The sequence below is a fragment of the Apteryx mantelli genome, chromosome 12 (genome assembly GCF_036417845.1).
Source record: "Apteryx mantelli isolate bAptMan1 chromosome 12, bAptMan1.hap1, whole genome shotgun sequence".
Taxonomy (NCBI): Eukaryota; Metazoa; Chordata; class Aves; order Apterygiformes; family Apterygidae; genus Apteryx; species Apteryx mantelli.
In genome coordinates, this window is record NC_089989.1 from 15,851,709 (window position 1) to 15,921,290 (window position 69,582).

The following is a 69,582-nucleotide window of genomic DNA, read 5'->3' on the forward strand; positions in this document are numbered from 1 at the left end:
GGCAAACCCAACAAAGCAAAGTATGTTGTGCCTGTAAAATGACAGGCACAAGGGCTACATTGAGGACACTTTCTCACAGATATTTGGGTAGGGAAATGGGGATTCACTTTCCAGTGGAACGTTAGCCCCTCTCTTCTTTGCTGCTTCTCTCCACCCTAGAGCTCATCAGGGCAGCTAGGTCTGTTGGGAAAATGAGGTCAGAGGGATTGGGGGACACGGATTATCAGTGTGTTCCCACTCAAGCATGTGACTACTGAGCAATTAACCCTCTGCCTTCCTGACAGTCATTATCCACTGTACTTCTTAAGGCCAGCAGAGCTACCAGACTACATAGCTAGTAGTAGCAAGAAAGCATGCACAAAAAAGCCAACAACAGGGAAACACAATCCTGCTAAGCACTGCTTCATGAGTCTGTGGGACACTGGCTCTAGAGGGGAAGAAGGGAAAAAATAAGCGAAGGAAAATAAAAACTGAACATCAAGGAAAGTTTCCTGCAGTATTGGTCTGTTGTGTTTCCAGAGAGACTGCTCAGGACTCTGGGATATTATGTCCTTCTCTGATGCTGTGCCCAAAATTATCGGTTGCTTTTCAAAGCCCCTAGAGTCTCTTTTTTGCTTCCATATCATTTATACTAATTATCATCTGTGACTATTTCTTAAACACCTTCAATGTGTTTGGCAGTCTTTGTCCCACTGTGAAAGACATATCAGCATATACTGAAATGCTCAAAAGAGCATGTTCCTCCGCAATTAACTCAGTTCTTACAGCACCACTAAAAAAGACAGGTTTGGGGGTGTTTTTTCCGAGGAGAGATTTGAAAAGATTTATTGGATTGGGAGTAGAAAATCATCTCATGGATGATGGTAAAAGGTTCCATCCCTGCCCAGTACTGACATATGCTCCTGCTGGGCTGAGTATTTTGACCTTGCCCCTGTGACTACTTGATTTTTCAGCAAATAGCCCCAGCACCCCCAGGGCCTTGCTTGTGCACCACAGAAAACTAATGCCCCTCAGGAAGCTCTCTGTAACCCAGACATATTGAGGCACCTTGCCCTTGGCCTATCTTCAACAGCTGTGAAGGGGATGAGGCTTTTCCCGTAGATCAGCAGACCAAGTAACTGCAGACACCTGCAGTTATCTGTGACAAAAGGATTAAAGTTTCTCTGGGTTGACATTATTACAGTGACCACAGGCAGCCCCAGACTGGCTAAGGGGCTGCCAGTGGAGACATAAGTTAAAATGCAGGCTGAGGCATCAAATTAAGGGAAGCTGTTTCATCCAAAGCTTTGGATGCTGGGGCTCAAGCATGTCTCGCCTGCCCCATGGAGGAAACAAGCTGGAGGCTGTAGCACAGGGCTGGAGGTCAGAGAATCAGCCAACTTCTCCCAGGTTGCTGAACATCTCTATTCCTCACTTCCTCCATCTATAAAAAAGGATTATAACACTTGTCTCAGATGGGTGTGTGAGGATCTGTGGTTGTAATAACCCTTGCGGCTGTTCACTGGAATACACCAAACTCACACTGTTGTTATTACGGAATAATTCTTTGCGTATGACCTAAACAAACTGAAGGAGATTTTGGAGGGTAGCTCCATGTAGTGTATGTTATAATGATGTTGCCTCAGGATAAGCAAATGGTTTGAATAAGTCAATCCTCTGGCTAAAATCGAAACATGGAGAAAGCCTGTTTGATTGGTTTTTAATAGTGGGAAGATCATATAAATTTTTTCTTCATATGCTTTTGGTTCTGGAAGCAGTGAAAGAGCATTAGAAGTACTAGGAACACGGAAAAAGCAAAGAAAACAGCTAACATTAATCTGACCCTTGACAGAACAATGCGAACGAAGGCCACTTTCATCAGATTTCCACTATGTTCATAGGAGAACTGGGAGCAATTCTGGAAATAAAATCCAAAATATGGGATCTATTGCAGATTGCTTCTGCTGAAATATCTGCAAAAGTTAGCAACTCCTCTCACAGACTGAGGCAGAGTTTGTAGAAAGAAGTAAAACTTTCCAACAAGTAAAACTTTCCTGGCTTGGACTCTGTTCAGGTCAAGATTTGGGGGATTGCTACAGCTTCCTCAGGCTGAAAGCAAGAGTTAAGGGATGTGAATCCACATGAAACACAACTGCAAACTAGGCTTTATGGGGTCATATGCTAACATAGATGTGTGCCTAACACTAGAAGAGAATCCAGATGCAGCTAAGCTTCTAAATCTTTCCTTTCTCTTTGCAATTCCTATTTTGATTCAAAGTTTTCTGTAGGCTAAAAGAGGAAAATTTTAGAATTAGGTCAGAGCTCTGAACTCCCATTAGAGACATTGAGGTCACTGAGGTTGTTACCAGAATAAAATCTTCAGCTGCAATCAGGACACATTGCATACTTAGAGAGGAGCTGTTCCCTTGCACTACAATAAGGATTCACTGGCCCCAGAACGGCTGTGGTATAAAGTTTAATCAGGTTAGCTAGGTTTTCTCTCTTGATTTCACAGCCTCCATTCAGTACACTAGATTATAAACTTTCAACATGTAATTGAACCTGACTCAAGGAGCCAATTGTATTACAGTGAGCTTTAAAAGGGGGAATGGCAAGGGCTAAAGTTTTCATTCAACGAATGCAATTTCTATGCGCAGAAATCAATTCAATTGACATCAGTTGAGCTTTAATGCTGAATTAAAGAGCTGCCAGGTTTCCCCCATGGGGCTTTTACAGTCCAGGTTTTATGAATTCATTAAAATGCACACACAAACTTTTAGGGAAATAGCATTACACTGTAATAAGAGCTACAAATCGACCATATTCCTCTGAGAGAAAAGTCTAATTTGAGTAGCCTAGTTGGCAAAATTGTTTTCCATCGCTTTGCATTTATTAGCAGTGGGTGTCATATTTTCCCTTGTTTCCATTTTGCTTTCTTGCTGTTTGTTCAGCAAGGGAGAGCATCATGTTTAGAAATACCAAGGGAAGATGGAGTCTTTAGAAAGCAGGTATCATCTTGGAGAGCCATAGCACTGTCGAACTCTTTGAAGCAAACCGCGCTTCAAGACAACCCAGGATGGGTGGGTTTGAAGTCTAAAAGACTCAGTGGACATTTATAGTACTGCAAGACTGATTTCTGCCAACTGGAAGCTGGAGTCACTCAGCCTAGGATGAAGGAGAAGAGCAGAATGTCCTAAAAGACATTTATACTAAAGAAAGACCAAGCTTCAGTAAGAATTGAAAGGACTGGAGCTGAGGCCAGAGAAGATGCGAATCATCCAAGCACTTTAGAATAAAACCTGGAGTTTCAGTGCCCTTCCCCTCCACTGATCTCACAAAACTACTGAAAGAAATAACCTTGCAGCAGCCCCATTCCTGGTTCACAGAGGAGAAAATTGCGACCCAGAGAGTTGGAGTTGTTACACTCTGAGCCAGTGGAAGACCTCAGACCAAAACACTGCGGCTCCTAGGGAACGTCTCTTCTCTGACCACACACATGCCATCTCCTCAGTGCTAACTACAAGCACATTTAGACTCCCAGTTACTAGTTGCCTCTGAGATACTGAACATCTCATGAGCTGATAATAGCTGGGAAACTGCAGGGGCAGCAATAAAAACCGCGCCCATGTAAAGGATATTGGAAGAGGCTGGCATCATTTGGTTGTAGATGTGCCTGTGCTGTTGTACTCTTTTCACACACATCACAGCACTCTGTTTGATAATGAGCTTTCACAAGGTTTTGTTAAGCATAATTTCTAATTCGATTGATGACCCTGGTGATCAAAGGTTTTGACCTATCCATAAAACTCAGAACTCAAAAAGCAGAATTCCCTCGTGCTGCTGTTTTCCTAGCATGACTTGGCTCCAGCTTTTGATGGATGGGAAATTCTCAAGGGCTAATACAGCTTTTGCGGTGAAGGCACAATTGATGTCATTTTGGATGGCAAATTCTACAATGGGGACACGCATGCCTTTGCAGGGAGATTCTACAAAGAAATCTGACAGGCAGCCAACCCTCTGTTGAGTGGTAATAGATTACAGTCAGTGCCAACTTCCATTTCCAGACTTAGTGATGTGGAATGACTCCGTATGCTCTTACCAGATCTGATCTCTCACTCCGAAGGGTCAGGAGGACCTAGAGAAGCAACGGAAAGGAACCCAAGGGGAATCATTCAAGACACAGGCCTTCCCTCTCAAGGATCAAGAGATTCCAAGGCCACCTCCTTTGCTGGATGCTGAGGTCCCAATGTGTGGGATTCCTTCCAAGCAAACAAAAATAAATGGCACCTCTATCCCTAGAGAGGATATCCCTAGCTTATAATTTATAGAGACTAGCTTAAGAAGACATGTTAGGAGACATATTTATGCAAAAGGCTTATGCATCTTTTGGCTTTCTTCAGCTCATTCTCTAGGTGCCAAAGAGGCCAACAGATCATAGCGTAATAGCACTGCAATAGGCAGTGTAGCATAAGGCCTTATTTGTACCATTTCCTGAGTATTTTGCAGGGACAAAGCTTCTTGTAGCTATTCATGAAGGGCTGTGCAGAGGAACCTAGGAGCAGAACAGTATCATTACTGTCAAGGATTATATCAATGCATTTTACTGGAAAATTATTGCTATTAAATAGCAGACATTTTCCTTTTTTTCAGATGCATCTTTTTTTCCCCACAAAGGTTTACATACCATCAGGGAAAAAAATACACTACTGTTTCCTGATGAGTCAGCTAACATATTAGAAGGGTGGGGCTTTTTTCTTCTTTTTTTTTCCTCCAGTATATCATGCTGAGTCTTTCTAGATGAAAAGAAGACAAGCTATCATCTCTTTACACTTGAAGAACTCCCAGGAGCAAAGGGGGAGAGAGAGATAACTAGACTGAGCATTGTTACAATGAATCCAGGTGGATAGCAAGCCAAAAAGGAAGCATGTCCTTTACCCATACCTCCAAATACTGAAGGTGGAAAGCTCCATCTGAGTTGTCTGGAGCCCCATGATCAGCAGGACTGGGACCCTTCTTTTTAATCTGTAAATTGACACAAATGGGCAAATTACAGACCCCAGCAGGAGGGATTATGCCTGAGGCAGGCAAGATGTGACTCCAGAAGAAAGAGAAGTGAGAAGGGGAAAGCTCAACTCCCCCATTCTTTGCCAGATGCCTTCTTTCAAGGTCAAGAAACAAAACTGATTTGAAATCCCAGTTGCCCCACCAGGGTGCAAATCCTGCTGCTGGTCATATTGTGCAGGCACTGGCAGAAGCCACATGCTGAATCAGCTTTCCTGAGGCCACCTGGCTCACATGCCAAAAGGTGGCAATTCCAAATGTAAGGCTTTCTAGTTAGAAAATCTTACACTTGACAGTGTGCCTGTATATCCAGAAAACATGTATGACAGATAGACTGGTAGATCTTCATAAGAATTGGAATAAGAATAGGACCAAATGTTCCAAGAATCTGGTCCAAAAGAGAAAAATCGTGAGGACTTAAGAAAAGAACCTACTCCTGCTGGTAGTAACCCCTTCCCATCAAAGGACCTTTGGAAACAAAGCCTAGAAGACAGTTTGAAATGTTGTGCAAATACTAATAGTGCAGGTTACTGAAAATCTCCATTTATTTGACCTCCGCCCCTCATTCACACTCCCCCACACAAACCCCTCCAGACCTGTTCATGTCTTCGTCGGACCATGATAATTCATTTCCTGGGAGACTTTCTTTGACTGTGCTGGACAGTGAAGGAACGAACAGGTTGAAAAATTCGGCAACATCCTGGCTATCAAAAGTGTGGTATGAAAAAGTGTTGCATTTCCTGACCAGCAGCATCAAGGTTTATATTTCCTTTTTCTGGAGTGTAAATATTACAGCAATTTCCATCCCCCTGCAAGCCTTCACCCTCCCACCCTTACCCCACGACTTATCTCAGTGAGTGGCTCATTTGGAGGTGCCAGGGGAGCACTAAGGACTGATTTACTCGTGGGGTGCTAGTGACACCCTGTGGCCAGCTCTCCCTGGGTTGTTCCCTGATCATCACTGCTCACAAAGACCTAACAGTGGGGAGAGATGATTTCAGTCCCCTCCAGATCTCCTCTAAGGGTCTACAAAGCACTGTTTTTTTCTGATGGGGAGGAGGAAGAGGAGTCAAGTAGCAAGAGTCTCTCTGAGTCTTCCTGAACTTCAGCTAAACCTGAAATTTTCTGAGGTGGAACCAGAGGTTTTCTGACCCCGTGTAGCTAATTCTTTTTGACCTGCTGCTCTTCTGTCGATGTTTTCACTTGACACTACACAGCTCATCACTAATCGGGTGTGTTTCAGGACCTGTCCTTTCAATAGCTCTGGCCTGACTAACACATGAAAGAAAGCATTCACATTCAAGGATATCTATGCTTGTGGGATTTCCAGCTGTGTTCAAACAACTGTGGCAGGTGGAATGGTTAGGACTAAGACCAGAGAGTCACCCTGAGCTTCTCTAAGCCAATGCGAAGTGCACAGGAGCTCTTTTAATCTAAATCCATAATTCCAGAGCTGTTGAGGTGCTCTGTCTTATTTTAGCCCCTTATAGGCACTGAAACCAGTGTGATGTAGATCAAAGATCATTAATCCAAAGTGCTCCCAGTCTCACCTAACAGTCAGACCCACCTACATTCAAGATTTGGATGAAGGTCTCTTTCAACTCAGACCCAAACCCAAACTGCAAGTTTCACCATGGATAACTGTGTATTTGATCTTGTTTTTTTAAATTTTTAGATTTTTCTCAGTGACCAAATATTAGATGCGTGTTCACTGCCCACCTGTTTAGCTTTCTGAAGACCTTCTTTCCATTAGTGCCTTGCGGTTCTAAGGGAGTCTATCTTCGATTTAAAACCCTCAATTCTCAGCTTTTTGGGGTAATGGTGTCTTATTCCCAGCACATACAGTTTAGAAAGCGTAACATCATCCAGTCCACCAGTGCTGAATGCTGAGGGTGCAGAACATTCTGATTTGCTTTTGCAAGCAGAGAGGAAAAATATCTTATAGACAAGGAAGAAAAAACCCACACTGTGATCACATAGTTGCTGTATTACTTGTCTGGATCAAGTATTGTTTTGTTCAAAATGTCAACTTCTGGGTGCCTGTGTTTCAGCAATCCAGAGAGGAGTTAGCTTGAAAACCATCCTTCTGTCATTGAATTTCCAAATTACAGGGGAAAAAAGCAAGTGAAAAGAGCTCCACCATTAGATTTGCCAAATCCTTCCATTTCAGCAGCAGGCCACCAGTGTTCACATTAATTCATTGCCCCCAGCCCAAGCAGGTATTTATGATTTTAGGTTTTTCTGCAGTAGGAGGGAGAAAGTGATTAATCTCTTTATCAGAGATGGGTGGGAGGAAAGATTTCAGACAGTGTATATCCATTCTACTGAATCCCCAAACTTTGGGGTACTTGCACCTCCTGACACTCATAGCACTCCTCTTGATTGGATAATTTTAGATCTTTGCATACTTGCTAATATCCTTTGCGAAAGAAGGTGGGGGGAAAAAAGTAGATTGCAAATTTGCATACATTTGCATACATTTGCATACATTTCAGCACATTCCCTCAGACCTACATGCCCTCCCTTTAGGAAGTGATTGTCCACCAAACTCTGATGTGAAAATGCTACTACTCTCCTGTATTCATCCTTGAACAAGGTGTATAGAGGCAAAATGGGAGATTCACAAATATTTATGAATAATGAACTGCAGGTCAGCCCAAAATACAAGTTATAAAATAATTTCACATACTGCTGTTCTTATCTGTCCTAAAACATACACCAAAATCAAAGACTTGTTGCAGATCATGTGAGCACTTGTCATTCTGCTTCTACTGGATTGCCTTCTCCCTGTATGAATTGTATGGGGTGTTCCCCAAGCTACCCTACTCAACTCCTCATTACGTAAGTGTGAAAACATGAACAAATGAACCACCAGCTTTTAAATTCCAGCAACCACATTTAAACTGAATCAGCCCTGAAATCACAGAGGCTTTGGTACTGTTGGGCATTTTCCAAAGCAATATCCCCGCCTTGAGAGAGACTGCCAAGACAAACAGCACTTTTATGGCCCAGTCTGAAGTTCAGTGGTGATCCTGAAGGACTGTTGCTCAGGTTCTTCTTTTTCCAGACAATCAGAAGATTTGGCCTCCACTGAAAATAAAAACACAACACAAAACAAAAAAGTCTACCTTTTTCTAACCCTTCAGGTTGTGAAAATAATCTTCCAAATGTAAATAGCTTCAGTAATTAGGATTGTTGAACATACAGTACAAGGAATGTGCACTTTATGATTTTTTCAGTAAGAACATATTAAATTATGCCTTTTGATATCCCTTTTCAAAATGTGAAATTATCAAATTTTTATGTGCTGGATGTGCATGCCGACTCCATCCATACATAGCAAATGCACTTATAATACTAACGTTTCCTCACAGTAGTTTGGTTGATAAGTTTTTGCTTAAAAAAAGGGAGGAAAGGGAGATCAGATAAAAGCAGCTGGCTTGGGGGGTTGATAGGAATACTTGTGAGTCCCCATTCACCCAGCCTTCAAATGATCCAGAAAACGATTGAGCCCCTTCCGAGCAATCAAGGAATAAAACTGCTTGCTGTGGGCCAGACCTTTGCCTGTTGTAAAGTGCCTTAGAGCTACTCAAGTGAAATTGTTGTTTTACAGCAGGTGATATTTTGACCCCCAAAAGGCAGCAATACAGGAAGACCTTCCTGCTTTGTCATGTGTGCAGTCTGTTTGGAGTGGTCACTCCTCCAGTAGTTCTGTCCTAGGGTGCACTAGGTCTCAAGCTGATCCTGTACTGAGTTTCGGGGAGTAATGAGCAAAGGAGATGGGACATCCATCAAGGATGTTATTCTTCATAGAGAACTGCTGTCCTTTAATACAGCTGTCCTGCATTCATCAGGTTTCCCTCTATTTGTAGGAAGGACTAAACACGAGGATACAGCCTTCGAAATCAGAGGTCTCATGTCTTAGAGTTGCTCTGGCTGCTAAGCAGCTGGTTCATTTTGATGGAATTGAAGTTCCAGTAATTCCACTCATGCTGCAACCCTCAGATCCAGCCTCCTTTAGCTATTAACAGCCAGAGCGAGGCAGGCATATCTGTGCTTCAAAATTGGAGCTGGAAGATTAGTCAGGACAGCTCAAATATAAATCCAGCACCATCAGGTCTTTCCCTGCAGCTATATACTGTCTCCCGTGTAATTTTAGGCATCATTTTCCAATCTACTTTCTGATAACACCACCATCTAGTAGGACTGAGGACACTATCCCAATAATAACACACACACACAAAACCCCTCTTCCTGCAATCAAGTATTTCCTTCTACCAAGAGAGCTACCAGGTTGTGGGCACATCTGTCAGCTTGTTTATACTTTAATGTCATCCAAGTAATAAGAGCATCAGGAAAAAGAAAACAAAACACTGCAAACCCTCTAGTGAGGTTGGTGCTGCTGTGTATGCCTATGGTAACTACTGTGAGCATTAAGATGAAGCACTTCAAGCATGAATAATAATTAAAAAAAAATCTGGAAGATAGATTAAAGCACCCCAGCACTTTGTAATAGTATTTGTAATGCAGATAAAGCATTTGTACTCTAATTTCCAGCACCACCAACAAAATAAGTAAGTGTGCTTGGATTGCATTTTTCTTTCAAAAACTGTTCCAAAAATTATTCATATTGAAGGAAAACAACTTAAACTGGATTTAGAAACACAATGCAAGCGGGAAAGTTACGCACTGTTAACAGCATGACAAGTGTAACCTGTTCCTTTGATAAATGGTGCTTGAAGAAAGACACAAAGCTCGTCTGCTCAAGATCATTGTGTTTTAAGTTTAATTAAGTAGTGAATTAATGTTTGCAAAGTGCTTTGAGATCCTTCATCAGACAGGGCTCATACAAGTGCAAAGCGCTTTTAGCATGAAACGTATTTCCAGGAGTTATACTAACCTATTCATGTCTTTCTGACAGCCTGATCTGCAGCCTGAAGTGGCCAGGGAAAAGATCCCCGCTGACTTCAAGGTGTAACAGATCAAGCCTGCAGGACATGAGTCTTGATTTAGTAGGCAAGTCCTACTGAAGAGAGCTGGAATACTTCCACGCTTAGAGTTAGGCATGCATTTAAGTACCTTGCTTTAGAGAGTATACTTTTATATGCATGCTATTCATTGATTCATAGAGCTTAAGGCCAAAAAAGGCCATTAGAACAGCTCGGCTGACCTTCTGTTTATCTCAGGCCATTACGTTTCACCCAATAACCCTGGGCTGAGCATAACTACCTGTGTCTGCTAAAACAGATCTTCCAGAAAGTGCTTCCAGGCTTGTTTTAAGGCCAGGTGGAGATGAAGAATCTACCATTTTCTTTGAACTAGTGCTTAATCAACCTCATGGTTTAAAATGTGAACCTTATTTCCTTATTCCTCATTTGAATTTCTCTGGCTTCAGCTCCTAGCCATTGGTTTCCGCCATGCCTTTCTGCCCTGGATAAAAGAGCTCTTTAGTAGTCAGGATGTTCTGCCCAGAGAAATTTTTTGTGGCAGCATTTGCTAAGGTAGCATTACAAAGGCTATTTTCATGCTTGGGGGTGGAAGAAGATCACTGCTTAGGATAAGAAAGAAATTGAAAAAATTAACATTATTCTATTGGAATCAAATGCAGTTGGTCTGGTACAAACAGAGACATCTTCTGTGCGCCAAAGATCTGATAGCCTAGAAAGTCAAAAACAGTCAAGTGAGGGAGAAGTAATGATAGAGAGATGACTGACACTCGACAGTCATCTTCCTAGCTCTGTTTTATTGCCACTTATTTGCATGGAGAAGACTGGAGGGGCACAACATTGTACAGGTGTGTGTGGGGGGGGCAACTTGACCCACTAGGCATCCATTCCCTTTGTATCCTCCCCTATCTTCTAATTGAAAGTTCCCAGCTAAATTTATTGCTCACATTTTGGTCCCTAATGAGCTGGATGGCATGATGGGAGAATCTAACATTAAACACTAAAACAGACAGTATGCCTTCCCAACTTTGTTCCATCAATTCAAATAAAGAGACAAATTTCCCAAGCCTTCCAAAAGCAGGAAAATGAACTTAGTCTACACAGATCTTCAGAACCCAATTTTCAAAGGTATCCAGGCATCCAGCTGGAATTAGTGGGATCTGCAAGTATCCAATGCTTTGGAAATTCAAGCTCTTTTTCTGGCCAGCTACAGCCTGGGCCTTCACAATACTTGGTTCCCAGCAGAAGCAGTAACAGAACAAAGACTGTTTCACTGCAGCAAACCTGGACCCCAGGAGAGCCAAAATTACACCATATTTCCATATCAGGATGGAAAGTTTGGGGAAACATGGGTAACTCCAGGCCCAGCCTAGGAATATTGCTAGTACTACAGGAGCATTTAGTCAGAGTAGACAAGAACTACATTTGGCCCATCACACTGGCAGACAGATGAAGCACAGCTATGGGGACCTGCTGGAAGTTAGAAGCTGGATACAAATGCAAACCTCTAAACTAAACACGTTTAGAAAGCCATATGCCGTCAACCCAGGCAGTAAAGAGAAACCGTCTGTTTGCTCAGAGCCCAGTGCAACTCCCACACATGGCAACAGAGATGGAACTAGATGGGGCCCCCAGAAAGTATCTCGTTTCACATTTTATCATTATCTCTTAGATCTCCTCATAGGTCTCCAGTCCAAAAAGGAGATGAGTTTGTGAGCAGACAGGGGATACTCACACTTGTGTAAACCTCCAGTGTTTCAGCATCCGGGATACCTAACTGCTTTGTGATCTCTCCGCCAATGCTTCCGAACTGCAGCGAGTGTATATCATTAACAGCATCTCCCAGCCTTAGTGCAAGGGCTTCGTTTGTTTTACTGTTGGCTTGGTAACAGCTTCTGTTACTGGTAGAGGTGGCAAGAGGGCAAAAAAGTGCTTATTGCTTTAGAGCTCTTCAGAAAAGCCTCGTAGTGTCTTTGGCAGGGTTTAATAGCAGTCAGGCGCTCCCTGGAGCACTGTCCCAGAAATGCTCTCGGGTTATGCTCTTTGGTGTTACAGCAGTGCCCTGCTGTTTCCGCACAATGCAAAGGGACAGAGGGCAGTGCCCAGGGCTAAGCTGCGTTAATGGAGGGGCCAAAAGAGTAGCTGGAAGGAGCCACTGGACACAGACCAATCTTGGCGTATTAACTGTACGTAGCAGGGCAATGACATGCAGCTCCAGCCCATCTCCAACTTGGGAACAGTGAGGGTGAAGCAGGCATTGCTGCAGCAGTTCTTCTGGGTGGGTCTCCCAGGTTTTTCACATCTGGTGGAGCAGGTTATAGCAGCCGCATCCAAATTGCCACTTCCCTCCCCCTCTCAAAGCATTAGCCCAAAGGAATGTTTGGATAGAAAAGTGGGGTCTGTGTTTAAATTTTACCAACAGCTCTGTGTAATGCAATGTGTAATGCAATTTAATGCCCCCTTTTAACATGCTTGAATTTGGGGGATGGGAGTTGCCACAGATGTCATGGCATGGACCTCTGGTGCAGATGAGGATCAAGGACAGTTTAGGACACATTACATTTTACCTGGGAAATGTGGCACTAAAACCACAACAGCAACAAAAGCAAGATGCTTAACTAGGTTTATCCCAGGGTTTCTAACAGAGAAAGAGCTGGGGCAGAGCTCACTCACTCTGAACTCTTAAGCCATAAGAAGCTAAGAGAAATCTTTGCAGAAGAGCCCTCTGCGCGGAAGACCTGTAGGATATGAGTGGGGAGAAATTCAGTGATAAGCACATAAGGACACAAGAGCTGCCACTGAACATTACCTTTCTGCCCATGATAGCAGAAGGAGATGAAGCTGTAGCTTCATCTGCAGCTCTAAGTCTTGAACCTCAGCCTTGCAAAACCACATTAGATTCAGCTGACATAAACGTTTTGTAGTCAGAGAGATGGAGAGACCTTTTTTATTTCTGGGTGAGGGTGTTTTTTTTTTTACATTTACTGTTTTGTTTCCTTCTAATGATAATCAGGACATTGCCAAGTTTTCTAGCCCATTATTTTTAATTCTCTTCTCTCTTTCCTCAAACTCTCTGTCTCCCTTGACCTGCTACCGTAATGCGCTTACAGGGAAAAGCAATTGTGGGAACTCTCGGCCTTTCCTGCATTGTGAAGGACAGGACTATCTCCAGGCTGCCATTCATTCCATCAGCCACTGCTCAGGGAAAGCACAATTTGCTGCAAGCTGATAGCTGCACACTGACACTTAGTGGGATGGGAACGTGCTCCAGCCTGACAAGGAACAATCACACATTGCATTAAAGGAAGAAAGAGGACAGGGATGAGAGAGTAAAAGAGGTAGAGCAGAGGAGGGGGAAAAAAGAAAAAGGAATGGTTAGCTATTCAGAAGATGCCCTGTAATTTGAGTGTCACTACTAAAATGTTAGGTCAGTTGTTTTGATTGAATGTCAGAAGGAATTGTATGCTGGGAAGTAATGCTTCCCACTTCACAGAGCAAACTAATGGGAAAATATTGCAAAGTGACAGATTTTGGTGCCAAGTCTCTTTTACTGATGTCTGAAACAAGTGCAGGAAATGCCACTGCATGCATATATACTTTTCCCATGTATTTAAATAAATATATAAAAAATTCAAAAGTAGATTCAAACTCAGCTGAAAGAACAGCTGAGCCCCTGCAGCCCACTGGCAAGAGCTGACAAGTCCATAAAAGAAGCAAGCTTTTTTTTTTTTAAACTCTCCCAGTGAGATCAACTTGATGATCTTCCCTCCACAGCCTGTGTTTCTTTGGAAGAACAGCACTATTAATTTGCTCTCTCACATGACTGGATGTAATACAGTTCTATAACCTTTTAACATTTTGCTGCTTGCATGGCATAACTGTGTCTTACTTATTGCTCATCAAATTATGCAGGGAACTCAAAGCCTTGCTAAGATGTTTTAAATACGTCTGCATCAAAAATATTTTTCAGTAATCCAGGCAGCACAAAATCATTATCACAACCTCATCTGCATATTAGAATTCATTCTCTCAGCCTAAGAAGCTAGCATTGAAATAGCCCAGCATAAAAGAGATGGAGAATTTTCCTTAGATGGCATCTCATAAATCATCAGTTTCTAATTTATGGATTATATATATTTTTTTCCTCTGGATCTCCATCTATTTATTTATTTATTGCCTTCCAGAATACAGAGTAATTAATATTATCTCCTCGACAGACAGAAAAAAAAAAAAAAGACATGTTGCTGGAGCACGTTCACTGAGGCCTCTTCATTCTGTATTTGTGCAAATGGGGGGAGTTGTGGAGCAGGATAACCATGTGTTTGAGGTCCTGGCTGAGGACTTCTGCGTTCTGGGCACTGAACACAGTTCCTATCTGTGCTCCATATACCCTGGGTGGCCATGAGTGAGTGCATCAAATTTGAATGCTTGAATGTTGACTTTCAGTGGGATGTACTCCTCAATCTAGGCAATGATAGCTGGGCTCCTAAATGAAGATAGCTGGCTTGGAAGTGTTTGTCTTTCATCTCTCTGTGCTTTCACCTCTAACACTGAGACTGTGTAAGTCTGCTCTGGGGTGTGTGCTATTTGAGGCATAGATTGTTTTTCTCACTGTCTGCCTGTTTAGTGCTCAGGATGACAGGCTTTCCATTAGGGCCAATAAATGCCACTGTATGTAGAAGTTATGGAAGCCTCAGTGTTTGGTAGTTGGAGACAAAAACCTCATTTTTTCTCAAATTTCTGGTGGTTGACAGTGTCTCTGCTTTTGGGTGTCCAACCTGAGACAAGTTAAAGTGATTTGAGTTAGATAAGGTAGATTCTCAGCACTTTTGGTAAAGCTGCAGGCCAAAAAATCACTACTGATGGTTGAAAATGTAAGCCAAAGTTTTTTTACTTGCAAATCTCCAGTTCAATTCTGGCTCAGGAAAGCAGGCACTGGAAGTCGTTCCCATCTGACAGTTGTATCAGTGGCATCTGGAAAATGAGCTGCTAAGTTTCAGCTTAATTTCCAGTGAATACATTACTAAAAACCCATTCAGTGCATACATCTTGGTACCTACCAAGTGCAATTGCCTATGAATCATCAGGGATGAGTTTGTACAAATGATGCTACCACAAAAACAAACGGTAGTGATTGCATCATTCCATCCCCAGCACAGAAATCAGAGACTAAATCACAAAAACCATTTTGTTTCTTGAGGCCAAGAGCACAGAAGGAGAGGAAACAGGCCCAAATCTTGGAATCTAGAGCTAGATAGGTTTATCTAGCCTACAAACCACTCCTGAAACATTGCTGCTAGATGCTTTGTGGATTGACAGAGATAATGGTCTCAAGGGAAGCAAGGAGAGGAAATTAATTACAACTTTAGAGTTAAACTGAAAAAAAAGTGAGCCTAGGCAGAACCACAACTGTGAGTCCAATGAACCTCTCTAAACTAGGAATTCTACAGCAATTAATAGGACTGTGCCCTGATAAAGGTTACCTTGTCACTGCTAACAGTATGTGATTTTCCCCCCATTACCCATATCTATATTATTTGTCAGGAATGAACTTTAATAATATTATGCTGTCAGAACTCATCACCAGAGTGACCACACACATGATACAGTACATACAGTGCAAAGATCTGCCTTGATTTTCTCCTCTGAAGTGCCAGATTTGTTTCCAGTCGGATTATAGCCACTGACACCAAGAAGAGTTCTGCAACGCCATGGCAGGACCCTCTTTGGGAGTCTTCTCTCAGAGCGGGAAGGAGAGGCGCAAAGACAGAGCGACAAGAGCTGAGACACACAGATTCTAGTCCCAGCTTCACTAACAGCTTCTGAGAAGCGTGCTGGACTGTCTGGGTCCTAATTTTTCCAATTGTGAAGCTGCATGTGTAAAAATGCCCACACAACTGAATTCTCAGCTTGCCCAGACAGTTGTTGTGATGGAACGTAGTGGGGTGGGGGAATCCCTACAGGGTCTACACCTGGGTGTGGATGTACAATTCAGCTATAAAATGACAACGTTACATTTGTAGTCATAATTGTGCACACACATGAATGAAAATTGGGCCTTTTATCCCTCTGCATCTTTACTTCCTTTCCTATCTATCTCCTCTCCTGCCCCATCATTTAGAAAATGGATAAGACTTTTAGCTACCTCACAGGATTACTTCTGAGAATGAATTAATGCTTGCAAAGAGCCCTGTGATTCTTGGATGGAAGGTGCCATAGGCAAAGAGATTATAATTAAACTAATAAATAGTGCAGTTGGATTTACTCAAAGTACTGCCAACGACTCTGTGCTGTGCTTTCAAGCAGAGCTATTCACACCTGCTCAACCAAGGGGACAGAAATGACCTTTGTGCCATCAGGCTCTTGGGCCAAGAGATGGTGTCAAAAGAGCAAGCAGCAAAACTCAGCAAGCTCAGAAGGGTGCTCTAAGAAAGAGGAGACTCCTTGGCATTCCTTTGGGGCAGTGAGCCCACCAAAAGTCAGCTCCCATGGCCAGAGCAGCATGTACTGCAGCTGTGTCCCATCATGTCTCTTCCATATCACAGCCCACTTCACAGCCACTGCCCATGCTGGTGTTTGTGAGTAACCTGTGATAAACAGCATGTGTCCAAGGCACTAGTAGATCATCCTCTCCTCTCCTCCATGACAAGAGAACATCCTTCCCTCTCCTCTTTTTCTCTTATCTCCACAACAATATTAAGTAGTATTGATACTTCCTGTTTCTCCCCAGTCCATCGCCAAAAAAGAAATACTAAAAGAAGTGTTAATATACAGAAGATGTACTCTGCTAAACAGACTGATAGTGATCATCTGCTTATTTCCATGGGCAAAGCTGTCACCTGCTAAAACTGATAAACTTCAGGGCACTGAACTTAGCCCCTCCTTCTGGGCTATAATGGAAGAGCTCAGTGTGGCCATTTCGTCTTGTAGAGGGACTCTTGGTAGGCTGGCTCTGTTCTACCATCCAGCAATGATCTTTCATGAGCACCCTTCTGGCCAGCATGACCAGCAGGCTGGAGGAGACATGCCAGTTGCAAAATTCTCCAAAAGTGCATCCTCTGAGTATTAGCCCTCCAAAATAACTTTGGCTGTTATGGAAAGGTGCAGGGACAAATGTCTGTAGCCCTGCTCTACCACTCCCAAATAACAGAAACAGCATGTATGCATTTAGGTGGACACCAAAGCATTTAGCAAACCATCTTCTTGGTGTTCTTCCTTCAGTCAGTTATACATGAGGCTGAGCACATTTTCATGGCCTGAACTCATGCTGGGATCTATGAAGAGGAAGAGCTTGAAAATCCTTTTGTGTGAGCACCTTAACATGAAGAAGGTGCATTAAAGCCCATCCTGTTTCAGTCCAAGCTGAACCAAATAAGGTGAACAGCCACAGTGAAGATCATGACATTGGCATAACAAGCCTACTTCAGTGCTCAATCCTTCACCTCTACTATAGCCAGAATCGTAGGAACTGTTCCCTTCTCCTACAGGTATTCTTAGCTCCTACAGGGAGCTGAGCACCAGAGTTGGGTGGTCAGCACTTCCTCACACTGAGGCTTTATGGGAGTCAGGGATATGGAAATAATAGGAAGAGACCAAAAGATTCATGCATTGCAATGGTAATACAGAGTGGAGAAAGCAGCAACTTCTGGAAGACACTTATTTGTTAACTGTTTTGTAATCACAATGCATGCAGTTGCAGTTTGACAAGGCACTGGCCACTTGACCAACGTCTGGAAGCATAGATGGGTGTTCAAAATGAGTACAGTTTCACTTCCATTATTGTTTCCTTCTGCTGAGAGTGGCAGTAAACTGTAGTTAATAAAGGAAAGCCAGTCTTTATGGGCTAGGAAGACAGTAAATATATGCAAAATGGTTTGTTGAATTTAGCAGTGGGGTGCCATAAGAGGCTTCATAAAACAGGGATAGAGTTTAGCATCATTCTTCTAGGGCTGGGAGTAATGCAGAATAAATCTCTCCTGAGTCTACTTACTGACTGCCCCAGTTTGGATAGTCTAAAAGAGTCAGTGCTTCTTCCTCTGCACAAAGTTCCTGTTAATCACTGTTAATGCCAGTCGTCAGCTCACTAATCATTTGAAACAAGAAGCTGCAGATATTAGAGAGATGGATTCATAATGAGATAAATAGCTTAGATCTCCCCAGGGATAGGAAGAAGGTCTGACCCCCCTTCTGCTGACTCTGGCTGGTACACCATGAGGCTATATATGCCTTCCTAACATCCATTTTGACAGGAGCTACATCCACCCTGGCACAGAGAGGGAGGCAGGAACCTTGAGAAACCTTCACATGGACACAGTGATGGATGTGGCTGGGCCCTGATCATGCCCCCCTGCACCAGATGGGCACAATAAACCTATCTTATGGCCAAGTCCTGCCAGACTGAAAGCACACGTGTGTTTTGTTGCAGTTTGATTATTGAGCTGCAAATGCCCGTAGTCATACACTGAATCACTTGAGCAGCCTTTATGGGAAGCCAAGATTTCCTAACTCCCACATCACTCTTCTAACCCAACCTTATTCTTTCTGTTGACTACACAAATCTGAGAGCTGAAGCAACACCATTTTCTCTTGCCATTGGGGAAGGTTTAAGAACAGGTGCACAGGCAGGAACTGTGCTTCATCTGATGACCAGCTGTGTCCCAGTTTGTCTCTTGCAGTTCTGGGGACGTGTCCTGAGTTATCTAAAACAATTCATTTTTTTTGCTCAGCGCAAAGGCAATAAAAAGGTTATGCCACTGTAGTGCAAATTTTCCTTGTAAATCAGATCCAAAAGTCAATGCCTGGCAGCCACTTTTTCTGATACAGTTAAGATGCTGAACCAATGACATGTGCCTGCAGATGCCAGAGTGTGGATTTACATAGAAGTTTGGGATGTGGGTCTCTGGCTGAATTTGTATGTACTACTGATGTCAGCTTCATTTCCTCTGATGCTTGCATTTGGAGTCTTGGCATAAGACATTTTATTTTACAGTATCTGCCATTTCAACACAGGCTCACTTTGGTGGTTTTGGGGGTGGGGGAGGCCAGACAGCCGTATGAATTTAGTACCTACTGACTCTGAAAGGTGGGACTTCATGATGTAACACGCAACAAAACTAGATGTGTGGTGGGAGGAAGGGAAGAGGGAAAATAGACTTGTGGCTTGATCTTGACCAGAGTTGATTTTAACAGACTCCATGGGAGTTAGGACTATTCCATACTTAACAGGGGGAGTTCAGGTAATTGTGAGACTGAATCTTACAGGAGACCATGACTTGCCAAAGGGCAAGTCAAATAACATCAAAGCAATCAAAAGAATTCTTCGGGAATTACTGAGTGAAATTCTCTGGCTCATACAAGACCTTAGGCGAGATTAATTACAATTGGTGCATCTAGATCTAACACCTGCAAATATCATAAGTCAAGTCAATTTCTATTTTATTCTTGCTTCCAAGACTCTGCCTTAAAATCTTGATCTGGCTGAAGTAAAATGAGGAACAAAGAAAGAGGTGGAGCATTGCCAGGTGACTTATTTAGCAGGAAGACTGTCTAGAGATAGGGGAACTGAATGTCTTTGGACTAGGTGAGTGAGGGCTAAGTTCTGCCTTTGATCAGTGTATAAACGGAGACAGAGCCAAGCAGGGAGATGGGATGGTCCCTTGAAGCCTGGGTGTAAACAAGACCAGAGATACCATGTAAAGAGCTTCTGCCCAGCTAAATTCCTTAGCACAGCTCAGAGACCCCACATAACCACCAGTGGGGCTGGTTGCAGACCAGCTTCTGCGACACCGTGGTACATGCTAACATCATGTAACCAAATGCTTATGTCACTGATCACAGAACAATTGAGTGTCTTGCCATCAGACTGTATCTCCAGCAGAAGGTAGCTATGAAATCCTGCAATGCTGCAAACATTCATATTACTAGTGAGGAAGGACAAGGTGGGTCTATCACCACTCTTCACAGAAAGGCAGGACCCAGGTCTGCCTTCAAGACCCCTTTCAAGAATAGACCTGGCCCTTTTAAAGTCCTATTAATGCTGAGGAAACTCCATTGTTATTCTAAGGATCACTTTGGGCTGTGCTGATAAATGCTTGGTTGGATTGGCAACAATTCAATAAATTGTTTAATCTTTCTCAGTCAATTCATAGAGAAAGAAAAGAGACAGCTGATTTATTTTTTTCTCTCCTTTTCCTCTTAGCTTGTTGTGAGTCTCTTCCTCCCTCCCTTCTTCCTCAGATGCTCACAAATGCACACACTTACCCAGACCTCAGTGCCAGCTTCCCCTGGTACACAACAGGTGCTGTATCGCTGCCGATGGATAACACCAATGAGGAAACATATCCGGGAGGCTGTGACCCTTTACAAAGCAAATGAGTCATTTGCTTTTATTTTGGGTAAAATGCAAACTGATGAGCTGCTGTGTTAACTTTTCGAGCTGCAACGTTTCTCCATACCCTTCCCAAAGCCCTACCCCCCAAAAAAAGACTTTTCAAAGCATTTGCACGATACGAAGGGCTGCTTTTCCAGATGGTTAAAGCAGTCTTGAATGTTTCTTTTTTAAAATTCCCAACTGTTGTTGCCCATCTTCTAGGTCCATGCTGCAGTACAGCACTTAAATCTCTGCCTCTCCAGAGCTACAGTTTAGCTATAAGTTGAGCATAGTTTTTGCACACCAATAGTAGCATCCACAACTGTTTACAGTGAACAAGGTGCCACTGGCCTGTACTGCCATGATGCAGCTGATATCCACAGCTTGTATGTTTGCAGCTTAGTGTAAACATTTTTTCCAATGAAATCCTTTAGCATGCAAATAAGAAAATTTGCGTTCCTTCATTTCAAAAGCAGAATGCTGAAACAAGTCCTCTAATGCCTTGCTTCAGAGCCTAATGAAGTGGCATGACTTCCAGGAGGGCTCAGTACCCAGCATGTCTGTTGTAAAATGAAGGACTGGAAATCATACTCTTTAGATAAGGTATGAACCTTATTAGGCCTAAGGAGAGGTCTATTCAGCCTATCAGGGCAACAATGAAGCCAAGTTTGCATTCCAAGCCAGGTTATAGATCTTCTATTTGTCAAAATTCAATAGTATTGAACCCAGAGCTTAGGTTTAGCTTTCTTCCAGAATTTGGCACAAACATTATATCAGTAGCTAAATAAAAAAAAAGCCTGATGGGAAAATACTCACCATAATTTGCCCTTCTAGATGAGCAAAGAAAGCATTTTCCTTCAGTCTAAGCTATTATTGTCTTAATGAAACCACTAATTAAGGTAGTCTTTCTCTGAATCATCGGCTGTATTGTAATTAGTACCAGACAAAAGGGTCCCATGTTTAATTTGCTGTGGCCAGAGAAAGGATATTGTGAATTATTGCTGTTATTTTCTAACAGAGCTGGAGTTTGACCCCTTCCTGTATATTCTCCTGATTCCTCCTTTCTTTCTCAGTTTGAATTATGGTTTCAAAGAGTAGGTCCTGTCTTAGAGTCATTTTCTAAATGGGAAAGTTATATGATAGAGGTGAAATAAGCATACAAAACCTAGGAACTATTCTTATTAAAAGTACTGGCACCAGCATTATAGAGGTTATTCCAGTTTACTTACACTACATATGTCCTCCTAGTAATTTCCCTCATTTAGAACTAGCAAGGATTCCTTAGGTCTCCCTCTTAGAGACATGTAGGATATTTATGATGAATGAGCTTCCAAAAGCTCAGATATTTAATTTGCAGCTACCATGGTTAGTGATGATTAAGATCCTCTTGTTTTTACAGTGTTTCTTAAATAAAGTGTAAACACGTCCTGTCCAACTCTGTTAAACAGTGAGACACATGGGAATGCTAGTGGAATTGCTAAGCACAATACTGAAACTGGGCAGGTATAGACATAAATACACATGGTCACACATATATACACGTATGCATATAGCTGTGTTTGTATATATGTAAAAAATGCCATGTATTCTTACACAGATATAGATATATAGGGAGTTATATGTATTCCTTCTGTCAGGCCTTGATTGCAAGTAGGCTTAATGTCTGGGGGTTTCCACTAAAATACCAGCTTGATTTCCCACCAGGAAACTTGGGAAAATTAAATCAACCTGTCTGGGTACTCTGTGAATATAATTCCCTATTCACAATTGATGAATCAAACAGATAGGCCTAACCAAACAGTATTTGCGGAGAAGCCACAAGAGAGAAGAAAGAGGAACAGAATAACAGGCAAGAAGAAACCCCAGTTCACAAAAATTACTTCTGAACATACCCCTTGAAGGCCAGCTAGGTGGTAATTGCACCCACACACACAAGTTTATTGAGCCATACGGGTGTTTTAGTATAGCCTATTGCATTATACAGGCTGAAGCACAAGATGTCTTCACACCTATACCTGGGAATCTAGGTGTTCTCCCCATCAGCCACTCTTTTTAGCTGCTTGCCCATGACTCCCGCTCCTCAGGAGGAGCAGCACATAGGATCCTGTGAGAATGCTTATCAAAAATCCCAGAAGCTGATTAAAGCAGCATATTTTCCTCTTCCCTCAGCTCACAGCGTCTATCCCCCAAGTCTGCAAGCTACAGGATCACATGAAGATTCCCCAGGCTTTTCATAATACAATTTTGTATTCTATATTTCCTTGAATCTACAATATGGTTGGTTTTAGCAGAAATTACCCCCAAATGTTGCACACCATGAAATGTGAATTTACCCTGTGAAGTTATTTTCCAGTCAATCTCCTCAGTTCTCTCCAGAGGTCAAAGGAATACTTCTACCCTTCTTGGTTTCTGCCCCACAAGAGCTCTCCAGATGCAGCTATCTTTTCCTCTAGGCTTCAGTCCACCAGGCAAATATCTTTATATATTTACACACACATATCCATATATGTATATACAGCTGTAAGAATTAGTAAATAACTAAATAAACAAACAGAAAAACCTGTTACACGCTACAACTGCTTCATGAATTTATAACATATGGTGGCAAAGCACTATAAAAACTGTAAACTATAAAGAGGGTTATACAGTCCCATTCATTTATCATGTTACAATGAGTAATTTGTGCACCAGGCAGGAAAGAGAAAACCCACACAGTTGGAGAGTGCATATGTATTTCTGAGGCTCACACTAGAGAGCCTTTTATAAAACATACACATGATTTGAATTCCAAAGCGAAAGCACTGAGAGGCAATGCACAGGCTAATATTGTTATAATGGTGTACACAGAGCTTAGGAAGAAAGGGCACTAGCTGGCGTCCTTTAATGATAAGAGGACTTTCGAACAATCTGGGTTTCAGTACAGCTCAACCCCTGTCCATTTAGGAGTTGAGCTCCGGTCTACAGCTATAAAATCTCTCCTTAGTTTTGCTACACGAAAGGCAAGATGGTCTGGTGCTTAAAGAAACCATGACCAGGTACTATTTCTGCTGATTTTGAACGTTTCATTCTTTTTTGCCTCCCTTCACATGTCCAGTGAGGGTCATGTCAAACCACTTTCCCAGGCAGGTCAATGTATTCATGGTCCAAGCTATGTTTTACACTCAAACACCCATATTATATAGGGACAATACAAGAATAAAGGTGAATTTAAGCACTATATTCCTGCTGAGGATTTTTGCCCAGTGTGGTGTCTCTCACTGCATACTATTAAATCACCTAGATTCTCCAGATAGCAGAGAGTCTCATAATTCACATCTACCTGTTCCTGATTTGATATTCTATATATTTTTTTTCCATTTGACAATAGCTTTTATGAAACATATAACATATGCCACATGCTCCAGACAGGAAACAGATTAGTTTTCCCAAAAGGGAAAGTGAATGGTGTAGCCTGCATCCCAGTTGTCATGTCCCAGTGCAAATGGTTAAAATCTTCTTTTTGTCTCAGCAAATGCCCCGTGGAACACTTGAGCTAGGTTTAGGCCCTAGGGTCATTGCTAAGCAGTTTCTCTTTCATCCTTTCTAGCACCAGCAGACGCAGCTTGAAACGTGTATACAAGATGCCGCTTTACAGCATTCCTTATTCACTGGTACCTTGGAGACTCCAGTTCATTGAAAGTAATAAAACCAGATCATCAAAAAGAATTCTTTTGAACAGGCTTTGGGCTCTGCTGTGCTACTTGGTTACGGATATTCATCTTCCTGGAAACTGTGCTGTTTGATACAGCATAGCGGTATGAAAGCATCAGCTGCCTCCCTGGTGCATTAACCCCTCGAGTGTTGAAATCACGATCCTTGAATAGCAAAATAGCTATCACTTGTAATTGCTTGGGGGGGGGGGGGAGAAGTAGATTTTTCTCTTCCAGATGCAGGGAGGCTGTAGACTGGGGTCAGAGGGTTTCCCTATTCTCGTCCTACTCCAGCGATGCAATGGGCCGAGTGCGCAAAAAGGGAGAGGAAGCTAACCAGAGCAGTCACTAGTTACAAATAGAGACAGGCTCTAAGTTGACTCCTCTGTCACAGGGTGCTGTAGTAGTTAATCCAAACTGAAAACACAGATGTGCGGAAAACACAGACATTCTGATAAAAGGGGCTTTAACCTTGTCACATCCTTATATATCTTATGATCTTGTCTACCTTATATAGCTCACATAGCCTCTGATATCATCACTTTAACCCAAATCACCTTGGGCTTGGCAGGGGGAGAGCTCTTGCTGTTGTCAGAGTTGGCAGAGTTCTGTTGCTTTTTCCCCACATCCCAACCCTCCTTTCCTTCAACTGCCTCAGCTAGAGAGAGGAGTGCATCAACACTGGCACCACAAGCATAGTCCAACAGTCCCTGAGTTTCATTTCTCCAAATGAGGAAAAGAATGGGGATGGTGTAGCCAGGCTAATTCGTCCAAGGCTTCCTGTTTTGAAAGATTAGAGGGTCCTTGATATTTGCATACTATATTGCATACCGTTTGCATACCGTGTTTGCAGAACAGGGAGGGTCATAGTCTCAACTTCTTCTCTGGTCTGCTTAGAGATGCTGGGGCAGCAAACCCGGATCGTTTGTGAACCTCCCCCATTAGTCCCAACCACACTCATGCTAGCTCCAAGACCAGCAGTAGCATTTGCAGCATAGGTCTGTTTCGAGAATATTCTCTACCAGGGACAATGAAAGAAGGAAAATGGCTGAAGTTTCAGATCAGCTGAGAATGAATCGATTCAGGAGCCCCAGGAGGTGATTTTTGCAGAATCATTCTGCACTAGAAAAGCAAGCAGAGGAGCAGGAGAATAGGAGCTGGCATTGATCACACCTGATTACTTATTAAAGTTTATCAAGAATGATGCTGGAGGAGAAAAACAGGAGGAGCGCTTTTTATCACTAGACTAGAGGGTTTGGGGGAGAGGGGAGGGAAAATGGCTCAAAATGGACTCCTACAATGTTCTCTTACATTATGGCCTCATTTTTTTTCTCTGGATGTTACCACTAGCTCTTCTATTCTAAGACTAATGTGAATCTGCCTCTTGAGAGGGGTCAGAGCAGTGCTGGGATGCAGCCAGTAACACGTGCACAGCCATTACATGAACAAATACTGTAAAAAGACGTCTCAATTCAAGTGTGAGTACTTTGTGACTATGTATGTTTCTGCAAATCTCTGTATAGGCTCATGCCTCCGTGTATATGTCTGAGGAGAGGCAGTTCTCTCTCTGCACATATGAGCATGTGTTTGTGCACATACATAGATTTCTCATTAGGAGATATGTATCCATCTTTATATGAAAATTTCTGTATAGTATTTGTATGCATGTATAGAGGTGCATGCATGTCCATAGGCCAGTATGTCTCCACCCATGTGCATGTCTGAACATTGAGCCCAAAACAGAAGTACTGGTTTATATGCAGTGACCCTAAAGCAAACGGGTCCTCTGCAGAATAGCTAGTAAGCTACTGCAGTGTTAGTTAAGAAAGCAACATCTCTTTATAAAACCTAAAATAAGCCCTACATCAAAAAAAGTACAAAACAACTCTAAACCCCCAGGCTACTGCAGGATTATACAGCTGTGAAATACGTTATCCAGCCTTAAAAACCATCTTTGACTTTCTGCCTGGGGTCGTTCAGACAGCCCGGACTACCAGCTACATAATATAAAAAAAAAGTTGAGCTTGCAGATGTTCCCAGGAAGGCAGTATGTGGAGGTTCAAGTTCTTCCTGCAGAGAGAGGCTGATGAGATTATATTTGAATTTCTTGTCTGCCATAATAACGGCTCAGCAGAGAATTAGCCCTAACAGACTGCTGTTAGAGGAAGATCTACTGCATTTGGAGGCAGGAAAAGAAAGAAAACTAAGAATTACAGGACTCCTGTGAACAAGCCATTGCATTGCCAAAAGGGCACAGGGTGCTGACACCATCCATCACAAGCCTAGAGGCAGGTAGGCTATTCCTTAAATAAATGAGTAAGATTCACTAATTTCAATAACAGTCTTTGGATGGAGTTGCAAGTAGATTTTTCTATTTTATCCACAGCAGACACACCAACTTCAGCCTCCAGTTACTGTTTCTCGTCATGTACTCAAGCTCCTAACTGGATCTCCTGTTGAACATCATCTCTGAGACACACCAGGGCTGAGAGAGTGGGGCCAGGCTGTTACATTGTCAACACAGCCAAGTCATCAGGCATCATCCTGCAGTGAGAAGGCTACATGTAAAAACTCATTCAAAGCACCATGTCGTCATCAGTCCAAGTATGCTGTTTATGCCTCCCTCCCAGGGCAGTGGCAGACCCCATCAATCCTGCATAACCCCTCCATATTGGCCTGTACTTTTTGTTCTTACACATGCGTAGTCTTGCCTGTCCATTCACTGCCTTCATGTCTTTTATTCTTTCCAATAAGCCCAGGAGAAGGCTGGGATCTCCAGGGAAAATGAAGCAGTGTGAATTAGCTTGTCAGCAGCTTAGCCAAAGATCAAGTCAAACCAAAGCTGCCAGCACAGCTAATTCCAGCTTTACTCAGCCAGGCAGCTGGATACTTCAAGTGAAAGAAAAGAAAAGAAAAGTGTCCCATGGGCCTCAGCACCAGGTCTTTAGCTGACATTAGAAATGCTCAAGTAGAAGGTCTGTGTGTTGGGGGGAAAGGAGGCTTGGAGTAATACCATCCAGGGGACCCTTTTTATGTGATGTCCCATATACAGAGAATAAAGGTACTGAGCTGTCCACAGCTTACAACCAGTATCCTCCAGAAAGCAAGAGGAAACACGAGCAGAAGAGATGACTTTTATCTATTGACAGTAATGATAACTGCAGTATAGTTTATTTGCCAATCAGGACAGTGTCATAAACCAACGTCTTAGAGGGCCTTTTTCTTCTGTTGATTGCAATGGACGGAATCACATTTGCCCACTCCTCTGGTTGCTTTCTGGCTGCCACAATGGTGTGTTTCGCACTATTTACTAGAGCAAACTGGTGAAAGGAGACATGACTATTATCTGTGTTTTACGTAAGAGCAACGAACACTGAAAACGTCTCAAAATCAAATTTCAGTGAGAACGGGGACCAACCCAGGGTCAGACAGGTGACTTCACTCTTGTGCAATGGGTCAGTGCCAGAGCCACTCTGTCAGCCACAGTCAGTCCAAAGGTTTCCCTGAAATCTCTCTCTAGCTGTGTGTCATTACTAATTTGAAAGCAAACTTTCTTAGTGTGGGACACAAACTAGAGAGCAGCTACTGCTTTTTAAAAAGTGATGAAGATCCTGGTCTTGTACAATATATCTGCTGGTGTTTATATGTCACTGTTGTTTCTTACGGGGTAGAGCTGTGAAGAGCTTGCAGTCAGTCTGGAGATTTACAGTAAAAAAGGGTAAGGTCTGTGTTTACTGAGGAGCAATGGGGGTTGTCCTGTGTGCTGCATGTTTCTAGAGCTGGATCCAAAGAGCCTGTGTTCCCATGACTATGCCTGTAAGTGTGTGCAGCTGACTGCTACAGTGTCCCTGTACTTGTGACCTCGGGTTCAGTCTAACCAATGAGCTAGCTAATAAGTTTTTGTTAACATAAGCAGAGGCAGTGGCAATGGCAGTCAAAAGAAAAGACACCAGAAATCAAACCTGAGGAAAGGAATTAGGGGAAGAGAATTCATTAATTTCCTCTTTGCAATGGCACTTGCTTTCCACTCACTTTTTTTAAATGACATTTTACCTGCTATTAGTTTACTGTGGGTATCTTCAGCGCTGCCTTCCCTCCCCTGCAGCCAGTTCCCTCAAGAACAAAATTAAATTTAAGCTACTAAAGTTGGACCTTTCTGAAGCAAAAAGAATCTTTAAAAATGGATTTTTTTAAAGGTCATTTTGAACTTTATCTGAGCACACATGGAGACGCAGGCCATTCAGCTAAATAATGCCATCTGACCACCTCCTGTCACCATTACTAGGATAAGAACATCATTTATGTGAGGAAGAGAACAGAAGGCTTCCCTTTCTTTCCTTTTATTCCTCTTCTACTTTTTGGAGATTTTAATGCTGTTCACTTTTATGGCTGTTTTTCCACTTCCTATTTCCCTTGATAACCCATTGAACTTGCATTAAAAGGGGACATCTTGCCTTTGACCCAAAACAGGACAAACTGAATTCCTTACTCTTTGCTCCCATGAGAACAAGCTCCATTTACCAGGACTTCACCCACTCCTCACCCTTAGCACACCCTGCCATGATGGGCAATCCCTTCACAGGACAGTGCCAGAACAGTCTGTCTCCCTGTTTGAGTCTCTTTCCCTCATCCAGTAATCCCGCTTTACAAATTAAGCAAGATAGATATAACCTATTCCATTATGCATCTAAGCACATGCTTAACTTCAAACACAAGACCAGTCTAGTTGACCTCCTTGGGTGTTTATGCTTCACTCTGTGTGGGTGTAGTTTGTGAGACTAAAACCCTGTTCCAGAGGAAGCCCAGAGAAGCACAGTATATATTCCAGCAGAGTTCCTATTCACCAGAGAAACCTTCACCACTGGCCTGAAGCAGCTAGAATTAATTATCTTAATATAACTCTTCCAGCAGCAAAGACTAGCATAGGAGATGGCTTTGTACCGTAAGCCTCCAGCCTGAACAAACAGGCCTCATAAAACCACAGATTCCATTTCCAGATGTGTCAGATCCACCTTCCTGCCATCGGCCAAAGTTAAACAGGGTTGCACACATCTTGCTGTGCGATGAGCTGTGCTGCAGGGCTCAGTGCTGTGAAAACACTGCATGTTATTTACCATAACCAGCTCTTTCCAATCATACCTTAAACAAGGCCATATTTATTGAACAGACACCTAAAAAGAAAAGTGTTTCACAAGATGCTTTGTGAGAGGAGATTTTCCTCAAACGAAATTTCAGCACTCCACCTCTTCCTGTGATGGCATCTTTGTCCCAGTTTACAGCTGCCCGGTCTCCTTGAACCAGCTTCCCTTTAACGACGTTCAAATATTTAATTTGCCAAGTGCTGTGGGAATCCCAAAGGTTTGGAGGAACTATCTATTATAAACGACAAAACATGACATTATTACAGGTAGCCTGCCCACTTGATGTCATCTGTGTTCTACATTGCCTCTTTAATGAGGCTGTCTTTCAGAACTTGTACATAACAGAAAAAGAACCTGATGCTTGCACTTCCATGATACTCTAAAAATTAGAACAGTCAAATCCTTATAGCATAAAAAAAGACTGCTTTCTAAATCCTAACACCCTCACATTCAGCGGAAGGGCTTTTAATATTCTGTTATTTAGTTCTACAAGCATCAGAATGAGGCTACTCTCAGTCACCCAATATTATTCAGTAAACGTTGCCCTGAAACCTAACAACACACTGCCCTCTGCTGCATTTTTCTCTGACGCGTTAAAACGGGGAGGGGGGAATCTGCCGTGCCTTGCAGCCTATCCTCTGGCTTAAATTGAGATAAGCAGATGGTTTGCTAGCACTTATCAATGACTCAGTAACATCCAAGGTACTACATAAAACACTTTAGCCAGAAAGAAGTCAAAATAACAAAATGGATTCCATATGAGGAAGAGCAAAAGTAACTGAAAAAACAAGGAGTGAGTGCAGAAGTGCTAGCAGTTCTACACCTTAGTCCGGCTTTCCCTCTGCTCCAAGCAGAGCTTCAAAACCAATTATGTAAGTTAAATAACTAGTCACTATAGTGTCTCCTTGCTTTGTCCCTCCCATCATTCTCACCCTCATCCACCGCAGCCTCCTGTGACAAATCATAAGAACTATGTGAACAAAACCAGGGACATGCAAGATTGGCAAGACCAAGGACCATGCTATCTGTGTAACAAGAGTACTGATGCCACGTACTCTGCATCAAATGGAGCTGGCTGCAAGCAACACCACCTCAAGAGAAAAAGGTAGCCTGGGAAGAAGCAATTTCTGTTGTTCTGCTCTTCATTTTGACTGCAGTGTTAGGTGTTGACATTCAAGGAGACTGGGATCTTTGTGGATTACTGTGAAAAAGAAGGACAAACACAAGGCAGCCTTAGGAAACTTGGAGGCCAACAATAGCACTTGAGCAATTCTTACCTTGAGCTACTATCACTTTGGGTTCAGTTAATTAAAATCAATAAATGCATCTGCTTTGATTTTGATTTTAGGTCTTCACTGAACAGCACTAAGGTTTTCCTTCAGTTTCACCAATGATAAAGTCAATAATTTAAAATTAGCTAGACACACTGTGAATATTGTCATGGAAATGCAAGGTGCCTCTGCAGACAGGGACTCCAGGGACTGCACAAGCATTAGGATTTTAAGAGATAATTTTTTAATGTAATTTGAGATAGTCCAAAAGACTATGTTCAGGCCTGGTCAAACACCAGTGTTTGGGAATATTTTGTTCTGATTACTGCATTAACCTGCTAGAAGAGTGTGGACCACTTGCAAACTGAATCAGAATCAATCAGATCACAGTCCCTAAAGAGCTGAGTGTTGAGTCTTGACACTGAAGCATGCAAATATCATCAGATTGGCTCTAAAATTGTGCCATTAAGAAATATTCAGATCTTTGCATAGTTGGCTTGTATTTGAGACTGTCGGTCCATGTTTTCAAGTCACTTTTTCAAACAAAAGCTTAAAAAAAGGTTTGAGTTTCTCTCCCCATCGCTGCTTTAAACAAAACACAAAAATTGAGAGACATGTCATAAAATGTTGGGATTTGACAATAATCTGGGTTTGTGTTTGGGTTATGCTGTTATCTAGTAGGGCCATGAAAACTATTCAGTATAAACATGGGTTTATTTGATCTTTTCCTGAAATTTGAGCTTCATCCATTTCTCAACTTTCAGAAAATGTAGGTTCTGTTACTTCTTGTCCTTTCCACAATACCTTCTCTTGTGCTTTCTCCATCTTCCTGGGTCCCAGCCAGGCCTGGAAGCACCAAATAACCACAAGAAAGATTACTCCTTGAGATCACCACTCAGAAGAAGGAAGTATTAAGAGCCTTCTGGGCGGGCCTGTTTCTACTGAAGGAACCACCGTATTAGCAGATAGGAAACCTTGAATAGATTCACAAATTCAGCCAACAGCTTATCCTTGTCAGCATCAGCCACTATTAAGGATCAACTCACTGACCTGAAGCAAGAGAAAATCCCAAAATGATGGCTTCCTTTGATATCTGCCACTATTCCAATGAGCAAAGAGCACAGCATTAGTGAAGCAAAGGGCACAAAGGGCAAAGCTCTTAACACCAAGGATTCAAAGATGTCCAGCCTGCTTGTCCACAGGATGGAAGAAAACAAAACTGAGAGGGTGACTACAAACTGGGTGGGAATCTGGATCCACAGAAAGATCTCTCTCTGATACAGTTATCCTGAGGGTGAAAAACTGGGAGAATCCCTGCTCTGTTCAGCACAGTATTTAAATACCTAAAGGAAAAACCATGTAAATAGACTTTAAGAGAGGCACTTAATAATAAATCTATGACAAAAGGCAATGCAGAAATCTGTGCTTTTGAATTTATTATCTGACCTCCCTGCTGAGCATTCCTGTGCAGCAGCAGGATAAAATAAATTGGTCTAGCTACAGAAACTGTAGGAAACATCTGAATGTTACCTACTCCGAAATATTAAGCTGTGATGCTTCTGACTGTCTCTCTCTCAAGTGCAAAATGACACACTCATAGTGGACAGATCAAGACACTAGGAATTTCACTGGAAGTGAGAAACGCAGGTGGGAATAGAGCCTGGGCCAGGACACTTGCACTGCTAGTGCAATGGAGCTGTCTCACTAGAGCTCACTAAAATTAAAAAAAAAAAATCATTAAAATACTCTCCTGTGAAATGTGCAGTATCTGACTACTTAAAGAAACTAGTTTTGCTTAGAAATACAGCCAAGTTCTAGCATTTCAAAAGATTAAAGGCTTTTCTATCCTTTCTCTCTAGGTTTCTTTTCCTTTTTCTTTTAAGAAGCCCTTGTAAGAAATTTAGCATGGAAAGGTGACTTTGGTGCATGGCAGATGGACACCATGCAGTTCTTTAAAGCAGACAAGTAAAGGGCTCATCCTGTAAAGTGACTGAGCACCAGCCCTTTCTGTTATCTCTAGAAAAGCTCCTCGCTTTCAGCACTTAGCACATTTAAACCACAGAGGCCATTATTCTGCAGGTAAAAATATTAGGTTTAGATCCAGACTGAATCTCTCTGACTTCATTAGAGCTTCACCTGGGCAAAGGGAGACCCTGATGTGCACAAATCCTTGGAGCCTGAGAGTGTCATTGCTTTCCCTCTCACTGCAGCTGCCTAAGGAAGAAGATCTGGCATTCTCTATACTACTGTTTATTTTAAAATGCATACAACATCAACCTTGTGTCCTACACCTATGGGAGGAGATGTTCTCTAAGCCAAAAAGCTGTCAGTCTAACCATGATACATTTAGAAAGCCTCATGCTCACCTTAACGTTGTATAATAATTATATTAATCAAAATTAGTCATTATTCAAGGGACACTAATCATATACCTTAGACCGAAAGTGTGATGGGTAAGATTAGAAGAGACGCATTCAGCAGACTCCTAGGGCCAAATTTTGAAAGACAAGACCACCAACATCATGTCTACAGAAAAGCTGATAAACAGCCATCTCTCATTTGCATGCATAAACCAGCAGATGGTTTGCAAAACCAGACTTAAAGAACTCTGTCTATTCTGACTTCACAAGCATGAGTTTTGCATGGAAAAAATAGCTGTGTACATCATTAACAACTGCAGGTCCCAACTCTTCATATTTCTTTTTAACTGCCTTGTTTCTGACGCCCTTTAAAAGAGAGCAAAACAACTTCTCACTATTTATTCAAGACTGAAGAAAAATAATTCCTGGTAGGTCTTGAGCTCCCCCCATTGACTTCTTAAAAGCAGCTAACATCCAGGTCACATTTCAATGCTCTGCCACTGTCCAGACAAGCTTTTCTGGGCGGGATGTTGAATTTTTACAACAATGATGACGTGATTGCCTGCTGCTGTGTGCACACTCACTGTATTTTAGCACTACCACTGCTAAAAGAAGTTACTGCTATGCCCCACCCTCTCTGGAGAGTGCTGCTTCTCAGCTGAAGAGCTTATTTTCCTCTTTCTCTAGTGAAGAAGGAACAACCTTTCCTAAGCTCTCCCCTCTTCCTCCCCATGCAGTCTCTTATGATCTGAAAAACATTCCCAATCTCAGACTTGGAGCACAGGGTTATTATGTGCATCCTGTTGTTGGAGCTGATGGTAATTTACTTTACTGCCAAAATTTGTGAATGTGCCAGAAGGCTTTTGACATCATTTGCCATGAACACTAATCTGAGCTGCAAGCAGTTTTCATGTCACTCAAATGACTGGCTATCAAATTAGGGTTCTGACAGCCTCCAGCATGGCTCAGTCTCTCCATCATTAGTGCTGACGAAAGGTGGACCCATTATCATGGCTAAGGACTTTGGCTGTCTCCTGGCATATGGCTGATTTCTATGGTAGTTTAAGGTCAGCTAGTTATCTATTCTGAAGAAAACATCAACCTCTTTTTTCTTTCTTTAACCCATGAAATGCTGGAAGCCACAGTTTAGGTTTTTTTCACCTTCTTGATCTTTAAAACACATTCTCTATTCTTTTCTCACTCTGTTACAGCATTCTGGAAATATCAAAGAGGCAGCAATCTTAGGGAATATCACTCATAAACAGATCCCAAGTGGAAGATAAAGCTGGAGAAAAGTCGTATTCTTTCCTTTCCTATGCTCTAACAGGAGGACAGAGTCAGGGAATAAAGGGATGTGGCTGGAAGGGCAGCTCTCAGGTTACTCTTTACTGTTAAATTGACTCCCTCCAGCAGTGTCAAGGCTCACAGCTATTTGAATGTACCTGAGGAATGAGAGCAAGCCGAGGTGACCCACACATTTTATTTTAGACAAAAGGATGGCTAATGTTTTTCACACTCTAATATTTAAGAATTCCCTGGTTCTTCTCTACCAACCACTTGCCCTTTCCTTCAAATCTCTTTTTCCAAACCACTTCATTTAGAAATGCTCCCAACTTCTGTTGCTTGTATCACTTTGTCTTTTGGAGCTTTTTAGGGCAGAGGCTGCCTTACTCCATGTTTGTCAGAATGGGTTATGGGTTTATGCCTTTAAATATAGGATCAGCTCTTTCAGATGCACAGAGCCCTCTAGTTCTCTGCAAGAGCTGAGGAACTGAAGTCTATTCTATTCTGTTCCGTCCCGTCCTGTCCTTAAATCTCCCTTACCAGTGTTCAACCTCAATGCCTTCCTATGGCACATCATGCTACACAATTAATACCTATTTTATGTGGTTTGGTTTTTATTAATCCTCAGACTAAGGTGAGTAATGCATAGAAGAGGAGTGTCTTGGTGGGACTAGCTGTTTTTATTCTGTTTGTTTATATTAGAGAAAACAGACCAAGGCCTTTCATGTGGAAGGTGGGGAAGTTTACTGTCATCCTCTAAGCTCACTCTGTAGCTGCAGACTGGCCTTCCAGAAAGTCACAGTTCAAACAGGCTTAAGTCTTATTGAATAAAGCTTTATTCTTCTAGTGAGCAGAACAGTTGTCCAAAGTCTGTATCCCAGAGGGATGTACAAGTATCCACACCCAGCACACCTAAAGAGTACAGTCTTGAGAGCTGAATTTGACTTGATATTCTAGGGAAGAAACAAAACAAAACAGAAGACAGGTGTGGGACCTATATTGCTAAGTTATCAGAGCTACCACAAGCCCTCGAGGTATATGGGGCAGGACACTAACGTGGTGGTCCCTTCCTCTCTAGAACTAAGCAAAATCTTCTTTCCCAAAAGATCAGTCCTTTCCCTTTCTCTAAACAAGCAACAGAAATTGCCAGGAGGGCAAGGTCATACCTGCCTGCTGGCTCCTCCACTCCAGCTTTGAGGAAAGCAAGCTCAGACCAACGCCATGTCCAGTACACCACAATGCTGCTATTACAGTACTCCCGGCCCTCCCATTTATGTTCCAAGGTGACATTGCCCCTGATAACCATCCTTGCTCCTTGAATATTTATTCCATTCTGTGACCTTTCTGGAGCTGATAGATCTCAACAAGAAGATAAAAAATCACCAGGCTTCAGACAGTGACACAAACTCTTGAGCTTGTGATATTAATTATTGTAAGAATAATAAGGGTAACAATGTTTCTCAACAGGTTAAATGAGTCTGAGAAGGAGAGAGAAAAAATTACCAAAGATAGGAACCAAATAAGCAATTTTGGTTGAACTGTGAACAATACATGGTGGATGATTCCGGCTCCTGCATGTTATGTCAAAACTCGGAAGCTACAGGTATTATATCTGGTCACCTATATGCCGATATTGAAATGGAGGCCACAAGACTTGGAGAGATTTGTTTTTCTCTGTAGGGAGGATAAAAACACTCTTAGTCTAGAACTCTTTCATTGTCAACATTAAAATAAATGTAATATGCAATTTTTCAAGCTCACTGGGCAGTGAACACCAGTAATATCTGTGATCAAAAAGGAATTAAGCAAGTTGATTCAGTTGCCTCCCACCAGGCCCATTTTCATCACTGGCAGCATTACTGCTTTTATACGTGATTATTTTTAGCATTAGTAAATAGCAGTAGGCCTGATCTGTGGCAAGGCGTGGGATGGAGCACCGGACTTTATTACATGCTAGGTTACAAATTTTCTGTCAAACCTCAGTAAACCTCTTTGTCTGTCTCTGTGCCTCAGTTTCCCCATTTTTAGAAAATGACTGCTCTCACTTGGAGGCTTGTACAGTTTGATATACTAAGCAAAATTCTTAGATGTTAAAGCAGGGCAACCCCTTATGATTGTTTATAGAAAGTTGTTGTTGCTAAAGCAGGGCAACCCCTTATGACTGTTTACAGAAAGCTGTTGTTGCAATTAGTAAACACTGGCTCATTCTGCAGGGAGATGAGTGGTTTCTTGGGACCTTGGCACACCACTGTTCCTCAAAGCCCCACCAAAGCAGGGGAATAACCAGACAGCATTCCTCCTGCTCTATGCCCTGATTTAGGCTCTTTGCACTGTTCAGGCCAGGACAAAGTCCCCATCAGCTTTCAGTCCTGAGAATTACTATGATTCTCAGGAAGAGAATAAATCTAATCAGAGATCTGTAACCAACAATAAGCAGCACCAGATACTTCATACTCTCTCCTTAACACAGTACCATCTAAGAAGGGGATTTTCTTTCTGTAATCTCAGCTGATTTGCTTTGAAGCCTTAATCCACTTTATTATAGAGGAAGCTCCACCTACACCCTCGCCTCGGTGCCCCCTTCTTGTCTCCTCGGTGTCTACTGAATCCCGGCAGCAGGTGAAGGCAGATGGGGCACGCCTGCCTTCGCCCTGTAGATGGCAGCTTCCCCCAGAGATTTTACCCAAATTTACAGGGTATCCAAAGGGGACAGAAACGCCACCCCGGCGCCTTCCGCGGGGCATTTCTGCCACGTCTGGATACGGGGACGATCGCCTCCAGCTCGGGGACCTGGCGGCTCCATGAGGGGACTTTGCCTTGATCTTAACAGCACACGGCAGGGAGGGCAAAGGCCGGCTACAAGCCCGTGAGCCAGCCCCAGCTCCCGTGTGTCGCCTTTAGTCGCTGCCCCGGAACAGTTGCCTCCCCCAGCCTTTGGAGGAGCCACGGGCCCCGCGCGGGAAGACCCGGCGCTGCGGGCGCCCACATGAAGGGCCGCCCAGTCACGGAGCAAGGCCACCAGAGCCCACCTTTCTGCCCAGCCTACGCGACACCCCACTGCGCAGGCGCCTTCTCAGCCCCCCTCCACCCTCCTTGGGCTATTCCAAACGTCCCTTCAGCGGAGGGGATGGTATAAAGAGTGCAAGTTTCTCCCTCTTTACAACACCTTTTGTTAAATATTAACGCTGATCCTCTCATTTAAAGACTTTTTGTAATTATTTTAGCGCTATTCAATGTGTGCTTGGTGGAAGCAAAGGACGGAACGAACTCTTCGGCTTTTTATCCTCCCCCCCTTCTCCGCGGGTAGTTTGGTCCAACCTCGTCGCCGTTCCCGCTCCGGAAGGGGCGGGGCGGGTGGCTCAGGTCAGTGCGGTCGTTGGTCGCGCGGGCTGCCGTTGGTCGCGTGGGGAGCGCGCGGGCGCGGTGGAGGACGGTTGCCCTCCGCGCACCTCGCCTCGCCGATCTGCGCCTCGCCGCTTGGCCCCGCCATGTCGCCGCCGCCGCACCAGACCCAGCTCCCGGACTGGGACGGCCTGAAGCTCCGCGTGCGGACCCTCATCGGCTCCCACCGCGTCATGATCTTCAGCAAGAGCTACTGCCCCTACTGCAACAAGGTGAGGCGGCGGGAGTCACCTCAGCGCGGCCGCGCCCTGGGACCTCGCCGCGGCGGCAGCGAGCCGCGGGCTGAGGCGCTCCCAGGGCCGCTCCCCTCGGCGTCCCGGCGAGGGAGGGGGCGGCGGGAGGCCTCTCGCCGGTCGGCCCCGCCGCGGGGGGAGGCGGGTCTGGCCGGGCCCCCGGGCGAGGCGAGGCATTTCCCTGAAGGTGGCGGCTGTGCGTGCCGGGGTGAGGGGGAGGGTTTAAAGCAAACGTCGCCAGGATGATGCTTCTTGTGAAAACCCCTTAGGGATTTAGACTGTATTTCTGTAGAACCGTGTTCCTCCCTGCCACTCCCCCGCCAGGTTGACACTGGGTGCCTCCACTTGGAAACCCCCTTATCAGGCTTGAAATGAGGCAAGGATCCAAAGCAGGGTCGTTGGCAGTTCTTTCCCTTCACCACTTGAACGAAGGGGTGGATGAACGCGTGGGAGGTGCTGCACAGCATGCTTGTTCTTTTGCTAAGCTGCTTCTGTATCTGTTACGTGAAGGTCGGGGTGCTGGTTGTGTTGCTCTCCTATTTAAAAAATAAGCAGCTTGCTGATGTCCGACTTGGACAAAGTACTGAGGAGAGTATAAGTTATGCTCTCTTTTATTTTTGAAATTTGAGGCCAAAGGCTGACTCTATGAGAAAAGAATTAGTTCTAAACTGTAGCCATAATGCATGCTTTGCAAAAATAAGTATGACTTATGATTAGAGAAAAAAATCTTTCCAGCCCTGGTCATGTTTGTCAATCTCTGTCTAGATTTTACTTCCTCATGGAGCAGCCGTAACTGGTGAGCCAATGCTATTAAACAAAAGCAGGATCTTCGCTAGAATTTTAGGATACCAGCACTCTAGAATCTGGGCATATGTCTGTAGGCATTGTAATTCTTGTGTGTTTACAAAGAGGATGTTATGAAAAGATTAGTGAAACCTTATAATACCATATTTGATGTGGCTGTGGTGGAAAAACACAACTGGAACTCTGGGATAGAGCTGAGGTATTCTTAAATGGAAGTTAAAACCAGGAAAATACTTAAAACTGCACTCCTGTGTAGGTTAGACTTTATTCCGATAGGGGAGGGGGCAGGTATTGTGATGCTGTTGTAGAAAACATGCGAGTTAAATAGAACATTGTTCATTTACAACTTAATTGAGGTTTTGGAGAGGAAAATTATCTTACATGAGTGGATAGGCCAAACCAATGCCTTCTCTCTAAGAATGTTTTGGCAGATAGTTGTAGCATAGTAAGCAGCCCATATCCTTCTACAATTTGCTTACTTATCAATAGAAGTTTGAGCAAATGACATAAACACGACTCCCATTCTCTGATTAGGTATAGTCCAGCTGACAGAAATGGTATTTTCTGTTGAGGCTGTTTGACTAAAGTGCTATTCATTGAGAAATAGACCTTAGTGTTGTGCCCATCTTTATTGCTCTGTGTGCTTTTAGTGATCATGATCTGTCAACTGTTGACATGTATGGCATTCAGTCCAATATTTTTTGAGATCATACAGTGGCATGGTAACTTTTTAAAGCTTGTAACCTATTCCTTCATCTGTTTATGGTTTACAGTTATTGCAGTGGGGCTAGACTAACACAAAGAACTTTAAAAAAAAAAAAAAAAGTTTTAATTGTAGTCCAGTAGCTAGATTCCAGATTAATGTTTTTTTTTCCTAAATTTGTTCAGAGTTTTCCATTAGACAGGATTGCTTGCTTCATGGAAACAATAAGCTCTGAGGAATATTATTTTTATTGCTTTGGAAAGGAGAGCAAATACCTGGAGTAGGAGTACTCAGGAGAGCTGTTTATAGGAGGGAGAGTTGATAGACCCTATATGAATCTTTGTTAGGGAACAGGTGATAAAATTGGAGAGCAGGGGAAAAAAAAAAGATTGCTCTTGGAGGAAGGTTTCCCTGTCTTGTTTTCCTGTTTGGGACAGGAGAGAAAGGTGATATATGATGAAGAAAGCATGTACAAGAAGCGGCATATTGCAAACAGAGGGTTAGAAGAAGAAAGCTTATGAAGGAGAGAAAAGCCACACATGAGAGAGCAAGTGATAAACCACAGGGAAATATTTGCAACGGTTTGGGTATTAACGTTTTTCCCCCCTTGAAGGTTCAGAAAATAGTGAAAGGAGTGAGAGAACAATGGGTAACATAGTATTCTCACTAACTGCCCTTAGTTAGTAGAATTAATGAAGTAGATATAATTTGAAAGTGTGGTTACACTGTGGATACTTATCCTATAATCACATAATTTTGAGTTCTTAGAGGGGTGTGAAGATCTGTATCTGTCTTTCACCGTGGATGATGGTTAGCTGTGTGCCTTTTGTAGGATTAATTGAAAAACTGATGATATTTAGCAGTAGTACAGAGTACCCTCATGCCCTAGTGCAACCTAATTTGAGGTGTGGGGAAGAATTAATTATTTCAAATGCACATAGCTGTGCTGGAAAAACTTAATACTGTGCTTTCCTTCTTCAGAAGAATAGTACAGATAAATTCTCTAAATGAATTCAGTAGTTGGTTCTGTTTATTCAGGTTAGCTGGTGGTATGACTAAGCAGTTGTGTTGTTCTCTTTCTGCAAAGGCAATTTATTGTTCAATTGCTTTAGCAAAGCAGTAGTGGGAAGAGGGTGGTGTTAGAATAACTTCCTTGCCATAGCTTTACTTGACTGTTTTTAAATTTCTTATTACACTGAAAAGACTAATGTTGAGTGAGACAGAAATGCATAAAGAAAACACTTAGTTTTTTATCATAACGAAGTGCCAAGTCTGAACACTGTGTAGAAATTATTTTAAGAGCAACAACAGTGGTTGCACAGAAGTTGCTGATTATTCTAGTCTTATGATTCGCTATTACTTAGTATGTTGTGTATCCACTGGGATGGATAATGACATGTCAGGTCAATTCAGCTGTAGATACTGTGTTGCAGAATGTTAGCTATATGTGAAGTAGCAGATGTGGGACATACCATGTTACTTAACTTCACCATAGGAAGTTTACGCCAAACCTGCTTAGCTACCTTAACAATAGAAAGCATCTCCAGGAAGAGTTATCTAATGTGTTAGACCAATTTCTCTGTTCCAGAGAAGTTTTCTACTGTTTAGTATTAGCTGGAAAATTTTCTAGTGTTTCCCTTTTGTTTTGAAAACTGGAAAGGTTTAGTAGGTAAACAAGGGCCATTGCATTGGTCAGAAGAGAAGTAAGTGGTTGGAACAGTGACCATGCAGCCTAATATCTTGGCTCTGACACTTGTTGGAGAAATGAAATTTTTAGGGTTGGAGGAGAAGAAAGGACATTTCCCAGAATGCTGTTGCTGTTTTCAGCAGTCTGTGTCTCAGAAATTTCTTGGTCTGAGGTTGTATTAGTTTTGTTGAGTTAAAAGTTCTCAATGGGCTCTTCTTTTATTAGCTGTTCTAATAGCTCCTTTGATCTTGTAATCTTGGCTTTTTAGATGTCAGGTGGCAGTAAATTCTGAAACTTATTTGTATGTTGTGTGAAGGCTCGCTTCCTTTTCATTTCAGTTTTTTTCTGGTAACTTCATTTGTTGTTGTTTGCTCTGGTGAGTACTCGCTATTACTTCAGAATCATTTCCTATTCACTCTCTGTTTTATTCATGATTAGTATATGCCATCTTTTTACCCCTCCTAATCATTTTCTTTTCCAAACTAGAGTCATCTATTCTCTCTCCCCTGTATTGAAGATTTCGTAACTCTGATCATATACTTGTCACTTCTTTCTTTCAGTTTCATCAGCTCTAACACAAGCATGCAGTATTCATATAAAGTATGAAAGCTACTTCTAATTAGGATGCTGAAAATTGCCTCATTTTTTTCCCTACTCCACATCTGCAGCAGAGAATAAAAATTGCCTAAATGCGTTGTCTTAAAATTATCTTTTCTTGAGTATACTTGTTCTAATAATGTTCTCTGTCCTTTTCTCCTCCCCAACTGCTGTTGCAGTGTTTTAGCAGTAGAGCATTTTTTTAGTGTGTGTGCATGTATATGTATAATTACATATATATAAAAATAAATGCATTTTAGGGAAGGCAGACAGACTCTTCTCAGTGTTGCGGAGTGAAGGGGCAAGAGGCAATGAATACAAGGTGAATGAAGGGAGATTCTCATGAGATAAATGAAAATTATTTATGGTGGGGATGGTTAAACATTGGAACAGCCCAAAGATCTTATGGTATCTCCATTCCTGTAGATATTCAAAACTGAACTGGACAGTGCTCTGAGCAATCTGATAGAACTTCAGATTTGGCCCTGCTTTGAGCAAGGTGTTGGACCAGATGACATCCAAAGGTCCTTCCCAACTTAAATTATTCTATAGTTGTAAAATTAATGCCATCAGTTATACAAGTAGAGATTATTTTACTATATTACTGTTGCTATATTTCTGGAAAGAAACTTGCCATGTAGTTGGTAGCAGATATAGCAGCTTTATGTTTGTCTGAATAAAGCTGGAACTACAGCAGAAGGCACTGAAGTACTCAGGTTTTGGCATAGTGACAGCATGGATCCCAGCAGCATAAAACATTTTGTCATGTGTTTAACATTTTAAAGCTTATTAGATCAACTCAACTGACTCTTAGTGAAGTGCTGTCAATAAATATGAAGCTAATCAGGAAAGCTGGTTATGAAAGATAGTTTTTTCTGAATTAGGAGCAGCTTTAGTTGTTTTATTTTCAGACTCCATGCTGGCAAGAGGGTCCATCAGACAGTGTGGTATTGTACTTTATCTTTTTCTGCAGAGGCACTATTCACTGCTTCTTGCTAGAGCTGTTTTCAGATCAAGAAAGACAGTTATAACTAAAAGCAGAGATTTTACCCATTGCCTTACAATATCCTTTTGCACAGGTAAGTTGTCAAATTACATTTCAAAGGAGTAAATGCTGCCAGCTGTTACAGTACCAGTGCTGTGAGGTATGTCATTGGCCAACTGGAAGGGCGGTTCACAATTTCAGTGTTGCCAGTTTTACAAACAGATGTTACAGTAAAAATGCCAGTTACAGAAAGATACTTGGTTTGAGTCTGGTAATGGTACACTCTAGAACTAATATTAGAAGAGGAACTGTGTAAAGTCAACAAAATATCTCAACTAACTTGTCATTTACTGTTTGTGGGTGTTGTGTTCTTTTTTCTTTTTAAGTCTAGGCTTGTATATAGAATTAAGACTTTCATACTAGCTTCTAGATGCATGGAACATGTTTTTGTGATACTGTATCTTGAGTTTGTCATGTGAATACAAGAGACAAGCAACCTTCTAAAGACTAAACATCTTTAGAATGCTTCTGCTACTTAATGGAGGAGAATAACAATTGAAAAGATTAAAAGTACAAATGTTATGTTCTGGTATTAACTCTGTCAATATTTCACAAGTAAGATAAGGCTGATTTAGTAAAGAAATGCCAAACAAGTAAGAGCTGTGCCTGCCTGGTCCTAGGGACTGAGGGAGGTGTTATTAAACAGCAAACCAAAAATTAGAGCTGGAAAAATATTCAAGAGATCATCTAACCTTGTCCCCCTTACTCAGGGTAGGATGAATAAGCAGTAGTTTGAACATTTTTGACATTACTTTAAAGCCACTCACTGATGGAGATTGTCATCTACCTAAGCAATATGTTCCACTGTCTTACCATTAGGAAAAACTTTTCCTAAAATCTTTTCTCAATCTCTTGATGCAGTTCAAGACAACTACTTCTTATTCCATCCATCACCATTTCTCCTCTTCCCTGCAGCAGTAGTCCATTACTTACTTAAACGCTGCTATTTCTTTGCCCGTCATTTCTCTGAGTTAAACCTAAATCATTGACTCTTTCATGAGAGTAATTGCTATCTGCTTGTTCTACATCTTTTTTGAAGTATAGTAACCAAACCTGGGTGCAGATCTGGTAGGCATGACGTGTTCTAGTGCTAAGTAAAGCAAAGCACAGTATTGGAGAGTATTATGCTTTATGTAGCTCTTCAATACCTTTTTCTGCAATTGCTTGATGCTGTTTTGTTTTGCAGGTAGTCCTCTACTCTCTGCTCTTCTCTTTCCTTATTATTATCAAGGGATCTGGTTGCTGCCTTATCTTTCTCCTCTTAATGCTTTTCCAGGTGGCAGTTATTTTCATGGCTTTTGGTGTGTGTCAGGGATGAAAAGGTCTGCAGCTAAGCAAATCTTATAAATAAACTGTTTCTTAATGTCTAAAACTTGTATTGGAAGGATGCTGTGATGTGAAATGCTTAATCCGAATGTTGTCAAAAAGCCTGACTTTAAGAGATGGAATATGCAAAACACAGAAGTAGTGCTTTTGCCAAACTTTATCAGTCATTTATAGTTAGTCCCTTAAAGGATTTTAACTTTAACTTAAAAGTTATATAGATAAGGATGTCCAACAACCAAATTTTACCCTCAGCAATATGTACCAGACCTTAAATTTGTGAAAACTTTGCACTAGAGGTCTGCTTGTGTACAGAAAAATTATATTCATTTGTATTATAGGTAAAAGAACTCTTCCGCTCCTTGGGTGTAGAGTACTATGCTTTGGAACTTGATGTAACTGGTAAGTAGAAGATAGCTACACTAAGCAGCATGTGATAAATTCTAAAATTGGGTGACTCTAAGGCTGTCTTGAACTATCTGGAAGTTATTTAAAATAATTAATTTTATTATATCCAAAGATGAAACAGCAATTAGGCTTTAATAAGGATTTTAATACAGAATGTGTTTTTAATATAATTGAAGGTTTTGACTCTTCCTGCACAAATCAACTGATAGAGGATGTGAGAAATCTTTGATTTCTGTCTTTCAGGAAAAAGCCTGTACTATGGCTTTATTTCTCCTGACAGTTGTTCTTTTGTGACACTAAATGAATTGTTAATGTTTGACTTGGTATGTGAGTGACCTTCATAGGGGAAGTTGCTGAGTCATTGGAAAGAAGGGTAAATTCCAATACCTTGGTTGTTGCCAGTGCTAGTTTTTTTTAAAGCCCACGCTGCTGTAGTGTTAATGCACATGCAGTGCATTATGTATTTATGTACATAATGCATGTAGTTTTAATGTAGTTTTAAGAACAAATAGTTTCTAACATAATTCTCAGTAAACTCATCTTGCACCAGTGGTAAGTTGTTGATTATGAACCATTATCCATCCATTTTTTCTGCACTTAAACTTTCTTGCTAATGCTTTTCTGAAGTGTCTGAGCTTAAGTAATGTTTGAAAACATGCATTTATTTACTGATCCAAAGCATGTTGTCTTACTTATTTTTACTTTATATTAAAGTTGTTATATAATAAACTAATCAATGCCCAAGATATGCACAGTACAGCTCAAAGGTTTTTTTTATTTTTAACCCCTTTCTGGAATTATTCCTAATTAAGAATATACTTCCCTTGCAATTGCTGTAATTACTAACGCTAAGTAGATGTGGTCTTGGAGTAAAAAGATTTTTGTCTAGAAGCAACTACTGTAAATTGTCCATCCCTCATCTACTGCTGTACAACTGCTCTGAAATTCAAACTGAGCCTATGTGGAAGTGTTGGTGATTTGGAGGACACATCAAGTCAGGCATGATTTCAAAACTAGAAGGTTTAAGACGGTGTGGTGGGTACAGAAAGTATGTAAGATAGCTTCAGGGTAAGCAAAAGAGCACGTTCATTCCTCCTGCCTCCAAATTCTCATAATACAAAGCTTCTGGGCAAGTCTGCGTACACTGGCAAACCTTGACAGAGAACATATGTCAAAGCCAGACAATTTGAAAGAAAAGCTGTCTGCATGATCTCCTGTGATATCTGGATAAGAACTCTTGTCATATCAAGTATCGTATTGGCAGGCGGAAGCTCTGATAAGAATCCAGGAAATATGGTGACTAAACTTAATGACTAACTTTACACAAAGTTGTAGGATTTTTGGCTTAAAGCACTAATTTATCCATTGTATTTGAAGTGTGCTCTTTTGAGAAGTAATTTCTGATCTACAAATGTGATGGTTATAATAAAACTTTTTCTGGGGAGCCTACAGTGTGTTACAGTTTAGCTCTATAATACTTCAGCTTGTCTTAAAAGGTCTCTTTGAAAATTGTTCTATAATTGTTCTATAATGTATCTGTTTTTATATTCCTAGCTGATGGACCCAGTATTCAGCAAGTATTAGTAGAGCTAACTAATCAGAGGACAGTTCCTAATGTATTTGTGAATGGAAGACATGTAGGTGGATGTGATTCAACTTTCCAGGTAACTTTTTTTTAAACATCAGTTGGGAGTAGACAAGGCTACTGTGGGTGTTTGAGGGTTTAGTTTTGGGGGTTTTTTGGTCAAGATACTTCTTGTGCAACTAAACTACCTCATTTGTTAGTGAGTTAAATTATTGGGACCAAAACATACAGGTTAAGTTTTCTATTACAAATATATAATTATATTTAATTTTCTTCTTGAATTTAAGTCAAAGCAGACAGTCTCCAGAACTTCAAGAGCATTCTCAGAAAGTTTTTGTAGTCCTAAATACAAGCCATAGAATTGAGGAAATAGGCCATCAGTAGCCTTCTGAATTTGCTGTTTGATCATAACTACACTTTTGGGGACATAAAGGCTATTATGCAAGCAAAATGGAAAACACTTTTGAATCTTTTCTAGGACTCTGAACTTCAGAAACAGAATAATTTAAGTTAGAACAGACCTCTGGAAGTAATCTAATCCAGGCTCCCATTGTAAAGCAGTTTCAGCTAGATCAGGTTGCTCAGAGCCTTTGACCATACAAATACAGAGATTCAGAAACAGTTATATTTTCTGTTAAGAAATTGAAGTGGGGAATATCAGATGGAGTGACCTAGGTTAGAAAAGGTAATGCAGTTCAGTCTGTTTGCTCAGAAGTCTGTGTTAATTTGATTTTTACAGGCTTATCAGAATGGATCACTGCAGAAACTTCTTGGGGATAGCAAAGATGCAGAACCCTATGAGTATGACCTCATTATTATTGGTGGTGGCTCTGGTGGACTTGCTTGTTCCAAGGTATGACATGAATCTTAAATAATAGGTTGCGTATAAAACCTCAAAAATTCTCTGCATGAGTCACAATAACATAAAACAGTCTATAGTTTGATTATTACTGTTCAGCTTGTTAGTTAATGAATCAATAGTGGTCTAGTAGTAACGTCTGTGAAACTCTGTGGACCAGTTTCTGACCAATTCCCAGTCAGGTCTAGGTTCCAGGCTGAGGGTGGAACCAAAAACTTTTTAAGTATCTCCTCTTCATGTGTAGCATTTGGGCACTTGAATTCTTCCAAACAGTAATCTGGAAAACCCACAGACCACTCTTGAAGTACTCCTGTTTGCTTAGGATCCTGGATGATCAATCATCTTCTAAAATGAAAATGAAGTATTTTCAGCTGTACTCTCAAAGAACTGACTCACTCCTTACTTCTCATAAAGCAGCTACAAGGAGAAGTGGTAACAGATTGTGTACTACTATCACAACTAATTATTGTTCAAAGTGCCTCAGGACCTGAGATGCTGATTCAGTTTTCCCTTCTACATGAAGGATTTGAACACGCTTCCCACCTCTAAACTAGTGTTCTAACCATCGGTTTATGGTTTAGGTTACTGTCACAACCTTGGTGATTACTGTACAACAATACAGTTAAGTATGCAACTTTCACTAGGCCAGTTAAAGGCAGAGTAAGGTGTCATAGCATACTCTTTGCTCCAGTTAATGGGAGAAGGCGTGAGTTCTCGTTCCTGCAGCCAGAACTGTTTGTATTTTACAATCTTCATTCACTGGTCATTGAGATATGAACTTGAATGTCCTCAGACTGCAGAGGACTTTGAAAAGCTTTCCTGCTCCTGAGAAAATACCATAACTAAGCTGTTATATAAATATAAACCTCCCTTCCCTCTGCCCCACATCTGCTTCAAGTGTCTAAAGCTGTACTTTATCAGAGGCTTAGTCTTAGGCATTCTCAGAATGTTCCAGACTTTTCCTCATAGTGCTTTGTGGGACATGAGTTGTAAGCTTGGTGGTAGGTACCAAACTGTTCGGAGTCACAGAATCACAGAACTGTTGAGGTTGGAAGGGACCTTTAGAGAGCATCTAGTCCAACTCCGCTGCAGGGAGCCTGCAACTCAGGTAGGGTCACCTAAATCAGGCTGCCCAGGACCCTGCCAGACAGCTTTTGAATGTCTCCAAGGATGGAGACTCCACAGCCTGTCTCAGCAAACCTTTCCAGTGCTTGGTCACCCTCACAGAAAAAAGGTTTATCTTAGATTCAGACAGAACTTCGTGTTTCAGCTTGTGCCCATTGCTTTTTGTCCTGTCACTGGCCACTACTGAGAAGAGTCTGACCTCATCCTCTTTACACCCTCTCTTCAGATATTTATATGTATTGATAAGATCCCCCTCAGTCTTGTCTTCTCTAGGCTAAACAGTCCCAGCTCTCTCAGCCCTCTCCTCATACAAAAGATGCCCTTAGATCGTTTTAGTGGCCCTTTGCGGGAGTTGCTCCATATCTCTTACACTGGGGAGCCCAGACCTGGACACAGTACTCCAGGCATGGCCTCACCAGGACTGCGCTGAGTAGAGGAGAAGGATCACCTCCCTTGACCTGCTGGCAACACTCTTCCTAATGCAGCCCAGGATACCATTGGCCTCCTTGGCCCCAAGAGTACATTGCTGACTCATGGTCAACTTGTTGTCCACCAGGACCCCCAAGTCTTTCTCTGCAGAGCTGCTTTCCAACAGGTCACCCCCCAGCCTGTACTGGTACATGGGGCTATTCCTAGGTGAAGGACTTTGCACTTCCCTTTATTGAACTTCATAAGCTTCCTCTCTGCTCATTTCTTTAGCTTATCAAAGTCCCTCTGAATGGCAGCACACCCATCTGACGTATCACTCCTCCCAACTTTGTATCATCCACAAACTTGCTGAGGTTGTGCTCTGTCCCGTCATCCAGGTCACTGATGAATAAGTTGAACAGGATTGGACCCAGTATTGACCCCGGGGTACACAACTGGTTGCTGGCCTCCAACTAGACTTCGCACCACTGGTCACAACCTTCTGAGGTCTGCTGTAGAGTGAGATAGTTCAGGTTTTCATAAAATATGAGATGCCTGTGTAATTCTAAACTGTAGTTGATATTGTTTGATATGGGATTGCAGTTACTGTGCAAGAGTTCTCCAACAGATTTGAGGCAACTAGAGATTTGATCCAAGGCTTTAAAAGATCAAACAAGGGATAGAGTCAGTCAGTGCCTAATCATCCTTCAGATATAGGATCACAGGATACTTCAGGTTGGAATAGACCTTAGGAGGTTATGTAGTCCAAGCTCCTACTCCAAGCAGGGCCAACTGTGAGGTCAGACAAGGTTATTTAGGGCCTCACCCAGTTGGGTCTTGAAAATCTCCAAGGACGGAGATTGCACATCCTCTCTGGGCAGCCTATTCTACTATTTGAGTGTCATGATGGTGTGAAAGTTTTGTTAAATCCAGTCTGAACCTCCCTTATTTCAATTTGTGGCAGTTGTCTCTTGCCCTCCAGCCATGTCAAGAGCCTGGCTCTATCTTCTTTATGGTCTTCTCATAGGCATTGGAAGGTTACTGTTAGGTCCCCCTGAAGCTTTCTCTTCTCCAGGCTGAAAAAGCAAAGTTCCCTCAGCCCCTTCTCATAGACTGTGTGCTTCAGCCCTCTGATCATCTTGCTGGTCCTCCATCAAACTCTCTTCAGTTTGTTGACGTCATTTTCTGTTATTCCTGAATATACCAGGTCAGTTTTGCCTCCTGAGAGAAAAGAAGAGCTAACAGCATAAATTTCTTTTGGTGGGATAGTGGAGGATACTAGACTGATAAGCCCATCTTGTACCCTTTTCAGATCATGGCTTTTGACAGTGTAGGTTCATATGGGTGCAGCAGTGAAGATAGGCATGCATTGAATCTTTAGAAGAGTAAAGAATTTTTGAGGAATTTGAATTTTTTTAGCAGAGGAGATGGAAGAGCCAAATGGTACAGACTGACTAGCAGAAGAGCCTTCTATTAATGCGAAGTGAATCATAATCATAAATGAGAAGACAGGCTTTTTTGGTCAAAGGAATGTTTAGTAATGCTTACTTGTCTCTTTCTCTTTTATAGGAGGCTGCTGTCTTAGGAAAGAAAGTAATGGTATTGGATTATGTTGTTCCAACACCTCTGGGTACCTCATGGGGTAAGCTTCTGTTCATTTGAATTTTATAGCACTTGAGTACCAGTGATGCATACTGAGTTGTTATATATTATGGATTTGTATTCTTGGATATTGAAACAGAATTCCTATCACTCTGGAACATGGATAATAAAGGACTTTGCTGGCATGCATGTTCTTCTAGACAGTTACTTCTGTTTTGTGCATTGCTAACTCTCTAAGTTCTTTATCAAATCTTATCCCAACTCTGTTCACTTTCAAACCAGAAAGTGGCCAGATTGTGTGGATTCGTGTTCATGTTCTTGTGTTTGTGGTTTTTTGTTCATTTATTTGGATTTTCCTTTTTACCTTTTAGTTCATCTAGTTCTATTTTGTGGATAGCTGAACTTGGCTACCTTTAGAACAGATGGATGTGTCTATATGTCGGTGCAAGCCTCACCTTTCCATAACTGCAGACAGCTGCTGTCTGACCTTGTTAGTGCTACTATTGGCAGTTGAGAATGAGTAAGGAACTTCACAGGTCAATTTGTATTGAGTCAAAGTGTGAATGTGCTTTCGTAGCTAAAATTTCAAACAAATGTGTTTGTGACTACATAGAATAAGTGATACTAAACTAAAAATTCTAGGCTTCTTGCCTTCCTTACTTGTCAATTTGACTAAAATCTGAAGTACTCTGTAAATAAGTGTTCTGGATCTGTGTTTAAGACATCATCACACTGTAGTCTTCTTGGTTGGATGGCTCAGGTAACTTAAACCGAATACAAACTTGCAAACTCGGTATGTTTTTTCACTGTATTTTAAAATGTCTCTTAAAAGAAAAACTTCATGTTTGCTTGTGTGCCTATAGCAAGCAGCACTGAGTGATATATGGGTGACTAACAAAGCACAAAATAGGAGTAGCATAAATATCCTGTTCATGCTGGTAATACTGGGCTTTTTCCATCTTAGGACTCGGTGGCACTTGTGTAAATGTAGGTTGCATTCCTAAGAAACTAATGCATCAAGCAGCACTTCTGGGGCAGGCACTCCAAGATTCAAGGAAATATGGCTGGCAGTATGAAGAACAAGGTTAGTAGGAATGCAGAGGACAGACAAGGCAGGATGCGGATGAGACTCTGAGCTTAAGATAGTTCTTGTTTAGACACTAGTATAATAAATGCAGAGTTTGGTAGCTTTCCTAAGTGAATCAGAAGGATTCTTCCCTCCTGAGTCATAGAAACCTTTAGGATTGAAAGCTAATTGTGTTTTGTTCCCTGTATTAACTGAATTAAATGAAAGAACATCTAGAATTAACTTTACAATTTCAGATCGTACTAAGTCAGGTAAATATAGCATAGTAGCACAAGATTTTAGTATATATCCTTATTGCTAATGCTAATTATGGCTGCTTAGCATGTCATACAATGAATAAGACTTAAGATTCTCTTTGAGGAATTCATGGCACTTTAATTTGCTTAACTGCGAAACTGATGGCTTGTTTCAGTTAAACACAACTGGGAGATCATGGTAGAAGCAATTCAAAACTACATAAGTTCTTTAAACTGGGGCTATCGAGTGTCCTTAAGAGAGAAGTCTGTGACATACCTCAATTCCTATGGAGAATTTGTTGAACCACACAAAATAAAGGTATGTATTGTGTTTAAAACTTCTCTTCTTATTTAGTTGGGCAGGGAAAACTTGTATTCTAAGGCTGCCTTTTGAAATCTAACAAAGCAAAGGCTTCATCCCAAAATTGTCACTTATTTCAACTTAAGTTAAAAGAAGTCATCTCAAAAATAAGTTACGATTCAGATTAATATTGCACTTTAGTACATGTCACTGTTTGCAAACCTAGTAACTGTTATGTAGAAGTAACATGGACATCTGGAAACTGAAATCTTGTGTCAGAGTGAGGCAGTCTCAGCTGCTAACTTCATGACTGAGGTCAAGAGCCTGAGCCAAGAAAACCAGCAAAGAAAAGAAGCTGTGTGAAACCTTACCACTTGGAAACTCATAATACTGAAGCACATGGACTAGAGAAATAAACCCGGATTAAGCACTTGCCTGAGAGTGCTGCTAGATCTTACGCTGTATCAGCATAAGAATTAAGCTACCAGTTCTGCAAGACAAAAACATATGCTGGTGATCTTGCAGTAAGTGAAAGGTTAACTTAAAAGTGCATATAGAGTAAGACTTTGGTCATTGGGTACAATTGTCTGCTTTCAATATAAGTTTATGAAGGCTGAACTGCAGGTGTTTCAAACCAAGGGAATGGCACTGGAGAGGTAGTATGCTCTACTTACCTCATCTTCCTAACTGTTTTAGTGACCAGGTATACAGGTCATCTACTTAGTAGTGTCCTTGGTCTACAAATGAAGTAGAACAGACAGACTCTCAGCCAGAGATTGGACTAGGTGACTTCCTGAGGCCCCTTTCAACTTGAATTATCCTATGATTTGGAGGGGAAGAAAAATTCCCTTTATATGTATTGGCAAATAGTTCAAAGAATGAAGGTCAAGTTTTGGGAGAGATGCATTGCCAAGATGATTGAAATTCTCCAAGACCAAGGGCCTCTAGAGGTCAAGGAAATAGCTAAATTAGTTTTAATTGTTTTAAGTTGGGATATTAGGCTCTCTGAAAGCATGTAACTATTTTTTTCTAATGTAAGCCTAAGTAGTAATTGATATTACTGTCAGTGGCATTTTGTTGACCTTTTGTTTGTGGAGGAGAAAAAATACTTTGGGGTTTACATCATCTTATTTTAAAATTATTTGAACAATTCAATCTAAATTAATAGTTGATGTGGACAAGATTCAAAGGGTCAATCACATTAGGTGTGCTAACTAACGTGGAAGTATCCTGATACTCTGATTCAACCTGTTACTCTTCAGTGATCTGCATGGCTTCCCTAAATTCAGTAGGCTTTGCTTTAAACTGCCTGTTCTTAATTCTTAAGCAGACTCACAAACTTTAGATTTTTAATGAAGATTATGTAGTTCTTTTTCATTTGTCATAAAGCCTATTCCTGATAATAAAGACTTTCTTAACTGTGTCTATATAACAGGCAACTAATAGGAAAGGACAAGTAACCTATCACACAGCAGAGACTTTTGTCTTGGCCACAGGGGAAAGGCCTAGATATCTGGGTATCCCTGGAGCTAAAGAGTACTGTATTACAAGGTGAGATGAAAAGGCATAATAGACTGAATTTCATCTGCTTGAGTGTTTGCAAAGGCAAACAAACCTGTGTTGGAGGAGCCTTGCAACTTATACTTCTTTTCTTTTTAGTGATGACCTCTTCTCCCTGCCTTACTGCCCTGGCAAAACTCTAGTTGTGGGTGCTTCCTATGTGGCTCTAGAGTGTGCAGGATTTCTTGCTGGTCTAGGTCTGGATGTCACAGTGATGGTGCGTTCCATACTCCTTCGGGGATTTGACCAAGAAATGGCAGAAAAAGTAGGTGCCCACATGGAAACACACGGTGTGAAGTTCATCAGAAAGTTTGTACCTTCTCAGGCAAGTACCTTCTTTTGGTTTCTTCTTTCCACACAAAATAACCTTATTTGTTAGAATATGGAATAGAATAGAATATTCATGTTAGAATAGCACATGTAGGATGCAAATGCTTTCTGGGAAGGTTTTAGCTGTATATGGGAATAAATGTTTTATGAGACTAAGCTTTTTATACTACCAGAAGATCAAGTTAGTAGGTCAAGGTTTAAAGTGCCAACGCAAGTGGGCGGTGCTGTTTAAGACGATTCTAAGCTATGTGTATTTATTCAGGTCGAAAAGCTGGAGGAAGGAATGCCTGGAAGACTGAAAGTGACAGCGAAGTCAACTGAGGGGCCGGAAGTTTTTGAAGGAGAATATAATACTGTAAGTATTTCTCCGTTTCACATATGGATATATGCAGCTCTATGAAAATATATTAAAATATTTTTAAGAGCTGTTCAGGAGAAAAGTAAAGGGAGGTCTTGCTTGGCAAATTGTTCACATACTGACAGCTTACTTCTAGAAAAATGATATAAAAGTTGAATATTCCTTTTGAGTTGAGCCCTGTCAGCAGAATCAGTGAAACTTAATGTTTGGAATTTAGTTCATGTGAATGGTGCTGTTTTTTCTGTTCTTGGTCTGATATTAATGTTTTGCTATTTGTTGCATCAAACAAGCTGAACATACCGTTGGCTCTTCTTTTCTTCCCAAAAGTTTTTAGAGAAGTCACTTCAGTCATATGCTTTGAAGTTTTCTAACAAAAAGCAAGAAAATGGTGATCAGCATGACTTTCTTGCATGAAATTGCTGCATGTGACTTTATTTTTTAGGTTTTGATAGCCATTGGTCGTGATGCGTGTACCAGAAATATTGGTTTAGAGACAATTGGTGTCAAAATCAATGAGAAGTGAGTATTGCTTATCTCTCCCCGACTACTTATTTGGATTATTCTGTACCTTTTTCTAACAATGATACTGGTGTTTTTTTAAATGCCCACTATTACACTGAGCAATTCGGTGAACCTTTAAAACATCTTTCACTCCTGAAAAACAAGTGAGTGTGATTATTCATGAACTTCATTTCTTAAATACCTGTTTCATAAAGGAACTAATCTGAATTGATGAACACTTACTTGTTGATCACTGTGCTTAAGGAATAGATTTTTAATATTTGCTTTATTTGCTTAGGAACTACAGTTTAATATGGATTCCCTTGAATTCAAGGCTTTATTCATTCCCTTTCCTTAACCTTTAACTTGCTCTCTGGTTTTATTAGTGTACAGATTTCAGCACTTATTGAAGGTTGTTCTGTGTAAGTGACCTCAAACTTGTGGTTCTACAAGAAGCTGAGTAAATCTGTGGGATGACTTTCACTATTTATAGTAGGCTTGTAAAGCTTCAAATGATGCCCTAGCCCTGGAACTCATGTGGCTGGCTGGTCTGGGGATCTAAAGAAGCAGCAAACTACTTGCTTTCTACAGAGTTAACTTTCTTCTGGTTTCTCCCTGGTGTCAGAGTGTTAAAACTGGTGCAAAGAAAGAGGCAGAATCAGGTAGTTCAGGAGAGAGGAGGATCAGGTTGCAGTAGCTAACAAATCAGCGTATTTAAACATGTGAGTAATGCTACAGTGCTTTTCCCCAGAGGGGAAAATGTGAAATGGAGGTTGTATAATCTTCAAGTAAGAGATCCAAATATGGATATAGTAAAAGGTTCAAATATGTCTAACTTCATTGTCATCAGACTTGCACTATTGCTGGGGACAAAACTGGCCCACTGAATACTGAATTCAGCATTTGTAAGAGCCAAAGGTAATTGGCCTGAAGAATTTGCTATTGAAGTAAAAAAGACATAAGCACACTTAATTAAAATATGCTCAATAGCTGAAAATAACATCTGTTTGTAGCAGAACATCTTTCATTTGGCTTCTGCTGAGCTCTGAGGAAAGTCATGATATTGAACTCTGTTCTGTTTTCTGTTTGCTTAAAGGAATGGGAAAGTACCTGTAAATGATGAAGAACAAACCAATGTGCCTTATGTTTATGCTATTGGTGATATCTTGGATGGAAAACTTGAACTTACTCCAGTTGCCATTCAAGCAGGCAAACTGCTAGCCCGCAGGCTTTATGGTGGTAGCTCTACAAAGGTAAAGCTCTAGGAATGCAATATTTACTTCTATGTTTTTTGCCTCAGAATAGTAGTAACTCACAGGAGTTGATTTGTTTGTACAACCATGGGTACAGAAAACATGAGAGCTGTGAGTGTTTTGTAAAGTATTGGCTAATACAACTTTTCCTCTCTAAAATGTACTGTATAGAGCTTGCACAATCTAAATATAAATTTGTATTTTTATTTTTAGTGTGACTATATCAATGTACCAACGACAGTGTTTACTCCTTTAGAATATGGCAGCTGCGGATTAGCTGAAGAGAGAGCCGTAGAAGAATATGGAAAGCAAAACTTGGAGGTGAGAACGCTTGAGACTTGTTCAACTTGTGGCTTAATTTATTTTAAAGCCTCTCTGGTTTAGACTCAATGTAGTGTTAAAACAAGATTAGCTGGACAGGTCTCTGTGGAAGTAGTGAAGTGTTGTCATTTGGCTGACAGACTTTTGGACCCCCAGAAGTTTAGGAGCACTTGATACAACTAGAATTTTGTGTGGCTAATTAGCATGCTGCTGAGAAGCACTTGACTTCAGGAAGCTAAACTCAGGCTGAAAACAGTATGTAACTTTTTTGTTGTAGTGAAGAAGAGACTCATATTGCTGTAATATAACAGTCTTGGGACGATCTGTTTCCCACTTGTTCATTGTACCTCAATTTGGAATGACTTTCTCTCCCCCCCCTCCCTGGGCTATAGTAGTAACAACCAAAACTCCTTTACTTTTGATGCTAATTTCTGGCTTCTGCATTCCTCCAAGAGTTTCATTAGTGCTGTTTAGATGCTCTAAGTTTAACTCCTTGTGTTCTTCAAATATATTTGGCATTGTTTAGCTTCTGCTATGAACTGTTTTGCATAATAGAGTTAAATTCATAATAACTAGATACTAATTTTGTGTTCCTACTGAAGAGCTCTTTTTGCTGCACATACGATCTTAAAATGCCATGTCTTAAAGCTGTAGCTGTTTTAATCAACTCTTAAATCAGGGGACACTTGTTTTGAGTCAAGCTCAACTACTAACTTTTGGAAGAAAGACTGCTTGGGGCAGGGGGAGAAAAATCACTGATCCTGTCTAGTATACATTGTGGAAGTGTAGTGGGTTAAATATTAAACTACCTATTTGTAAAGATAAGTTAAAAAATGAGAATTATGTCAGACTGAATGCTTTATCAAATCTAATGCCCTTTCTTTGTCATCTTCCCAGGTCTTTCACAATTTATTCTGGCCACTTGAATGGACAATACCAGAAAGAGACAACAATACTTGTTATGCAAAGATCATCTGCAGCAAACATGACAACGTGAGTAATAAGCTAGAATAGGTGTGCTTGAGTGTATTTTGAAAATAATCTTACTAGTCTTTTGCCTGGTCTAAAATCTTTACCTGGCCTGCCTGAAGTCAGTTCTACCCATTCTGTTAACATTCTTAAATATTTGCTTTCAGAAGTTTAATCAATTGGGAGAGCACTAATTCTTTGGTATAAAAGCTGTTTGAGCAAGTGCTAGCTTTTTATATTATAAAATTTCGTCTCGAGTTTCTCGGGATAGGCTTCTGAAGAAATTCTCCAGGTTTTTCTTCCAAGTAGGTGCTGAGTAACTATACAATCTACATTCTTGCTTTAAGTTTCTAGACGTTGTGATTTTTGCCTTTTGTAGTGTACAGTTTTGTATGTTGAGCAGAAACTTAGAAAACATGTTGCTGGTCCTAGAAACTTGGTGATGTGAAACAGGAATTTCTTGTGAATGGTGTGTTCTTGTTGCAAAAATAAGTGCTGGTGCTGTCCAGTAACTATCCCAAAAGCTATCTGGAAGAACAGATTTGCAAAGGAAGATTTTTGGTGTCAAAATGACTTTTGGAGAGAAGGAATGACAGAATGAAAGAGTATGGTATTTAAGCTAAGAGGATGTGAGCTTACTCTCTGCAGTGTTCAGGAAAGGGTTAGGTGAACTCCTAAGGAAAAAACATGGGGGATTGGGAGTATTTTTTGTTTGGACACTTGTTGGAAGAACTACTTTATATGGAAGGATCACAGTGGAGGGATGGACTTTTCTTTAGGTTTCTGTGAAACTTGTTTTTTTTGTTTTTATTTTTTTCCTTCCCCTAATGTGAAAGTGGGAAGGGAATGTAGAGTAAATACAGCTTTTAAATCCTTTGTATACAAGGAATTTGTATCCCATCTTGCAAATTTTGGCCAGACCTGTGCTAGCTCTTATCTGAGGGCATGGAAACAACCTGGGAAAATGTTTTAAAACAAAATGTTTATCCTTCTTGATAAATCAATTCGTAAAGCAAGTCAGAACAAACCACACCCATTTTTAGTTCATTTTTATACCTATTGTCATTACTCTGGATCTTGCTACAGACACATTTTGTTCCATATTGAAACCTATAATGCTTTCACTTTCCTTGTTAACTGCTTGGTGGAGGGAGGGAACAGTCAGTAAAAGCTGTTCAGTATCAGATTTTTAACAGACCAAACAGGTCCTCTACCTGACTTAATTTAGATGTAGAGAAAGGTAATTCTAGATCAACATTCTGAATGTACTGTAGATATACAAAATAAGTAGCTGAGAAAACTGTTTGTTTATTTTTGGACACTATCTTTTGAATTACAGTGCGGTTTCAATGATTTCAAAACTCATTTCTCTGTAATACACATCACTTGTCTTGTTCTGATATACTGGACTGAAATGAACTGTAGAACTACCCTCTCTTCAGAGTAGCCTTTTTTTTTTTATTGTGGACAGTGCCATTGACCAGCTTGAATAGCATATAATTTTAAGTGTGGTGGGAGTTATATCAATCCCTGAAGAGCATTTGTTAAACTTTACCCTGTACTAAATCCTGTTCTGTTCTCACCTCTCTTATTTAAAGAACCGTGTGATAGGCTTTCATGTTCTTGGACCTAATGCTGGTGAAGTTACCCAAGGTTTTGCTGCTGCAATAAAATGTGGTCTCACCAAAGAATTACTTGATGAAACAATTGGTATTCATCCAACTTGTGCAGAGGTAAGGGAGGACAAACTTCTTTTAACTCCTGCTTTGAAGGTGGTTACCTAGATGCAAGAAAAGAATAGTAAATTGCATTTCATAATGAGATTTATTTAACTCCTAGCTGCAAGATACTGACATGTGGTAGAAAATGTGTGTTAACTGTGCTCTGCATCCTGTATTCCATTGTAACATTCATAGAAATCTAGTGCCGTTGCTCTACAAGAGGAAACCCAATAGATGCAGCCATGTAGATGACAGTACAGAGCAACAGTAAATAAGCTGTTGTTTTGGTGTCTTACAGGTGTTCACTACAATGGATATTACAAAATCTTCAGGACAAGATATCAGTCAACGGGGCTGCTGAGGTTAAACCTGCTGTTTTATCTGTTTTCATGTTGTACACACTTGGCTCTGTGGAAGCCCTAGTACATCCAACTGCTTTGGGGCAAAATAAATATTTGCATCGGTACCACTGTACGTACTGCAGCTGGGAGAGATGCCTTTGTAAGGCTTCCTGAGTAAATAGTGTTACAGATGAAAACAGTATTACAGCAGGGAAAACTTGAACTGTAAATCCTGACTTTGCTTGGAATTGGCACTAATGTGCTTTTTTGACGTTCTGGCTCGGAACCTTATTGTGAGGTGAGCTACAACTGATGACTGCCATGCAAGGGTGGGAGATCTCTTCGTCCAGTCAGATGACTGAACTCCTGAAGGAAATGAAGTTGCACAAATTGAAGCTAACACTTTTAGGCTCCAGTGTCTTGTATAAATGTCCTAGACAGAGGATAAATGTCTAACAGAATGATTCTTGCCTACAGTTTACAGTTTACTCATTTGTTTTGATGCATTTTGTTTTACTTAATTGTATATCCAGTTGAAGCAAGGTGGCACAAATTGGATGCAAGTGACAAGCGGTGCAGTTCAAGCCCTAGTCTCTCGTCTCAACCATTCTAAAACTTCAAAGTAATCTAAGACATTGCTGTTAAGATTCATAGTTGTTTGACCTCAGGTGACATGCCTTCAAGATACAAACTTCAGTGGTACGAATTTTGTGTGTTAGGATTGAAGTGCATGAGCACTAGAATGCAAGACCTTGTCAGGTTGCTGTTGCTGTTCATGGGTATATTTAGTGCTAATAGTCTCAGATCTGGTTTCAGCTCTCCAATGTAAAACATCACATGATCCAGAACTGTAATTCAGTACTATTATGTGGAGTATTGGAGTCTGGAGGAGAAGGGTCTAAGAGCACTCTGTCCCACTCATAGCAGGTGCCTGTTCCTGATGGTAATATGCATTGTATAGAATGTCACTTTGAAGCATGTGTTGCAGCAGAGAGCAATGAATAAGTGTGCTGTCATGCTTTGTGCTTTGTGTCTTGTATAGTCAGTAGTCTGAGGCTTTATTCCACCCCTAGCATTCTGTTCTGGGGGAATTATGCTTGAATTTGGTTCTTCAGTTTTGTCCAAAGAGATGTTTTGAAAGACTATTCTGAACACTGTATGATAGTAAATGAACCATTTTTAACTATTTAATCTGTGATGTATCATGGAATTTGAAGTTCAATAAACAAAACATACAACATTTTATGGTGTCTGACCTCATGGTTTACATTATTGCATGCTTGAAGATTTTTGTGCTTCAGTTGTACTGTTTATCACATGCAGTATAACATTTATAGACTTGTGCATGCTGGAATCTCTGAAATGGAGCAACAAGTTGTATTGCCACCTCTGGGGGCTCACTCAAAATCTAACCCACTTCTTTTTGAACAGAGAGAATTCTGTATACTGAAGTTGAGGATAATATACTATACCAGGAGTTCTACGCACTTCAGAAAGTACTAAATGTGTATACATGTTGTAGTGCTTAACTGCAAGGTAGCTGAAAGATGCTTAGTGGAATCTAGCCGGATTATTAGCACCATATTTTGCTAAAGGTGTTCTGGTGTTTAATTTATGGAGACTTTTTTGAAACTTTGTTGTGGGTGCCTACTAATACTGCAAAGTTAGTAGCCATTTTACTTGAGAATGCAGACACTTGCTGAACTGATGGGCTTGAGTCATCTGCTTGCTATCACTTCTGCAACAGTGACCTGAAGAGTGGCACTGCCAAAAACTTGCATGCCTGAAAGCTTGTCTGTCCTAGGTCAGCTGTGTTAGTAGGCACAAATAGCAGTGACTAATCTCTGAAGTTGAAGTGAATGAACCAGGGGTTCATCTGAGCTGTTTTAAAACTCAAAGTTGATTAGAAGAGACTGGTGGTAACAGGTACTGGTGGTAACAGATAATATATATTACAGACTTCGTACAATCTAAACAGTTGAAATCACCAGGCATTCAGAAGGCTTTGCATCATGAGAAGCTGACTGGTAATGGTGAAGTCTAACTTGTGTAGTCATGTTATAAAGGAAGTAGAAGGAGGGAACAAATCGTTAAGTCAGTGGCAACTCCTTGAATTTAATATTAATAAGTAAGCACTAATTGAGTTCCATTTCATATTCAGATTTGATTTGCAGGTTTAAGTTCAAGTTAATTGATCAATAATTACTGCTTGTGCATCTGTAACAATATACTAATTATGCATGTTAATTTTATCTAACTTGCCCAGGCTATCAACTCCTTATAAATGATAGCTTTACAAGCATTGAGCACTCTATACAGTTAATTGTTTAAGCTTTTAACTCTTTATTTAAAATAAACAATAAATAGGTAGTAGCAAGAGCAATTTTTTTTAAATGACAGTAATTTGTCTACAGTGAACTTCTTGCTTCTGTTTCATTAGGCTGGCATATAAAGTAGAAGTTGCCATGACAACAAGATTTAATTGAAAGCCAGAATTTTAAACTTTACAGCAGATATTAGATGACAAAATGTAGAATCTGAGAAGTAAGAGCCTGTAACTGTCGACTTACCCAATATCTCTCTGAATGTAGATTCTAAGGTTGTTTTCCCAGTCTTTTTCGTTTGGTTTGTGACTGAGTTAAATAAGTAGAATGCTTTCTGCTTCAGTCTTTTCTAAATGTAAAGTATTCTATTCCTGAAGTCCAGATGTTATGTGACCCTAAATGTGCTAGTTGTCAGTTCTCCTAAGGACTAATATTGGTACTATATTGTCTTTATTCTCAAAGTCTGCTTTTGCCCAGCACCTTTCAGACTTGCTGTACCTTGATAGCTTGTTATTTAAAAAAAAAAAAGTTGTGGGCTTCTTCCATATACTCAGGGCAGTATGGTGGCCAAGTGTGGGGGAGCTTCATGACATCATTCTGAAAAGTCTATGAGAACTTGTGCCTGATGTGGTATCATTATGTTGCAATGGCTAACACTTCTACTGGTCTGCCCTCTGAAAAACTGAAGAGGAAGGATACATTCCAGTGCAATAAGGTGTAACAGCTGAATTGCTAGCTTGACAGAAGAGCTATAAGAGAATCAGACTTCAGTTTACAAAAAGGCTGGATTAAATGATCCTATTTAGGCCAAGTAACTACAGATTATGAGCACTAGCATTTTTTGTGTATGTGTGTGAGAGCCACAAGAGAAAAGACACTTAAAACTACAGGAAGAACCTTTTAATTTTGGTAACATAAATAATTTTAAAGTGATTATCTATATTTTTTTTTTCTTGCATTTCCAAACTCACTATGATGGAAGCTCAGCTAATACTTGTCTAACTGGCTTTAGAATTTTCTAAAACAATCTTCCGTGTGGTTAACAAGTACCAGCTGTCTTGTCCTGAAACTCATTTGCTGCAAATCACTTGCAAGTGTGATGATGAGTAGTACAGATATACAGGCAATGACACTAAAGGCAAAATGGTGTGTTTACATTTCTGTTGTCATAAATACTGTTCACCATATTCTGAAGCTCAAAGGTGATGGATTCTGTGCTGTGGATTTAGTTGTTTCTTAGGAAAGTGAGTGTCTCAAGATATTAATTAATGGAATGTGCAGATTAAGTGGAGAGTTGCAGATTATCTTCCTCACAAAAACCTTTTGCTTAGTTCTTTTGAAAAACTGAGGAAACGAAAAACAAGTAAATAAACCCTCCAGCTAGAGGGGATAGTCAACAGGAAAGCTGAAGTACTTATGTTACAGGTTGGTTAAAATAAGAGATGGCAAGTACTACAAAAGCCTGTTAAATATTATTCTCTTAGTTTGTGCACTGTCATGTCAAGTTGTCAGCTATTCAGAGGTGCTTATTTGATTATACTTTTGGACTTAACATTGCAAAGTGCATCCACTTGTTCTCTGATGCACAATTATTAGAGTAAATTTAAAAAACTTGCTTATTGTCTCTGTCTGCTGTTCACTGTAATATCAGTGTGAAGTTGTCCTGTGTACTGGTGATGCTAGTGAAGAGGTGTTCTGTATCCTTAAAATACTCTGATACTTATTCATAATACTGTAATACCAGAAAAAATTACTAGGCTGCAGTTGAAGATACTCAACAGCTTACTTATTGCTTCAACTAAGAGCAGACTATTTTGTCTAGATGACTGATAATTATGTCTCTCTGTATCTGGTCTGTAGCTCTTGAAACAGTGAATAACCAGCAAAGCTGTGTGGCTTTAAAAAAAAAAAAAGAAAGAAAGAAAAGAAAGAAAGAAAAAAACTTGTGAGATTTATCCTTTCCAGATCTAGGAGTGGTTATGATTATAGTTATTATAAACATGGAAAACACTTAATCATCAAATTAATAGATGACTTTCCACATAGTGTTTGGCATGAATTTTAATTATATTTTGAGCACTGTAATTTGTCTTAAGTAACACAAGAACAGCCAGTCAGCCTGCACAAGAATTATGGATGCAAGTTGATAGAGTCAAAAGGGGGAGCAGATTTTTTTTAATAAAGCTTAAAATGTCAGAATAAGACATGAAAAGTATTTTCTGTCTAGCTCTCCTATTTAAGGCTTCAAATTCTCTCTATTCCTCTTGAAGTGGCTTTTGACAGTCTTGACCTGTTTGCCTTTCTTCAGCACATCTCAAAATATTGCAAAAAATGAGAATCATTTTCAGCCCAGAACTGGAGTTCTTACAGGAATAGTTAAATCTTGCATTTGTCAAGTCTCCTAAAAATATTGGCAGGAAAAAATCCCTGGATGTGGAGTGAGAGGAGGGAGATGGGAACAACAGAGGAAGGAAAGGTCAAGTGTAATTAAAACTAAACAAATACTGAATCTCAAGAAGCAAACCACTTCTTTTGGATTTTTGCAGCACTGTATGGTCTATTCTCAAGACTGCAGTTAAGTAAGTGAAGAGATGGGTTAAGAAATCCTGAACTGACCCTTTTTTAATTGACAGTGCAGAAAGAATACTGAGAATGTGATTACACATCTTCAGCTTCATTAAGGTGTGTGAGCTCACAATTTGGAGCTGAGCTGGTTTGTTTCCAGTGCTGCCTCTTTTTAAAAACACACCCCAAAAAAAAAAGGGGGGGGGGGCAACCAACCTTTAAGATAACTTCTGTGCATGGGAAAAATGGGAGCTGTCCTGTGCTCAAAAGTGTTACAATGACAGTTTTTCAGGCAGCACTGGTTGTTTATTAACTGAAAGGCAGAATGGAGAAAGTACTGTTTGTTTATTTTGCAGAGCCAGTGTCACTGGTCTGTTGGTTTCTTGTGCTTCCTTTTGGACCAGCAAAAATGACAGTGTCATGTTTGTGCATGTGTTGTTTTGCTATGCCAGGGAGGGAATCATTACCCAAACCAGAACTATGTGTGCCTATAGCAGATGTATCTGGATAGGGAAGAAAAGAACGACTGTCATATCCAGAGATCAAAGTCTAGCAGAGGACTTTTTTTTTTTGAGTTACAGGATTTTCAACCAGCTTTTGTTTAAATAGCTTGTCGCTCTTGTATGATGCTTACAGTTCAAACATCATGATGGTGAAAATCTAAAAAGCTTACCTTGGATTTATTTGGGGGGTGGGGAAGTAAGATGCCTTGAAAAAGGAATTTTTGGAAGCTTTTATTTATAATAAACCAGGTTTGTAATCAATTTAGCAGCTTTGTGACTTAATCCACTAAAAGGACAAAAGTATCATTTCTATATTGTTAATTTGGGTATGAGCTTAGTAGCTAAAATCTTCTAAGTTGCCTTTTTTTTTTTAAGCTCCTTACAAAGTTCTTCATTTGGCATAAATCTGTAAGAAAAGCCTTAATGCAGGATTTTGTTCTATTTAGGAATAAAATAAGGGTAAAGGGTTTTCTGTAGGCACAATGTGCAGTAAGGAAGTCCTTCTTCAAAGAAGTTCACGTCTGTCTTCCCCACTGTGCCCTGCTAATGCGCATAGTCCCTGGCTGTGAGAGATTTGACTTGTCCAGTTCTGCTGTTCTGGGTGGGTGTCTGGAAGCTCTAGGTACATGTCAGTTGTACCTAGGCAGACTGAGAACCCACATTTTGTGAGTCTAATTGTTTCTGGGCAAGAAGCTCCCCTTGAGTAGTACTTATTTTTCATTGTTGCTTGTTATTAACTAGAGCTAATAATTGTGGGTAGATGCTGGCATCAGCTTGCCTTGTAAAATGCAACTCCTGGAAATCTGGCACTGAATTCCTTATGTAATCTTCCCTCTGACATGCTCTGACTTGGGGCTTATGTAGCTTGTGGGTGGAGGACAATTTATGTGGAGCACTAACGGGGTCTGAACTATTGCAAATGGTCGTTGAGTTGAAGTTGTGGACTAGCAATGTGCATTTGGGGTTGGGGAGGGAGCTTATGCTGGCAAAGACTGGGAAGAAGAGGAAGGAATGGGGTGGGGGGAGGAGGAGTTTGGATTGGGATTTTTCACCCGTCTCTCTCCCTTCCTGTTCTCCCCCTACCTCTCAAGCAGGAAGAAGCACCCTGGAGTAAAACCTTGTGCTGGGGCTGTCCAGTCATGTTGCCAGGTAGTGCATCTGTTCCCTTCATCCCATCTCATTTGCATGTAGATACTGATACTAGCAAGTATCTAGCAAGTGGACTGGGGAGCAAAGATTCCACTGTGTACTCTTCCCTCCCTCTGCAGGCAGAACTTCCCTCAGTCTGTCCCTCTACCTATCTAGCCCCTTCAACAAATATCAAATATCATGGGGTAGGAGATCTTCCTTCTCTCTCTTTCCAAAATGAGAAGCCCCATGCTTTGCCTGGAGCAAGCATCTCCTTTTGAAAATGCCCTAATTCTCTTCTTTTGTCACCTTTCAGGCTCTCAATTACCACTGTCATCTCCCTATTATAGTTCTATTGCTCTTAAATGTTAATTTTATTGACCTTTGATACCATCCCCTCCCAGGTGAGGGAGTGAGACTTAGCAGGATTATTCCTTTTGAAGGTAATTAAAGGTGCTCCTTGATTGCCAGATTGACATATCTATAGCATTCAAGGTCTCTGGGCTGGGGAGGAGGAGAAAAAAAGACTAGGAAACAGGCCAACTGCCTCCCATGTTGAATGAAGCATCATTAAACCAACCCTTTTCCCTTCAAGCTCTGATTTGTCTCCCTTCCTTAGTGAAGGGGTTGGCTTGCTGAATTAGGAAGCCTAAGATCCTGGTATTGAGATGTTCCTATTTAGTTCAGGCTCTTCAGGGGCTTATGTTCACCTCACTGATCCTGACCTCAGACAGCAGCCCATGCACGCTTTCGGAATGTGTTTGCGTCTTATACTCGGGTTTGTTTGTCTGGGGAGTGACAGTGAAGGTTAGAACTTTGCTCTGTCTCGCATCTGTGGTGCGACCTTGTCGGTTACCTAACCTCTCTGAGGATAAGCATATATTGCAAGGGTGTTGAGAGGATTAGTGCTTGCACAGCAATTTAAAGATATAAAATGAGATGTGTTAAGAGCAATGTCATTGACAGAAACTGTTTGATGCAGGTCTGCTTCTGGCTGATCGCCAACTGTTGCGTTAGATCTTGTTAGGGGCCCTGTGAGGAACTGAATTCCTAGACTTACCATCTCAGATTACTCAAATTTTTATAAATGAGGTGAATTTAAAACACATGCACAAACATGTATATGCATATTGTTCATGACCCAGTTCTTCAAAGGAGACGTGTACCCTAATGCCTTGACTAAGCTTGTAGTGAATTTATATGGATATCATGTATGGATTTATATGGAGAATTGAATTAAATTGTGACTGGGACAGTGTCACTCAAGGTACAGGGAACATGTTCAAGATACTTTTCTACATTTAACTTTTGACAGATTTTTCTGCAACTGCTTGCATACGTCATCCTCCTCAGGGAAGACTGATTTTTAGTTTTCTTGGATACGGACAGAAGTTCCACATCCCAGGCACCTCTAGCTTACTACTGAAGTGTAAAGCACACAACACCTGAAGATGTCTTAGACTGATGTACTGTCCCCAAATTCTGAAATTCTCATTTATATTTTTACAAATGAAGTAAACTTGTGACAAACTAGTAAGGAAGAAAAGAGGGAGAAGAGACACCAGCTAAAGCTTTCGATTTGATTAGTTTCAAATTTACTGGTTAATGGCTTTTGGAGATGACACTCAGGTCAGTTGCTAGTGAAGGTATTAAAAGATCTAGTAAGAACATTATGAGGAAAGGTGAATTTTTGAACTTAAGGGAATACATTTCTCCTTTTCTTTCTGGGCTGCTACAAACTTATCTGAGAAAGTGTTAACATGATACAGACCCAGCATGTTTGAGGCCTGCAGGAAACAAGCAGCGTTGCATAATGCTGCATGAGCATGTTACTTCATTAAGATTATCTCTTAAATGTAGCAGTTAAATTTAATAATCATTGTAGTGTGCAAGCACTGGCTAGACCTGTAATGGAGCGGTTCATTCTCTAAATGCAAACTTGAATTTGGTTATACTTTCTGGCCTTGTATTCTCTGTGGCAATATTATAGGTGCTATGATTTAGTTTCTTCAAAAAAGAGAATGTGTTATTTCTCTGCGATGATTTCTTTGGCTGTTCTGGGAGCAGAATCTGATATTGATAATTTCTCCTTAGCCATATTTTAATTCTTCTGACATGATGGGGGAGATGTAAAAAACATGAGCTGTTTGTGGAATACATTAACAGAGGAACTGAAAGAACAGTGTTTGAAAGCCATAGATTTTTGCATTTGCAGTTCATTTCTGAAGACTTTGTAAAGTGCAGTGAAGTGGTTAAAGCTTTTGAACTGAGATGTTAGTTTGGCATTTTGTTGATGGTCCTGCTACTGTCCACAAATCATATTAGTAGGGCAGAACAGTTATGTTCAGTACTATACCATCTGTGCATTGCTCCTGTATTGCAAGAGCCTGTACTTATAGTCAGGGGTTAAACTGTATTTGCATTCATTCCAGGGACCTATGACAGCAAGCATAGATTGTTCCTTTAAAAAAAAAAAAAAAAAAAAAAAAAAAAAAAGCAGAAGCTTGTCTGGCTTTGAGTTACTTCCTTTCACTATAGTAGGAAAGACATCATTATTTGTCAAACATCCAGAAATTGATATAACTCAAAATTCATGAAGGTCTAAAGATGAAGTGAGTACCTGAACTCTGGAATATAGTTTGGGCATGCTTTCTTCACATATTTGTTCTCTTCTATTCTACAAAAGAACAATGAGTTTCAGCACCTTTGTTACCTTTGAAAAACACTGTTTTAATGATGGTATATAACAAAACAGGAGATAACCATTTTGTCATCTCTAAATCCAGTGTAAATAAGATGGGTTAGTTACTTTTACTTGTGCATTGCATTATATGTGTTACATTGTTTTACTTCTTTTTGAGACTTAATAGCTCAAAGAATTAGAAGCAGGAAGAGGTAACCATGAGGTAATGTATTAACTTAAACCCTGTTGTCCTCTGAAGCCCTTTGATTTGCGACAAAATATGAGCAATGCAGTGTGCAGTAGACAGGGGTCATCTTTATCTGTGACTTTGGTCAACACTGGCCCTTTTCAGTCTTACGGGGGGCAGCACCATTGAATTTCCTGTCACTACCTCCTCTGGTTGAGGTGACTTTGGGCGAACCCGTGGAATGCTTACCTTGCTGCTTTTCTTTATTGCTTCTGTGCAGATAGATGGTTAATACTCTGAAAATCAACATGATTTTTTCAGCTAGCACTAAAAATAGAAACATGTACAGTTAAAAACTTAATAATGATTTTCAAAGTGAATTATTAAAATGTCAAGGTAATTTCTAGAGTAAACTGTTTTTCATTCTTGTGGTTCCATAAGTCATCCTTTATTAGAGTAATGATACTTTAAATGCATTCATTAAATATTACAACATGAGAGATTATAACCTTTAATTTGAAGAGTTCTTACTGGGGAAAAAATAAATGATGGTCTAATACTCTCTATCATTAATTTGTGTTATGCCAAAATCAGGATGCCAATGGGATATGCAGTTGTGAAATACTGTACAGTCTTCCTTTAGTTGTTGCTTTCTTTTCTTGTTTCATTAGGTGAGATCGAATAGCCTTTAAAGTCTTTCTTCCCAAGCTGCTTCTCTTCAGATATCCAGGACTCAATGTAGAGAGCAGAGTTAGTCTGTTTGAAAGGTCTACAGCTTGTATCTCTGAATTGCAGAACGCATCCTGAAGGAATCTTCTGCTCTCATTCAGTGCATAGCACTTCTGTTGATGTTTAAAGCTTTGGCTATAGAATTAGTGTAGAAGAAGCACTCTGTGCTTCTGATTTGTGAAGCCACAGGACATCTTAGAAAAAGACTTCATAAATTAGTCTAACTTAATTGCTAGATCATTACATAGGGTGCCATTTTGGGATCTCGTCTCGTTTAAAGCAAAGCTTAGGTTTTTAATATCTTCATTGTTTCCAAAGTATGCATTATCTATGTTTGTATATGCTGAAATGAATCACATGTGCAAGAGTAAAATGCATAAGCAAACTTTTTAATCTTACAAAGGCATTTTTCAGTAGCTGCTATTATGGCAATAAGAAATCTAAATTAATACAAATCGTAGTCCCAAACAAATTTTGGTGCAGAAAGGAGGGCTATGTGAAAACATTACTGAAAAGCATCAGGAAAAATACTGAAAAATCCTGATAGGGAGTATAGTATTATACTCCTAATGGATAAAACTTTTTCTATTTGCTTTTTCAATGT

General features: G+C 40.8%; 1 protein-coding gene across 2 annotated transcripts; it reads left to right on the forward strand.

Annotated features, from left to right (window-relative positions):
• The first annotated feature begins 37,506 nt into the window (after positions 1–37,506).
• Positions 37,507–60,099, forward strand: TXNRD3 (thioredoxin reductase 3). Of its 2 annotated transcripts, none has more exons than XM_067303328.1 (16): positions 37,507–37,714; positions 44,236–44,296; positions 45,857–45,966; positions 46,627–46,740; positions 49,849–49,921; positions 50,846–50,965; positions 51,381–51,523; positions 52,941–53,056; positions 53,165–53,390; positions 53,658–53,750; positions 54,196–54,272; positions 55,351–55,507; positions 55,721–55,828; positions 56,726–56,821; positions 58,396–58,530; positions 59,393–60,099. In XM_067303328.1, the coding sequence occupies exons 1-16, from the start codon at positions 37,589–37,591 to the stop codon at positions 59,483–59,485; spliced, it is 1,848 nt and encodes a 615-aa protein (XP_067159429.1). In that variant the 5' UTR covers positions 37,507–37,588; the 3' UTR covers positions 59,486–60,099. The 2 variants fall into 2 exon arrangements, with proteins under 2 accessions (XP_067159429.1, XP_067159430.1); XM_067303329.1 differs by having other exon boundaries at positions 37,508–37,714; positions 58,817–59,481.
• Positions 60,100–69,582: the final 9,483 nt, after the last annotated feature.

Coding starts and splice junctions, on each gene's coding strand:
- TXNRD3 (XM_067303328.1), top strand. CDS start 37,589: ATGTCGCCGCCGCCGCACCAGACCCAGCTCCCGGACTGGGACGGCCTG. Junction 37,715..44,235: donor ACTGCCCCTACTGCAACAAG/GTGAGGCGGCGG, acceptor TTTGTATTATAG/GTAAAAGAACTCTTCCGCTC. Junction 49,922..50,845: donor ACCTCTGGGTACCTCATGGG/GTAAGCTTCTGT, acceptor TTTCCATCTTAG/GACTCGGTGGCACTTGTGTA.